At 43.0% G+C, this 72,089-nt stretch overlaps 1 protein-coding gene and 1 long non-coding RNA gene across 2 annotated transcripts; one reads left to right on the top strand and one right to left on the bottom strand.

Annotated features, from left to right (window-relative positions):
* Positions 1 to 18,102: 18,102 nt before the first annotated feature.
* On the bottom strand, positions 18,103 to 36,955 carry LOC125432686. The gene is made up of 3 exons (XR_007244518.1): positions 36,815 to 36,955; positions 19,788 to 19,890; positions 18,103 to 19,209 (listed from the first exon to the last, which is right to left on the bottom strand). It is a non-coding gene; the product is annotated as an uncharacterized LOC125432686 (long non-coding RNA).
* Positions 36,956 to 38,034: 1,079 nt separating this feature from the next.
* On the top strand, positions 38,035 to 52,198 carry LGSN (lengsin, lens protein with glutamine synthetase domain). The gene is made up of 4 exons (XM_048496498.1): positions 38,035 to 38,126; positions 42,659 to 43,592; positions 47,849 to 48,027; positions 49,913 to 52,198. The coding sequence occupies exons 1-4, from the start codon at positions 38,100 to 38,102 to the stop codon at positions 51,110 to 51,112; spliced, it is 2,340 nt and encodes a 779-aa protein (XP_048352455.1). The 5' UTR covers positions 38,035 to 38,099; the 3' UTR covers positions 51,113 to 52,198.
* Positions 52,199 to 72,089: the final 19,891 nt, after the last annotated feature.

The raw sequence follows: 72,089 nt of genomic DNA on the forward strand, positions 1-72,089 counted from the left end.
GCCTAAAATATAAATTATTGATAGGTAGAAATGAAGAGTTTCGGCAATGGTTTATTTCCTTCTCAGAATGCTTTATTTAGATCCTATAAATCAGTTATCTTTTTTGCTTATAATGCTTTATTTCCCCTGCCAGCTCTCACATTTTCTTACGCCCTCCATTTTATGCTGCTTCCTCTGTTCGCCATTTGATTACATTCCCTGGGAATGTTTTCTCCTCTGGCATCACAGTTGCCTGCCTTTTCCTTTTTTTGTGTGCGTCAATAAACTTCTTTTTACCTGCCAATTTCACGAACATGCCTTTTCCCTTTTTTTGTTCTGTTTTAGCTGAGATATCTTCGACCCTATGGAAACACAGTCTGAAGCGGTGAGCAGCCATGGCAAGGAGACTTTGTATCCTCTGTCGCCTGGAAATCATTTTTATCTGCCTGTGTATTTTTTTAAAAAAGGAGTGTCAGTTAGCCTCAAGTGCATTCTTCTAACACTTCCTTTTTTCTGGTGCTTGGTTCCTGGAAATTCAAACAAAAAAAAAAAGAAAACTTAAAAAATAATATTCCAAGAATGTTTTATTTGTTTTCGTGAAAAGGACAATGTTTGTTCAGGACTATGTGTGGAAGCATACAATTTTCTCAACCACTGCGCCTCAACTGATCAGACTATCAGACTGTCTCTATCTGAGACAGAATACCGTAACTGGGGGTGTTGGTGGTTAGAAGTGTAATAGTGAAATCTTTTGAAGCTGTGAAATTAGCAGGAGGAGGTGCACTATGCAAGCGGGAGCCAAGCAGATGCTTGACTGCCATTTGATTAGCTGCTTGGCATAACATGGAGCATTGGGAGTAAGCAGGAATCTGGCATGAGTACCTATCCCTCCCTGAAGTCATCAGTGACTAGAAGGCTATATAGGCTGATGTTAGGCATGCCTTCTGGGCTCTTTAGAGAAACAGGAACATAGCACACTCCTTTCTCTGTACTCCTTGGCAGCATGATGGATCTCATGCTTTCTTTTTGCCCCTATCTTTTCTCTTCTCCCTCAGTTTTAAGGGCTGTTTATGGACTAATCATCCTTGTGCATTGTTTGCAGTTCCTTTGACCCAGATGCTTGCAGAACACAATGGAAAGACAACCAATAAAGAAAGGCATTTGGAGAATGCTTTTTAAAGCCTTAACAACAAAGCATTATTTTGATAGGAATAACAGGACTAAGGAGGAAAGATTTCAGTAAAACACTAGGAAGGATTTTTCTTTCACGTGAAGAATAGCTGGGGAGTTATAACTGAAAAGGAAACAGTAATTTTCCATTGATGAACGTGACCATATCTTTCAGCAATAATACTAATTCTTGACATTGCAACACATTTCAAAAGGTTAAAGCCCCTCACATATATTTTCTGTAATCCTTAAAATGCCCAGGTAAGATAGGTCGATATGATCTTCCCTATATCACCAATTCTTTGAGTTGCCAACCTCCAGGCGGTGGCTGGATATCTCCTAGGATTACAACTCATCTCTAGGAGATAGAGATCAGCTCACCTGGAGAAAAGGGCCGTTTTGGAGGATGGACTCTATGGCATTATACCCCGCCGAAGTCCTGCCTCTCTCCAAACCCTGCTCTCCTCAAGCTCCGCCCTCCAAATCTTCAAGTATTTTCCATCCTACCAATGTTAGTAGATGTTGAGGTAAAAAGAGAAGGACATGCCTAGGCCGAGAAATTGTGTTCATGAAAGAGATGAGGTTTCTCAGCTGCTAGCTTGCATTCATACATCAATGCTCAATGCTTTAGCCACCTACCAGACAACAGCCCACTGAAATCAATTTTCTCCATGAAATTCTGAAAGGCCTTGAATTGTAGGGCCAAATATAACCTACACCGTTGGTTTATGTGCTCTCTCTCAGGTAATTTATTATACCAAAATTTATTATGTATTTATTATATTGGAAATAGTGGTACGACAGTTCTGCAATCAGCTTCCTGTGGATAATGAACATGTTTCATTATATGTGGAATGAAAATAGCCTGGAGATGGATGTTTCCTGCCTTCATAGTTTCTGGAGAGGTGCAGTATTAGCTCCCTTCTCTTCTTCCCATCTGAGAGTTAACCTTGAGACTCTTGTAAGTAAATTTGTTGCATTTTGTTGCCATTCTCCTGTGTCAAGGACTAACTCTAAACCTACCTGCTGCAGACAAGAGCATTAAAACAGAAGCCTTGACACACTTGACTCCACTTTTATACACATTTTTCATATGGTAGTTCTAAAACAAGTAGAAAATCTCTCAGGTTATTTGAATGTGGCTTTTTAATTTGCCATTCTTGTATTACATATTGTTTTTCACTTAATTATCTGCTTTGAAAATCTTGGGGGAACGACTCGTTTTATAAACTGGCAGCAAGTTTCCTTTACAAATGCCAAGAGACAAGTAGGTAGGCGATCGTCATTCATGAAAAATGCCATCTCTCCTTTTACTTCCAAAGGACAATAGCTGCCACAAAAGAAACATCATTTAATTGTTGGGATTCATTTCAAGCAGAAATGGAAGAAGAAAGAACGTTCAAGGCTGCTGTCTGCCATTACACTCAAAACAGAATGGTCCTTATTCTGCCATGGAAGCTCTCTGGGTGACCTTGGACCAGACACAAAAGAGCCAGCATGGTGTAGTGGTTAAGAGCAGGTGCACTCTAATCTGGAGAATCTGGTTTGATTCCCTGCTCTGCCACTTGAACTGTGGAAGCTTATCTGGGGAATTCAGATTAGCCTGTACGCTCCAACACACGCCAGCTGGGTGACCTTGGGCTAGTCACAGTTCTTCTGACCTCTCTCAGCCCCACGTACCTCACAGGGTGTTTGTTGTGAGGGGGGAAGGGAAAGGAGTTTGTAAGCCCCTTTGAGTCTCCTTACAGGACAGAAATGGGGGATATAAATCCAACTCTTCTTCTTCTTGTGAGGATAAGAGAAAGGAAGCACTGTGTATGTTGCCCTGAGGTCCTAGAAGGAATACCAGGACAAAAATGTGACAGATAACCAGATAGCAGAAAGAAAGAAAGAAAGAAAGAAAGAAAGAAAGAAAGAAAGAAAGAAAGAAAGAAAGAAAGAAAGAAAGAAAGAACGAATGAACAAACGAACTGGAGTTTATTTATTGGACTTGCTATCCCGCCCTGTCCCAGCAAAAGCCAGGCTCAGGGTGGCTTGCACACATATAATATACAATACTAGTTTCCATAAACTATAGTAATAGTGTGTATATATAAAATATTAAAGTCTATGTAATAGTGTGAGCAGCAGTGGTGTAGGAGGTTAAGAGCTCGTGTATCTAATCTGGAGGAACCGGGTTTGATTCCCAGCTCTGCCGCCTGAGCTGTGGAGGCTTATCTGGGGAATTCAGATTAGCCTGTACACTCCCACACACGCCAGCTGGGTGACCTTGGGCTAGTCACAGCTTCTCAGAGCTCTCTCAGCCCCATCCACCTCACAGGGTGTTTGTTGTGAGGGGGGAAGGGCAAGGAGATTGTAAGCCCCTTTGAGTCTCCTACAGGAGAGAAAGGGGGGATATAAATCCAAACTCCTCCTCCTCCTCCTCCTCCTCCTCCTCCTCTTCTTCTTCTTCTTCTTCTTCTTCTTCTCCTTCTCCTTCTTTTTCTTCTTCTAATAAATTGTGTCATTTTCCAGGGTCAAAAGTACATCCCATGCATCTCTACTCAGAAGCAAGTCATACTATGTTCAGTGATGGCTACTCCAAGGTAAATGTCCACAGAATTATATTTATAACTTGTCAAAGGTCGCCAACAATGATATCTTGCTCTGACCACTGAGACAAGGAAACAGAAATGAGAGAATACCAGAAGAAAATAAGATGGGAACAATTGCTGTGTAGTAGGAGAAATAAGAGGATGGGGTGCTGTGTGGTTTCCGGGCTGTATGGCCGTGTTCTAGCAGCATTCTCTCCTGACGTTTCACCTGCATCTGTGGCTGGCATCTTCAGAGGATCTTCAGAGGATCTGAAGATGCCAGCCACAGATGCAGGCGAAATGTCAGGAGAGAATGCTGCTAGAACACGGCCATACAGCCCGGAAACCACACAGCACCCCAGTGATTCCGGCCGTGAAAGCCTTCAATGATAAGAGGATGGTTACAGAGGGAAATGAAAGGAGCAGTCAAATACCTGTGCATATGTTTCATGAATGCTGTACGTCTGAAACCAGAGGAACAGAAAACCCTGAGAAAAATGAAGCTGTCTTATATTAAATCAGGCCATTGGCCCATATAGCTCAGTACTGTCAGCTCTGATTGGCAGTAGTGCTCAACAGTATCTGCAAAACAATTCAATTTTTAGGTCTGTTCTGGAGATCCTTTCAATGTTGGGGGTGAATGGCAAATGTGAGAATGCCTTCATATTCTATGCATGTTTTATGACCTCGTGCATTACCACATGTTGGCACAACTGAGTAGTGGAAAGAGCCCATGTTCAGGGATATTGTAGAAGGAAAGGTTGTTAATTGACTAGGTTTCTTTTAAAGGCTTGCCCGTTCTTTGACCTTTAGGCAAGTTGCCAGATTTTTGTTGTGTAGAAACCACAGCTGGTTGCCAACCTTTTTTTTCTGAGCAAAGCTGGATTTTTTAATAAGTAAAAGCTCCTTGACCTACTTAAGAACAGAGACTCCTTGACCTTCGTAGACTGTGCACATATTCCAAGGCACCAGGTTGTTGAGCTTTGCCCTAGCTTGTTGTTTCACACGCTGCAGCATGGGAAAATTGAAACTTCATGTGAAACTGCAATTCCTCTGTGGCTGTTGACCCAGGCCAGAGATGAGGAGGGGAAGGGCACTGAAAATCAGAAGAAAAAGAAGGTAGAAGCAAAGAGGAATAAGAATTTCTGTCAGACAAGTTTCACTGCCTCTGCCCTCCATCCTGCCCTGCCAGAGTCTGCTGGACCCTACCCAGTTACAAGAATTCCTAAGCTGAAATGTTGGCAACATCAGTAAAATGGTGTCTTCACAACCATGCCCTTTTCTCTACTGTAATGCTCACTATCATTGAAACATTTGCATTTTGCCTCATATTACTCATCAGTATAAATACAGCTTCTGTTCTGAGAACATAGAAACACTTTATCTCTAAGCCTACCTTTCTCCCTTCATGTTTATCAGGAAGCTGCAATGTGAGACACACATTCTCCAGCAATCTGAAGAAAGGAATTTGTTCATACCTTCCACCATATGAGGTGCCCCAAAATAGTTAAAGAATTTAACACAGTCAGAAATTTAAAATCTGATGCAAACATAGTCCAAGATATTGTGATGATTAAGTCAACCTAAATATGGGCCATATTAACATTTAACAGCCAAAACCTAGAATATGAAATGTATCTCGTAATAGAAGACACTAGTCCAGTAAAGAGAAAGCCAAGCCACATATGACATGCTTGGATGTGGGAATGCCAGAGGCGTATGGGCAGTGGTGGGATTCAAAAATTTTAACAACAGGTTCCGATGGTGGTGGGATTCAAACAGTCGCGTAGTGCCAAATGGAGCAGGGTGGGGCACAACATGGCGAGGGCATGGTCTGGGCGTTCTGGGTGAAGGGATTTCCAGAGCAGGGTGGGCGGTACTGCAGCAGGGGCACTGGGCAAAATCTCCCCACTCCACCCCAATGCCACCTGGGTAGACACAGTTTTGCAAAACGGAGCCAAGCACTGAGCAAAAACTCCTCTCCCCATCCCCATGCCACCAGGGTAGAAATATTTGCCCACAGAAACCAAGCACTGGGCAAATTCTGCACTTTCCATTCCCATGCCACCAGGGTAGAAAGATTTGCCCACAGAAACCAAACACTGGCCAAATTCTGCACTCTCCATTCCCATGCCACCAGGGTAGAAAGATTTGCCCACAGAAACCAAACACTGGCCAAATTCTGCACCTCTTCATTCTATGCTAATTAGGGTAGGTAGAAAGATTTGCCCACAGAAACCAAACATCGGCCAAATTCTGCATTCCCTCCATTCCCATGCCACCAGGGTAGAAAGATTTTGCCCACAGAAACCAAACACTGGCCAAATTTGCACTTCCATCCCCATGCCACCAGGGTAGAAAGATTTGCCCGCCAGAAACCAAACACTGGCCAAATTCTGCACTCCCTCCATTCCCACATGCCTTCACCAGGGTAGAAAGATTTGCCCACAGAAACCAAGCACTGGCCAAATTCTGCTTTCCATTCATGCCACCAGGGTAGAAAGATTTGCCCACAGAAATAACCAAACACTGGCCAAATTCTGCACTCTCCATTCCCCATGCCACCAGGGTAGAAAGATTTGCCCACAGAAACCGACACTGACCCAAATTCTGCCTCTCCCATCCCCATGCCGCAGGGGTAGAAAGATTTGCCCACAGAGCCAAACTGTGCGTCTGCTCCCCGTTCCCATGCCACCAGGGTAGAAGGAATTTGCCCACAGAAACCAAACACTGGCCAAATTCTGCACTCTCCATCCCCATGCCACCAGGGTAGAAAGATTTGCCCACAGAAACCAAACACTGACTAATTCTGCACTCCCCATTCCCATGCCACCAGGGTAGAAAGATTTGCCCACAGAAACCAAACACTGGCCAAATTCTGCACTCTCCATTCCCATGCCACTAGGGTAGAAAGATTTGCCCACAGAAACCAAGCACTGGCCAAATTCTGCACTTTCCATTCCCATGCCACCAGGGTAGAAAGATTTGCTCACAGAAACCAAACACTGGCCAAATTCTGCACTCTCAATTCCCATGCCACCAGGGTAGAAAGATTTGCCCACAGAAACCAAACACTGGCCAAACTCTGCCCTCCCCATCCCCATGCCACCAGGATAGAAAGATTTGCCCACAGAAACCAAACACTGGCCAAATTCTGCCCTCCCCATCCCCATGCCACAAGGGTAAAACGTTTAACAAAAAGCAGTTACTTACTTTAATAGCCAGGAGGAACAGGCTGAATTATTTTGTGGTGTTCCTGCTCTCCTACTAAGGCAGGGGTGGGGAACTCGTGGCTCGCGAGCCGCTTGCGGCTCTTCCGCCGCTGTTCTGCGGCTCCATGAGCGGAGCCGCCGGGCCCATCTTCGCCAGCCCTGCAGGAAGCAGGGCAGGCGCATCTCTCACCCGTGGCTGGCCAGGCCGTGCCGTGGGCTTTATCTCCTGCCCGCCCCGCTGCTTGCGGGGTGGGTGCTTTCCCGGCGGCTGGCCAGGCCGAGCCGCCGTCCCCATCTTTGCCCGCCCTGCAGGAAGCAGGGCGGGCGCTCTCCCGGCGATGCCGTGTCGGCCATTGAGCCGGAAGCCGAGCCGCCAGGCTTTCCATCTTTCGCCTCGCACTGCAGGAAGCAGAGGCTGGGCGCTATCCTCTCACCCGCGGCTGGCCAGGCCGTGCCGTGGGCTTTACCTCCTGCCCGCCCCACTGCTTGCAGGGCGAGCGCTCTCCCGGCGGCCGGCCAGGCCGAGCCGCCGTCCCCATCTTCGCCCGCCCTGCAGGAAGCAGGGCGGGCGCTCTCCCGGCGGCCGACCAGACCGAGCCGAGCTGCCGCGCACCTCTCACCCGCGGCCGGCCAGGCCGTGCCGTGGGCTTTACCTCCTGCCTGGGTGGGTGCTCTCCCAGCGGCCGGCCAGGCCGATCCACCGCTGCACCCATCTTTGCCCACCCTGCAGGAAGCAGGGCGGGCGCATCTCTTGGCCGCGGCCGGCCAGGCCGTGCCGTGGGCTTTACCTCCTGCCCGCCCTGGTGCTTGCAGGGTGGGTGCTGTCCCGGCGGCCGGCCAGGCCGAGCCGCCATCCCCATCTTCGCCCGCCCTGCAGGAAGCAGGGCGGGCGCATCTCTTGCCCGCGGCCGGCCAGGCCATGCCGTGGGCTTTACCTGCCCACCCCACTGCTTGCGGGGCGCTCTCCCGAGAAGGTCGGCCAGAGCCCGATCCACCGCCGCTATTTCATCTTTTGCCCACCCTGCAGGAAGCAGGGCGGCGAGCATCTTCTTTGCCCGCGGCCGCTGTAGGCCGTGCCGTGGGCTTTACCTCCTGCACCAGCCCTGGTGTTGCTTTGGGGTGGGCGCTCTCCCGGCTGCCCGGCCAAGCCCGAACGCCGGGCCCATCTTTGCCTGCCCTGCAGGAAGCAGAGCCGGGCGCATCTCTGCGCCAGCGGCCGGCTTCTGTGCCAATGCCGTGGAAAGCGAGCCGCTTGCCCGCCCCGCTGCTTGCGGGGAGGCGGGCGGTGCTAAGTCCCGGCGGCCAGCCAGGCTAAACACCGCCCGGTCCCATCTTTCGCCAGCCTCTGCGGGTGCGGCAGCAGGGCGGGCGCATCCATCGCCCAGCGGCCCGCCAGGTTCGCGCCAAGAAAGTCTTTTACCTCCTGCCCGCCCCGCCAAGCTTGCAGAGCGGGAGCTTCCGGCAGACGGCCAGACCGGAAGCCGAAAGCCGCCGGGCCCATCTTCGCCAGCCCTGCAGGCAGCAGAGCGGGCGTATTTCGCCCGCGGCCGGCTAGGTATGTGCCATCTTTACCTCCTGCCCGCCCCTACTCGCTTGCCGGGCGGAAGCTCTCCCGACGGCCAGCCAGGCCGAGCCGCCGGGCCCATCTTCGCCCGCCCTGCAGGAAGCAGGGCGGGTGCCATCTTTCGCCAAAGAGCCGGCCTAAAGGCCGCGCAGCGATCTTTACCATTCCCCTGCCCGCCCCGCTGCTTGCAGTGGGCGGGTGCTTCTCCGGGGCGACGCTGCGGGCCGACGCCGCCGAGCCCATCTTTCGCCTTTCGCTCCTGCAGGAAGCAAGATTTGCCCACAGAAACCAAACACTGGCCAAATTCTGCACTCCCCATCCCCATGCCACAAGGGTAGAACCAGGGTGGGCGCATCTCTCGCCATGGAGGGGAGGGGGATTAATCATTAACAGACTTGCTGGGTCAGTTGAAGTTGAAGTTAATCATTAACAGGCAGTTTGCAGAACTGAGGAAGATTTATCAAAGGAGTTGAAGTTAATCTTTAACAACCGGTTCCCCCAACTGAAGAAAATTTACTGGTGCGAACCGGCTGCATCCCACCTCTCCGTATGGGTTATATAGGGCCCACAGGCAAAACCCTCTCATGGAGCCCTGCTTACTCATAAGAACCGGGGCCAACCCCTCATCCCGGCCCAGTAGCCGGGGTGCAAGTGAAACTTCCCGACCCAGCTCCTAGGCCCCAGCTGCTAGGCCGAGAAGAGGTGATGGAGCCCAACTTGGGAGTAAGCAGGGTTTACTCATGAGTAAGAACTGGGGCCAGCCCTCCCAACTCATGAGTCAGTGCTTACTTGGGAGTAAGCAGGGTTTACTCATGAGTAAGAACTGGGGCCAGCCCTCCCAACTCATGAGTCAGTGCTTACTTGGGAGTAAGCAGGGTTTACTCATGAGTAAGAACTGGGGCCAGCCCTCCCAACTCATGAGTCAGTGCTTACTTTTAAAAGCGCTTACTTACGAGTAAGAGCTTGGCCAGCCCCTCTTCCCGACCCAGCTCCTGGCCCAGCATGCGGGTGTGACTTTCTCTCATGGGCTGGGAAGAGGAGCCGTGGCCAGCCAGCCCCTCTTCTTGGCCCAGCAGGCGGGCGTGACTTTCTCTCACACCGTGGCTGCTGGGCCGGGAAGAGCGGCTGGAGCCCAACTCACGAGTAAATAGGGCTTACTTGCGAGTAAGCACTTACCTTTAAAAGTGCTTACTCGTGAGTAAGAGCTCTGCCAACCCCTCTTCCCGGCCCAGCAGCCACAGTGTGAGAGAAACTCACGCAGGCGCAGTGGCTGCTGGGCCAGAAGGCACCTGGTCACGTGGGGGGGGGATTTTGCGCCCCCACATGACCAGATTAGTTGCCCCATGGGTAATCCCATGTCCCCAGGAAAATACGTCACTGGGGAGTGCTGTTGCCCTTCATGCTCTTGGACTAGCTTTTTAGAGTTTTTATGTAAGAAATAGCAATTTGAATCTATACTTTGAACTGCAGATTTCAAACTTCATTTCCTGGTGTTTGTGTATATACAGTATGAACAGTTTAACTCTTCAGAGGTTGTGCAGTTCCCTCTTCCCCATATTCTCCAGAGTTGGGGAATAACACACATTTTCCATACACAAAATGGCTAACAATTCTCATCCTAAACTGTCAAGACACCAGGCCCTTTCCTTAGTCTCTTGTCAAAAATTCAAATAGTGGTTCATGTTCAGACCTGGAAAAAATGGAAGTTTTGAGAAACAAAGGTGTAGCTGACTGTGGTTTCATAGGGACAGATAGGGGGAATGTGTGGTTTTCACAGGTGCAAGGAGACCATTAGGTCTAGCCATTACAAGGCTACTGATAGCCAAACTTCACCATTTCCTGGTATGCTTTCAACCAAGGAACACCAGTCAGGGCTGGGGGAAGGCCAAAACGATATTTATTCAAAGGGAGCTCTAGAAAGCAAAAGAGCGGAGGCTCACCCAATCTCTGGGGGCCACACCTTTAATACAAATCAGTGAGTAATATTGGTGTATGTGCAGAGCATTCCTCTAAAGCTTTCTATCCATCCCATATTAAACGTTTTCTCAGCCTACTTCCTCAGTTCCCATATTATCTGGGTTGCTGTGCCGCATTACCACATCTCCATAGTAACAGCCTTGAAACTTTTAAGAAAGAGGCATAGTATTTTATTTCTGAAATACCGGATCACAGGCCACAATATCATACTGTATCTTCCCTCTGGTATTTCAGCCCACCCTTTCTATTGCTATTGTTGCACTTGCTTGCTTTTTAAACTTCCTATAGCAAATTTATCTCTAACTAGAATCATTTAAATTGAAGGTTCTTTGGTTCTTGTCCATCCCACAGTGGGCCTACACATTCCACCTTGCCGGAGTAAAATGGTACTGATACAGCTGCAGAGTGTCAGACCTAAATGGTAACATCAAAGGCTTTCATGGCTGGGTTTTCTGGGCTTTGGGCCACAGAGAGAAACACATCTTATGCCTCTGCAGATTCCAGCCATAGATGTGGGTGAAACGTTAGGAGCTAAAACTACCAGACCATAGCCACACAGCCCGGAAAAACCACAGCAGCCAACCAATTGGTACTCTTACTAGCTTTGGGACATCTCATGATTCTGGGTTGGCCAAGTTGGCCCAATACCTGTTTGATTTGGACTTTGAAACCGTCTTGGACTCAGTCTGCTCAGGTTAAGATCTAGATTGGAATCAATGCTTGCAAAAGGACTTAGGTTTGTTATATAGCTTCATTATTTTATCTTCACGATTCAGTGCTCTATCGTACATTCTTGCACAATCTTTTAATAAATCACTGTGATTATACTTTGCAATGATTTTGAACTCAGAGGGTTCAGTCTGAATGCAGGGCTTTAGCCCATATTGACTACAGCTACTAAAGTAACTATTTTCTGGAACTTACCTTGTCAGTTTACAGACTGGCAGGATTCATTTTCATTCTTAGACCCACGAAGTCTAGAGGCTTGTCTCTTGGTCTCTGGCTGTTTGGGTGGTCAAGAGGACTGGTGGCAGTGATACGCTGAGGGGTGAGGCTTCAGCCCTTTTGTTAGTTTGTCTTCTCTGACTTGTCTCCCTTAAATAATATCCTCTTCACTGGCGGAACGGCCCCTTAAGTCAGGGGAGGGGGCAAACATGCCAGTGCGGTCTTGTACCCCCTCCATCGGCATGTTCCCCCCACCATAGAATTGGGCCAGAAAGCTCAAACCCTGAAAAGTTTGGTGGTCTCTAAGATACTGCTAGACTTAAATATAGTTTCTAAGCAACCTAGATTCAATATATAAACTTTTCTGTGCCATATCACGAAGTAAGAAACTGGAAGCATTTATATCTTGTTAGCATTTATAGGTATACATACAATTTTAGTTATTTTTTATTTATGTCATTTATAGTCTGCCTTTCTCCGTTGGGCTCAAAGCAGATTACGTAGAATGAGTCAATACAATCAGCAGGATGGAGTATTCAATTCAAACAATTCAATAAGATTAGGATGGTAGAACCAATCAGAAATCTGAAAACTAAACTAACCTGGAATTTCTGGAAGAAATGAATGTTTTCTATACATATGACTAGAGAAGCTTAGGTGAGAATTAAAGCAAGCAGGGAAAGGTTTGAGAGAGATTTTTTTTCTGTTGAATATGGAGGAAAACAAGACTTAACAGCCCAATCTAGACTGGACTGGTGGGCAGAGACAGCCCAGCTCTCATGCTGCCCCAAACCCCAAAGGCTTTCCCACAATGTGAGAAACCCAAAAAGTAAAAAAAAACCCCAACAACTCCCAAACCCTCTCCAGAATCCCCATAGGGAAAAGCAGAGATACACCCTTGAAAATGTGATCTATCTCTGAAGCCAGCTCTGCTGCCACAAGGGGGCTAGATGGGCAATGGAAGCGAAGGTCCGCTCCACCCAAGAAATGACCTCACCACACCAACAAGGCTCAGGAATGCTGACGCGGACCTGGGCGCGGCGGATGGATGTCCCAGGTCCCTGCAGTGACTGGGTTACAGTGGATTTTGCCCTGTGCAGGTGCAAGTGCCACAGGGGGGAAATGTCTGCCAGCGTAGGCTGCACCACCTCTAGAGGGGGAATTTGCCTCCCCATTGGGTTTTAAGAGATGTTGTGAAAATAATGCAGTGCGACTTAATATAGTAGCAAATTATTAGAGATGTAAGTAATACGTTCTATAAATAGATGTTAAACTCACCAACTGTTATCTGTATGTTGCAATAGCAATAAATTGCTTTTTAACTAAAAAAGAAATCTGAAAACAGAACTAAAGCAAAGCATAAATCTCAACATGACACATAAAATGATGCAAAAATTACATAGTAGAATACTAGTTTCAATAAGCTAGACACAGTAGTATAGACCACAGTCCTTCATAATATATCTAAGTAATTTTGTGAATAGTTTACTACAGTACGACATTATTGCCTGTGTAGAAAAGCTCTCTCGAATAATTCAGTCTTGCATAGTTTGTGGAAAGCCAGGGAAGTGGGAGTCTTCTTGATCTCCTCAGTCCATTCCTTGTGGGGCCACAACAGAGAAGGGACATGTGCAGGCAGTTGATGATTTTGCCCATTTGCAGGTTGGCATACCATTAGAAGACTTTTCTCAGATGGCAGTGCATAAGGGAAGAGACCTTTTTTGGCAGCTGCATTAATTTGCTTCTTGAGTAATAACATTGGGTTCAGTATGACCTCAAGGCTCTTAACTGCATGAGCAATGGTCAGCTGAACTCCATCAAAAGTGGGGAGCATGACCCTCAAGATATCTGCCTTCTCAACCAACATTACCTCTGTCTTTTCAGGTTTTCGTTTCAGTTTTTTCACTCAGACAGTTTATCATAGCAGCCAGGCAGTAATTTAGGACCCCTACTGAATCACAGGACACTCATCCACATATTGATGACAACCAACCCCAAAGCTACAAATGAAAAGCTCAGTAGAACACCATAGGTTATGCCCCCCACCTATAACAGATTTCCAATAGTAACTCTTTGAGTTTGATCCACAAGGAATTATTTAAACCAGTTAATTGTGCACACCTACTTCTGCCTCCAAATGTCCCAAGACAATATGGTCTACTGTACTGAAGGTTGCCATTATGTCTCATAAGAGCAACAAAGAGGTATGGCCTTTGTCTACACTCAAATGGAAGTCATCAACTAAAGCTAGGAAAGCTGTCTCTACCCCATAGCCCAGCTTAAAGTCAAACTGAAAAGAGTTTAGAGGAGATGAGTCATTTAAGAAGACCTGGACTTGGTGTGCTACTGCTCTTTCAATTGCCTTGTCCAGAAAAGACAGGTTAGAGCCTGGGCAATAATTGGCTACATCGTTTTTTCTGTGTATGTAACGTGCCATCAATTTCTATGGGGGTTTTGAAGGCAAACCATTAAGCAGAGATGGTTTGCCATTGACTTCCTCTGCAGAGTCTTCCTTCCCAACCCAGCTTAGCTTTCAAGGTCTGACAAGATTATCTTATATCAATCCACATCTCTCATTTTTCTGTAGAGAGGTGGGGTTTTTTAAAAGTAACAGATGGATGATTGCCTCTTTGAATGGCTGAGGGAAGGTGCCTTGAGTCAGTGACTGATAAAAGTTTCCAGCCGCCGGTGTGGGAGGGGGCCACATTGGCACCAGCCTCCTCTGTTCACAGCCTGGGGGTCCACCTGGATTCATCTCTTTCAATGGAGACCCAGGTGGCCCATGTAACCCGGGTTGCGTTCTTCCATCTTCGCCAAGCCCGGCGGCTGGCCCCCTTCCTCTCTCAAATGGACCTGGCCACTGTGATCCATGCAACGGTCACCTCCAGGCTAGATTATTGCAACTCGCTCTATGCAGGCCTTCCCTTGCGTCTGATTCGGAAATTAAAACTGGTCCAGAATGCGGCGGCTCGTTTGCTCACAGGGGGTGCTGCCAGAGACCATATTTCACCTGTGTTGCGCCATCTGCTCTGGTTACCGGTTGAATTCAGAATCGTTTTCAAGGTGTTGGTTTTAACCTTCAAGGCCTTGCGTGGCCTGGGACCTCCGTACCTGCGGGTCCGCCTTGCCCCACATGTCCCAAATCGGCCTCTGCGCTTAGCAGAGGCAAATTTGCTGGTGATCCCTGGCCCCTCAATGATGCGGCTGGCCTCCACCCGGGCCAGAGCCTTTACATTTCCGCTGGCCCCTGCCTGGTGGAATGCTCTTACCTCCAGTTAGCTACGCGGGCAATCTCCTTGAGTCTTAATGAATTTCTCGCCAGGGGCCTGAAGGCTACGAGGGCTGTTCCACCGGGCCTTTGGGGAGTCCGGCTGCTGATGCCCCCCTCCTCTTTATAACATCTGTGGACCCTGCCGTCCCCCCCTCCCTCTCCCCTTCTCTCTTAGGGAATTATTAGTAGGACGCCATCGGTACATTTGATATTAGGATGCTGCATTTTAATGGGGTTGTTTTAACATATAGAGCCATATTTAATGATTATTTAAACCTTGACATTATGGATTTTATCATGCTCTATCTATTTGTCTTGTTCACCGCCCTGAGCCCTCCGGGGGAGGGTGGTTTATAAATATTAACAACAACAACAACAACAACAACAACAACAACAATAATAATAATAAAAAGATACTGAGGGTTTGTTGATGTGGTCATTTCATGATTTTAGCAGCCAGGATGGACAAAGATTCAGAGTACAAGTGGGGCCTTCACCAGTTCTAGGATCTAGTCGACATCCATCAGAGAAACTGGTTCAAAATGATCCATAAATAACCCAGGTGGTATATTAGGCCTTTCTTCTGGTCTGTCTGTGTTACAACAGATATTCAGATAGACATATTCTTGATATTTTATTAACCAAAAACCTTAGCCAAGGCTTCACAGCTAATTGTCTCTACCTGTGACAATGAAGGCTCAGATTTTGGTATCAGCAGTTGCTGAGTTATCTTGAATGATTGAGATATCGCATTTGGAATTCACTAGCCCATTCTCTCTTCACCACAGTTCTGAGCAGTGTCTCCATTAATTGTTGCTTCTTTGTGGCTCCTCCGAGTCTGCATTTGATAACAGCATGTGAAAATTTCAGCTTCAGCAGATGACTGACTTGGTTTAATGTATCCATGATGTCTTTCTGACCCTGTCAAAGAGTGCTGTTCCTGATTAGTCTCAGTTATCTGAAGGTGTGATGGACAATCTCCCTTCCTCTATATTATTCAGCCCCTGCAATCTGTTGCCATTCAGAATACACTGGACTAAGAGCCTGACTCAGCTTCATATGCTTATAGGATAATCATGTTTTCCAATATAATTGCCCAAGGCTTGCCAAATGGTTCTCTGTGTAACTCTGAAGAGCTGTCATTGCTGTTTTGAATGCAGAGGCATTCATATCCACAAAGCAGCTTTTGCTGCACTTTCCTAAATCTCCTAAGGTCACTATCTCCCCCCTCCAGCGGTGGGCTTTTAAAATAATATCCACCAATTTCTAAACTGATATATTATTATTATATAACAATCTACTGCAACAATGTACAAGTTACCAGATTTCATTTTTAAAGAAAAGTCTCTGGCTTTTTCTCAGTGGAATTATAAGAAGAAAGGGGCACACTGCATCTTTTCCTTTATAACTTTGTGATGAAAAGAGCCAGATACTTACTATAAAAAAAGTTGGTAAGTACTTTGTTGAAGAGCTATTACAATTTTATAATACTACAGTAACTTAGCAAATTGGAATGCCAGCCATGGACACTGAGGCGAGGGAAATGGTACTGATGTGGGTAGGCCCTGCGGAAATGCATAGCTTCCTATCCATATGTGAAACATAGCCAAAGATGTTTTGGCTTCAATATTTCTGAAGAGATCATACTAAAAACCATGTTTGGGAAAGGCTGTAGCTTTGGCTCATTCCACACATGCAGAATAATGCACTTTCAAACTGCTTTCAGTGCTCTTTGAAGCTGTGCGGAATGGCAAAATCCACTTGCAAACAGTGGTTTGAAAATGCATTATTTTGCGTGGGCGGAAGGGGCCAAAATTAGTGGAAAAAGCAGAAACAGACGATGTCCTGTGGAAGCTCCCCCAAATCATTGCTATAAGGAAGCCAAGACAATGTCCAAGTGGTAACTGCCTAAGTCACAAGAGACTTTTATAAACTTAAGCCAAGGTGAATTTCTGTTTAATTGTACAGATGCTATACCCACTGGGATAACTGTATGGTTTATTCCAATTTTAATTAAGGACTCATTAACAAAAACCCCTATTGTAACAAATCCCCCTAAGAACAAGCCATAGTTCTGAGGTGAGGTGATCACTGACAAAGTCCAAGAGGAGCTCTAGTAATCAAATGTTCTCCTTTCAGAAAAGACTGAACACATTGTCGGTGAAGCAGAATGAAGAGCAGCGAGTCACAATCTGCTTGAAAAGCTTCCAGTCTCTTGCCAGTAGTAGGTCATCAGCTCAGTTATCATGATGAGCTGCTTCAGGCCAATCAGTTACTTCATTTATGTGGGTCTGACATTCATCTCAGGTCAGCTCTTCTTTGTGGACAAGCAGTGCTTTAGACTGGAGAAGAACACGCAGGACTCTAAAATGCTAACAGAAAGTATGGGAAACCAGCTTACCACATTCAGTACAGATCATGCTGTATGAAGTTAACCATTGTTGAGATGTAAGGGTACAGTTTTCATGTTTTAATACTGTATCTCCACCCAGCTTAAACTTGGGGATCCTTTCTCAATTTGCTTTGAAAAAGAGGATTAGCTTCCAACATTAAACACACCACAAGATAAACCTTGCCAAGGGGAACAACATTATGTATTTTTTAAATTAAACCGGGTGACCTTCTAGTGACTTTATTCCAAGCTACAATTTAATGATGTCTGTGTGGCTGTCTTTAGTTGGCAACATAATGTGGCTACAGGCTGCAAACATTTGCTTCTAATGCTGGCTTTAATTAACAAGTAGAATTTCGGACAGAAAAAAAGTCTTGAATTCTGGTTCATATTAATAAAATGTGATGCATCTCATTTTGCAAATAATATGATGTAACTGTAGAAAGAACAAAAAGAACCATGTGTGTCAAGATTCTTCTATATAATGCCAAGTTATGCAAGAACTCAATGGAAATATACTTACTGGAGTAATAGAGCCTTGGTAAAATTATTAGGTGAAGCCATTAATTGGCAGATATACAAGAAGTTATTCACTTTAGCAAATAACTACTTTTGCTCTGGTTTTACTCCACTGATACGAGAATGTGCTAGTAATCCTACTTAAACAAAACTGTATGTGCTAGTAATGTGCTAGTAATCCCACTTAAACCAAGCTTAAACCAAGCTCATAATGTTATTGAAGCTTTATGGTGGAATTGTAACCAGAGTTATGTCCACCATTGACTTCGGTTGACTTCCAAGAATGTAACTCTGTTTAGCTTACCTGTCTAACTTAATGATTAGATTAATTTCAGTTGAGCCTGAAGATATGGATACTTGCTAAGACAAGTACAACTTTCCACATAATTGCTTGACGCATACTCTTTTTAAAAATATTTTTATTAATTTTACAATAACTACAACAAAAACTACCACAAAACTAATAAACAAAAACTAACATCAAAGTGATAGTCGCCCTACATGCTGCATACTAAATACAAAAACTGCACATAACTATTGTGACTTCCACCCATCCCACGCTGCAGAAGTATCCATATTATAGTAACATTCCATTAATATCAGAGACCCATGCTCATCCTGGTTTATAACTTCCAGCTGAAGAGGATTTTCTAGTTGTGTCCTGGGTATAATGAATTATTTTTGAAGGAAGGGGTGTTGATGATCCCCTTCAAGGAAATTATAACCCTGCAGAACAAACCACTCTAAATTGGAATAATTTGAACAGTGATCTCTGGTTAAAAGTGTCCCCTTGTCAGGGGGATGCTATCTAGGTGATTGAGATACATTCCCAGACCATGCAACTGCTTAAAATAACAAATTACTGTTGCTAGAAAGATATATGCAACCAGCCTGCTATATGTATCCACTGCCATCTATGCATTCTTTGCTTGATCTTTGCTTTATGGCTTCGCATGCTTGGTAGACAACTAGGCTTCCCCTGGTACTTCTGTCCCATGGAAATTGTATTACATCCATTATCACATAGGGCAGGAAGCCAGGTGGCTTTCTCTTGCTATCTGCTGCAGACCTTGGGGTGCTTTAGCTCCAAAGACTGCTTATCACAAACTCTTGGGAATGGGAGGGGGCATTCTCTGCAGGGGATAAAGGGGACTGTTAATGCCAGCTTCATAAGAACTAGCTTTGCTAAATGTGGTGCTTTGATGCCTATTCAATCAACGCTACTGATCAATATTCAGAGTCCGTTTACTGGCTTAAGGTTGTGAGACCTCACACCCCTTTCAAGGTCTGGAACTTGAACATGTGGTGGCTGTGCAATTCCAAGCTTTCTTAAGCAAAATTCTCTAGACCCATTTCCACGCAGATTGTAGCCTTTATTTGGAACAACAGCTGTCATATTCACCCTGTCTTCAGTGAGAGAAAGAGAAACCCTACTGATGCTTATCTTCCTTTGCAGCTTTCCCTGTATCAGTCTGAAAGCACCAACTGACATAGGTATTAGGGGCAGTATGTTCCTTTGCTTCCAGTTCTTTCCAGGACCAGTATCAGAAGGTAATGCTGGGGTATTCTCTGATATATTCGGGTAGTATTTATTGTTATTTTGAATCCTATGCAAAAAAGAAAAGAAAGAGAAAGAATGAAAAACATAGGAAAGATCTGATGCTCTCAGTGTATTTCTAACTTTCTGGCAATTGAATTGCCCAACAACACAAGCCTTTATTGGCATATAAAACAGGACAAAATTTTAAAACAAAACAAGGTTAAGAAATACAGTTAAAATTGCTAAAATTACTAATTTCCAGTATAAAATTTGCAACAGTTTCACAAAAGAGCACATCAGAGCTGTTCAGGAGATTGGGTATCTTATAACACTCATGCCACTGAGAACATTGCTGCAATTGAATTGCACCAAATGTTCTACATTGGTAACCCTATCATTAATATGCCTGGTTGTTTTCTAGTGATGTGGCAGTCAGTTTGAAGACTGTTCTATAATGAGCACAATGGCTAAAAGAATGAACTGTGATCCAAGAGGTCCTTGATTTAATCTCACCTGCCATGAACTCATGAGTGGCCTTAGACAACAAGCCTGCTCTTTCTGCCTTCAATTGCAGTATGAGGTTAATAATACTGATTATTGTAAGGACAACACAAACATCATTTATTTACATTATTTATAGCCCACCTTTTTCTCCATGACTCAACGTGGATTACACAGAATAAATCAATACATTCAACAGGGTGAGACATCTAGTGGTATGATGCAATGGAATCTGATTCGTGGAAATCTGGAAACCAACCAGAGATGATACATTAATCAAAAGCCAAAATTACAGGAACCTATTTACAGCAACAGATAGTATAAACTATACTCAGGAGTATTCGTCCCTAAACCTTTTTCTCAAACTTCTCTCTGAACCATACTGTTATAATTCAGCCATATCTCCTGTGCAAAAAAGTCCTTTTGAATAATTCAGTTTTGCATAACTTGAGGAAATCCAAGAGGGTTGGAACCTTCCTGACCTTATCAGACAGACCATTCCATAAGGTGGGGGATACAATAAACAGTGCACATGCATAGGCAGTTGTTAATATAGCCCATTTGCAGAGCAGCATCCACAAAAAGACCCTGCTCAGATGAGCAAATCAGTTTTAGCGGAGCATAGAGGAGAGGCAGTTCTGCAAATATGGGGCCATGAGGGGCTTTGTATGTGATAGCCACTATCTTAAACTTGGCACAGTAACTGATGGACAACCAACAGAGTGACTGCAGAATGGGAGTAATATGCATGCTGTAACCAGATCTCAATAAAAACCAAACTGTAGCAACTGGGGTCTTTTAAGGGATTTTTGTTGGAAGTGAAAGACTTTATGCTGTTTCCTGCCTCAGTGACATAGGAGGACCCATCAATGAGTCAGATAGCTAGAGAGGATCAATGCACTGGTCACTTCCCTCTGTCACACTGACACGTCCTTCCTGCTTCTTCTCCTCTCTCCTTACACGCACCTTCCATCATGCACCATGTATGCAGAGGGATTCAGACTGCATCTCCCACCATCCAGCTAGATAGATTAGAATAGAGAACCTGTCTCTTCACTTTTCTATCCAGAATGGAGTTCACTAATAAAGACTCCTCTTATTAGTTAGAAACTATGAATTGCCTCTGAGTTTTCTTTGTTGCCAACGCACACACGCATGCCTGGGAAGCTCTTACGTGCTTTGCCTTCGTGCACTCTGCTTGTAATGCAAAGGCATCTCTTATCAGAGAGAATTACCAACAATTTTGAGGGGAGATCTATGTAGAGTGCATTACAGAAGGCTCAGGGTTACAGTGGTGTGGATCTGGGAAGCCAGATTGTCAGCATCAAGGCCATTATCTGGACTAGTCTGAGTTGGAAGAAGCTGGGGATTATTATTTTTTTTGCAGCTATATTGATTTGTTTCTCCAGCAGTAGTGTTGCATCCAGTATAACTCCAAGGCTCTTAACTGAGTCAGCAAAGTCAGCTGAGCCCCACAGAAAATGGGGGGCATAATGTCCTTCAAGACCTCCATCTACCTGTCAAAATACTTTACAATATGGAAGCACTGTGATGATTATTAATTGCTAAGTATGCCAACCTGTATTCAGATAAAAAAATATTTTTATGGTCTTGAAGTATAACTAATGCTGAACTTCAACCATCATTCCAATATGTAGACTGCAATATGGCCCACTGATTATGAACCTGATGGGCAGAAAGTTAAAAACAATCATATCTCCTTCTCTTTAGGTCTGTCTTAGCCCCTTCTCCTTTTCCTTCTCTACTTCTATCACTTTCTTTCCCCTCTTTTGCTTCCCCCCATCTTTAACTTTGACTCCTCCTTCCTCTTTCAGTCACTTCAGCATTCCTACTGCATTTCTGGTTCTAGCCACACCTACTTACCACCCCATATAGTTTTTCTATCTGCCCCATTATAGTTTACCTCTCCAACACACCTTTTCTGATTCTTTCCCCCTTCCCCCCAACAGCAGTCTTTCTTTTCCCCATTGCCATGCTGTTATCATGCCCCCACAGCATTTCTATTTCCCGTAGCTTTAAGTTCCCTTCCATTTGTCATCTAGTCACTCTTATTGCAGACTTCACACTCTTTCCCACCACCATCTCTCCCTATCCTATGCCTTCCTTTAACTCCATGCCTTTTTTCTATCCTACCCATCTCAATTGTATCTACACCTTCCCCTTGACTCACTCACTCCCTTTCCATACCCCTTGTCTCCAAGATCCCTGCTACCACACCCAAACACCTCAATGCCTAAACTTCCCCTTTTACCATCTGCCTCCTGCTCCCACACATCCTTAATATTGCTACAGACCATTCCCCTCCTCGCTCACCTCTCCAGTCTCCAGCAAGATTCCATAGCACTGAGGTTTCAACATAAGAGGGGATTAGACCCCCAAAATCATACCCCAAACTTTTATCATAGTGTCCTTGCCTTAACAAACTTAATGATCTGCAGTGTATGAGGTACATAGTAATCCCATTTGGGTATTTTCTTTACCACCAAAGGTGTCAGGGAAGACACTGGATTTATCTGTATATCTGAGGGTTCATCCTAATATTTAGAATCCTGCTTCTCTTTTGTGCCTGACCCCATTACAGGATTTCTCTTTCAACTTCATTATTTCATATGGTAAGATTATGGTTCTAGTTTTTCAAGGACACTATTGTCAGTGGTAAAATAAACACTACATTTGTCTTGGTTTGACTGCAGTGAAATTCCTAGAGCTTCCACTACAAACACTTGTCCTAGGGAAGGCAAGGCTATCAATTTCTGATATTACACATTCTTATGAATATGTTTCTGAGGAAAGATGTGGCATCCCAACACCCTTCTCCCTCTGTTGGTGCAGGTTTTCCTGTCTTTATTGAGACTGAGCAGCCTTTCAGGTAGTAAGTGAGGAGTTTTAACTTAAGTTCTAATACTGTTGCACACTGTGGCAGGTATTTCAGTGGCTTTTCTGCCCAACCCAAGGAATTCCTGAAAGGCGAAGAGAGCTTTTTCAATTAAAAACAGCCCTCCCCCTTTAAGGCATCAGTGAATTGAGACAGGTTCAACATATGTAAGTAAAATTTATTGAACAAGATGGAATTAGAAGACATTTCAGTGGATGGGAAACAGGCAGGTCTAAACTATATACAATTTTTAGCTTCTGTCACAGGCACAGGATTTAATCAAGCTTTCCAGGTTTCTCAGTTTCTTAGATGTTATATGAAGTTACAGGTTGACTTGAGTTACTCTTGCATGTCACTGACTTGGGAATTCAAAAACACTTCGGGTTCTAACAAGATGATAGCCTTTCTCACAGTACACACACAGCCTTTCCACTGTTATGACACCCACTCTTCAGACATCTCCCTCATGAAGTAACTTACCCAGATCACTACCACACCTGACAGGGACTCCTTCTCTTGAGTATAATTTTCTTTCTAACTGGCATCAGAATTTTTTTTACCTTTCAGAAGATATATTCCCTTCACCCTTTATTTATGGTCACTGTGAAAAGTCTCTCTCTATTCTACTTCAGCTTTGACCACTAAATATACTTCCAGTTCTCCTGTCTGAGTGTTTTCTGCTCTCAACATACATTGGCCACAATACATGTCTGGTCAATTTCACTCTCTGACTAAAAGCCACTCAGAGTAGTTTTTCCATATCTGGGGTTAAGAGACTTTATGTTAATGTGCAGGAAGCCAAAAGTTTCAACCTTTTCCCTCTCAGAGTGATACCTCCTCCCTCTCTGAGTTATCTGATTGGCTCCAACAATCAAAGTGCAGGTCAGCTTTCTCAATCACAGAGCTGTCCAGTTCCCAGCAAGTTTCTTCCCTTGCACTCTGTTTGTGGCTGCACTTGGGTTTTGGCTGTACTTCCAAACCTAATTTAGCGCTGCAGTTTATCACAAATGTATCCTCATAAATACAACTTGTCTAACAGTAATGGGATTTTTATTTGGAACAATATTATATGTTATCTAAAACATTTTCTTTAGTAAGCAGACTCAATTTCAATTTCTTCAGGCACATCCAGTACTTGAAAGATTTGTTAAATTTGGTCTTTAGCGAACAAAATACCTGTAGGCGAAAGTACTTGTTTTGGCATTGTGTTAAATATGTTTTGGTGTGAGAGATTACTAAAGCCAGATTACTTTTATGTGATGTTCCTGTTTCGTGTATACCTGTAGAAAGAAGGGTAAATCATGTGTGAGTTGTTTAAAAAGTAAGTCACATGAATGACTTGATCATGATTCTGAGGAATTCATGCTTTGACTGGTGATAAAAGGGGTTCTGTCTTTTGACTGCCCAGGTGGAAACACTATCATAAACTGCAAACTATAAATGACAAATGTAACTTAATGACCACAACAAAACCTGCCATAGACCTGGAAACATACAAAACTGCCTGACATAAGATCCAATTCAAACATCAAGCAAAAATATTGAAGTAGTTCAATGAGGAGCTTAACAGGTTCAAATGAGCAGTTCAATCTTTGTAAGTTCAAATTTTGTTGAAGTGTACAATGCCCCTACCCCTGGTGTGCTTTGACTCCCTGAATCATTTACTCCTGTTGGTTCTAAAATATTGTGAATTCTCATAGAATCCAAGTGTTTTGATCTGAATAAAAGTTAGACATATATTAGATGTAGTAGGTACTTGGGGTAATATCTAAATGGAGCTTTAAATGAATGAATGAATGAATGAATGAATGAATGAATGAATGAATGAATGAATGAATGAATGAAGTGTTTTTATAAGTCTACTCTACAGCATGTTTCCCAATTAGCAGAGCAAATGGGTTTCCTCAGTTTTGACAGTTTCATCTAATTAGACTTCTGACTCTGCTTTGGTGACCAATGGGGCCATTTCCAAGTCCCTTCCTAAAAAGATTAAAAAGAAGGTATGGAATACCTCTCAGTCTTAGCTGTTGTCTCCTAGATGACAACATGTCTAGTTCCCGGTTCATCAACTGGCCGTCTCCTCTCAATGCTGATCACTGTTGTTTCCTCGATGCCGAGACTCTCCTATTTAGGGTCAACAGTCTCCTTGACATCAATCATTAATGTCCTTGTGTAGATGGAGCCCTTTTCACATTTGAGGTCAGTGCCTGGGGACCTCTCAATGTCGAGCTCCCACTTCCCTCAACGGTGAATGTTGTTGCCTCTAGTGATTGACTCTACGGTCAAGAAAAGACCTGAGCATCTCCACTGTTTAATGTATTTATTTATTTATTATTGAGTTTTATATTCCGCCCTACTCCCAGAGGGCTCTGGGCGGTGCACAACATAACTTCACCACAAAATACAACAAAAACTGAAGGAGCAAATGACAAATACAGGATATAATAAACAACACAAGCTCCATTAACTACAAAAACTAAAAAAACCCATTAAAATACAGCGGTCAATACAATAAAGCAGTGTCCAGCGATAAAACCCTTATTAAAACCCTCCCAAGGAGGGGGGAATGGTGGGTCCTATTGAGGTTAAAGGGACCCCAGATGTAAAAAGAATAAAAGGGGGGCATATCAGCAGCTGGTCACTCCAAAGGCCCAAAGGTGGAACAACTCAGTCTTACAGGCCCTGTGGAATTCACCAAGATCCCACTGGGCCCGGACAGCTGGAGGAAGAGTGTTCCACCAGGCAGGGGCCAGGGCTGTAAAAGCCCTGGCCCGAATGGAGGCCAGCCGCATCATTGAGGGGCCGGGAACCACCAGAAAATTGGCTTCTGCCGAGCACAGAGGTTGAGTAGGGACATATGGGGTAATGCTGTCCCGAAGGTGATGCCATCATGGGCCTGGGTTTAACCAGCAAGGAATCCTCAGAGGAAGAGTAATGGCAAGATGACCCGGCTTCACTAGAGTCCCAACAGGTTGAAGTCTAAGAGCAATCAGAAGCCTTGCTGACCCACCACAACATGGACTTCTGGGTTTTGTGGTATGGGACTGAGGGATGGGTGACTGTTGCCACATCTGCCACCTCTGCCTGAGAAGGACATATGTGCCGGACTGCCAGTGCATGGCCATGCCATCCCCTAAAACCCATTTGCCCCCTGCATTGGATGGAGCTGTAAACTTTGAAATAATTTGTGAGGATTTTTTGTAACATTTTGCATACATTGCACATTAATTTACAGCCTGATTTTAAAATTGAGGTCTAGTAAATAGACAAAGGCCATTTTTGGTATAATTCTTCAAAATAAGAAAAAAGAATTTGTCAGGTTTTTTGGGAAGTAAGGTGAGTCTTGTATATTAGAAACCATTATGTCATCTTCTTTCTTCCTTATGTATTTCAGTAATGCTGCTCAAATGTCAAGGACTTTTAAAATCATAATGTGATTTTCAAAAATGTAGTTTGATTCTATTGGACATGTTCAGGCTAAGCTTAAGCACTTTTAAGTCCCATTAGTCTTAATGTAAAATATTTGGACCATGTACATAGCTCTTTTATTAAAATCCATGGTATTTTACTTAATTTTTGTTATTTTTATTAATAATTTTTATTTTATTGCAACTTTTTAAAAGATAACATAAAACTAACATCTAAAACTACACAAAGTCACAATACAAAAAGCAAAGAAGAGGAAAAATAATAACAAAAATTAAGTAAAATCTTAAAATTTATATTTAAAATATTCTTAAAATATCATTTAATTGCTAGACTAGAATCATTGTGTACAGATTTGCTCAGAATCCTACTGGTCTAATAATGGGGCTTGCTCCTGGGAAAGTGTTCTTAAACTTGCACAGTTAGAGGTGCTAATCTGCTAAAATGAAGGACTTAAGTTGCACCTTTAAAATGAAGAACAGTTTTTTTCCTTGCAATACCAATACACAAATTGTATTAGAAAATGTTACATTAGAAGCTGAACAATATTCACTGTAATATATATTGCCTGTTATTATTGCAGAGATGTTTGTAATGGGATAGATGCATTTTAAATGTTTTCCAGATCACTAAACAGTCACACAAGACTTAGCAAACTCTAAGTAACCATGGTTCCACTGTGTAACTTAGCAACATCATGTAGACAACTGTGAATGCATCTGTACTACTTTGTAGACTTTGTGCCAGCGAGATGGCTGGTTTAATTGCACAGCAAATGTTGGACAGTGTACTCATATAGGCAAGACCTAAAACTCAGATTTCAAAGTCCTGGGACATTGCCTTATTGAAAATGTGCACTGATAAGAGAAATCCTTGGTGAATTTCCTACTTAAATATAGGAGAAAATAGAGGTCTGATTAGAAGAGATTATCTTCTCAAGTATAACTAGTGCTCCTATGAGGATATAACTTCCATGTTAAAAAATTAATATACCTGTGAGTGTATTGTGTTATACACATAATTTGTTTCCTATGCATGAAGCCTGCTGGGTGACCTTGGACTAGTCATAGTTTTCTCAGAACTCTTTCAGTCCCACCTACCTCACAGGGTATCTGTTGGGGGGAGAGGAAGGGAAGGAGTTTGTAAGCTGGTCTGAGATTCCTTATAATTGAGAAAAGCAGGGTATAAATCTAAACTCTTCACACTATTCCTCAGGTTTTCTGCTCCTTCTTATTAGGCCCTTTAGTGTTCTTTTAAAAATATTTGTTTAGTGCTCTGGGTTCCCCCTCTAACTTGGGAAATTCCTGAAGGCCATTTCCGCACGGGCATTTAATGGCGGCCTGGAGACGGCAAAAACGCCGTCTCCAGGCGGCCATTCGCACAGGGGGCCCTCGTGCCGCCCAACCGCCGCAAAGCCGGCGTTTCCCCAGAGCGCTTGGAAGCGCTTTTGTTGGGGAAACGCCGCCTCGAAGCCGCTGCCGAGCGAACGGCAGCAGCTTCGAGACGCCTCCCCCACCCGGCACTTACCTTTTCCCCGGGCCTCTGGCGCATCGCCGAGGCCTGGGGACACGCCCCCCTGCCCTGCGCCGCTGGAGCAGGCGCGCAGGGCCAGGGTGGCGTGTCCCCAGACCTCGGCGACGCGCCGGAGGCCCGGGGACATGCCGGGTCGGCCGGGCACCGGCACTCCGCGGCGCCGGCTGCCCGGCTCTTTCCAGGACCGTCCATGCGGACGGTCCCAGTGTCGTCGGGTCGGTGTCGGAAACGCCGACCTGGCTGCTTCCGCCTTCGTGCGGAAACGGCCGAAGATTTGATGCCAGTGCCTGGGAAGAGATTTCATAGGCTCTGTGGTATATAATTTAGTCAACCATCTGAAGCTACCATTTTCTCTAGCCAACTGATCTTCCTAGTCTGGAGATACAGGCATACAATGACATTGATATATGGAATTTTTCAGGTCACATTGACTGTAATCTTGAAATAAAAAAAGACTTAAAAATAACCAGAGTTGACTTAAATGATACAATAGCCACATGAAGACTCAAGTTCCTATTACTTGCTGCTGTTCTGAGTGACAGTGAAAGAAAAATAAAAACACAATGGCTATTGAATGTATGGTCTTTCAGGGAAAATCCAGAAGTGCCATCATACCTCTCTAAGAATTGCTGGAATCACTGTGGTAAAACCTCCAATCATCTATAACCATCCACAACTAAAACTTAAATGTAGGGTTTAATTCAACAAGGAGGGATGGTGAATCATAATCACCTTAAGAGTTTCTCACCCTGAACAATTCCCATAAATGTAGGTTATAGATTTCAGCTAGCCCATCTGGCTAAGCTGTCTCCACGGCTAATTTCCCCAACTAGAGGTGGAGAGTGCCTACGTAAGGTAACATCATGACCAGGTTCCTGTCCAGCTTCTGTTGCTCATGGTGCTACTTTAGTTCTCCATGAGTTGCTGGTCTCTTGAGACACATTCTCAGGCTACTCTGTTCCCTGCATGAGACACTTCTTAGATGGCTTCTGCAGCAATTCTCCTCTTCCCACAAGTGCCCTGAGGAAACTTTTCCCTCTAAAATTTCTGATGGTCACTTTCAGGGCTTACTGAGCAGCTACTGCCTTATTTTAATAATGCAGCAGTCTCCACCTTCTATAATAAATCCCCAGAGAAAGGAATGATCTGCTTGGTTTGGACAGAGCACTATGGTGTTTAAAAAATAAATCACAAAACCTTTTTCTTTGTTGTTGGAAACACAGAATGAAGGCACCAGAGGCTTGAGTTCTTGAAAAGATGAACAAATAAAAAGAAGTATTTATTTATAAGAACAATAAAGGTTTGGCAAGGTAAAAATATAACAGGGAAACTGAAGCAGGTAATTTATGGAGTTAATACAAGTTATGTTGATGCTGTAGCTCCCAGCTGTGTTCGTTACAAATTCGTTCACTTGAGTTTAGCCTTTCTCTGTGGATAAAATTCTACATTTCCTCTCATGGATGTTTCAATATATGTAAAGAAAACTGTTTTAACCATAACTATATAGTTTGACTTCTTTTCCTTAAGAACTTTCAGTTGACTTTCCATATAAAATTGATTCAACAGTCTTTTCTGTCACACACTCCCAGACGCTCCTTTTTCAGGGGATATGTCCAGCTCACAGGTTGACTTCCAGAGAAGGATTTTTCTCCTAATTCTGAATTCTTTGCAGAAAATAAAAACCATCCCCTTTTCGCCACAAAAATCTCACCACTCAAATAAGCAGCCTCACTAATACTCCTGAGTTGGTATTTCCCTGAGAGAAACTTCGGTGATCAACCCCTGTGTCAGCTTAGTGTGAGTATATTGTTTGTACCAGGGATTAAGTACATATATCCCTCATCTGACCATTCAGTCCCTCACTCAGAGCCTTCTGGTTACTTCTGGTCACCAGAGAACAGAGAGCTTTCCACACACATCCATTCACCTGCTCTGGATCCACAAAAGCTCCCCTCACTCAGCTCTCGCTTCAGCTGACTGTCTCCTCAGTTCAAGCCAGCCAATCACAAGGAGTTCTCTATTAACCCCTTGTGCTCTGCATACCACCTAACTATATGCAGCAGAGTGGTGGAATTTGTCACAGTTTCCATCTTGAGTTTTCTGAGAAATCATTTTCCTCCTCAGCCTATTCCTATGGTTACCTTCTGCTTTCTTAGAAGGGAAATATCAAAAGATACCTTATGCTGCAAGGTTATGTTCTTGCTCTCTGAATTCTGTAGAAACTATAGAGCATGTTATTAAAGTGTCCCCTTTATGAGGAGGAAAGGAAAAAAAATGCCTGTCACATCTACTACACAAGGTGACATATTGTTCTGATAAAATTTGTTGTGAAAAACTATTACAAGATAAGAAGGAGAATATTACTAAATGGGCAGCAAAATTCTGTCTATTCATAGTGGCCCTTTCCCCACTTTCCTTAAGCCCCGCACTACTCTCCTCAAGTAGCGTGGGGTCCAGCTGCCTTCCCCACTTCAGGGGCGGGGAGAATGCAGCCGCCCCGACGCTGCCTCTCTCCCGCCCACTCGACGCGCGGAATTCCTGGCGCCTTTTGAAATGGCGCCTTTTGACGACCCTGGGGAAGCCAGGGCGCGCGCCAGGAATTGCGCGCCCCGGGAATTGCCCGCAGCAACCCTCGGCCAAAGGTGAGTGGGGAAAGGGCCTATGAAAAAGAAAAAAATGATCTGAATATGGCATCCCCCTTAGATACTTTTGTTTTGTCTAGTATTTTTATGCTGTTTGGTGTGTTTACAATGTATAATGATATATAAATGGATAGTGCTGGAATACAGGAGAGAGATCTGCATTCTTGTTTTGTTGTAGATATTTTTACTAAATTGGAGATTTGTAATACATTTGGTCATTGACTGTAAATAAAGTCTTCTTCTATTCCTATGGCTCCCTTCCGGGGACAAATTATCTCCACCCTCAGTACCAAGATCAACTATGGTTCCAAGATACTGGAGAGCCTTGTTTGTCATTTGCTGCATCAAAGTGTGTCCAGGGAAGGTACCCTGCTAAACCAGATTACTGTTACTTGGTTAGCATCTAAAAGAAAATACCAATGCAATCAGTAGTACTTGCCAAAGGTAGCTGTTATCTTAAATGTGATAATCTTCAGTGCAGCATTTAAATGCTGATAATCTTCAGTGCAGAGGGTAGAGTTGCAACTATATTCATGCTAAACATTCTTCTTCCTTGGGGAGACTCCATCTGTTCTGCTCAGCAAAATTTGAAGCATTCCTCAAGCTGACGAAACTGTAACGTATGTGGCTCTAATGAGTTATAATTTTCAAACAATTCTGATATATGATAGATTAATTGGAGCCTCTTCAAGTGTGATCACTTTTTGATGACTTTTGCTTTAGTTCAGGTCTGCACAGTGTTGGCCACCCTCAAGTTTAGCACAGATCAGTGGCCACAGACTATGTATGATTAAGCTGTAGCTTCCTATTTTTTAAACTGCAGGTAAGCAGTCTAAGATCAAGGGTAACAAGGCATTGGTTACTGCCATTAATAGCTCTGTTTGTTTAGTACATTGCAATCTATGTAAGTGTTGCCAAAGCCAGCTTGGGAGCTTTCTGGAGATTTAGAAGTGGTGTCTGGAGAGGGTGGAGTTTAGGCAGAAAGGGAGCAGAGAAATCCACCTTCTGAAGCTGTCAGTTGTTCCAGAACTGGAGATCACATATATTTCTAAAAGAACTGCAGGCTTTACTTTGAGGTTAGTTCAATAAGATACTGCAACTTTTTATCATGGTCCCCCCCCCCCCACACACACACACCCAGTGCAGTGTACCTATATTGAGGGGCTCGAAGTTAATCCCACAAACCCATGATCTGCTCTGCGGCTCTTTTGTTCTTCATTGTGATTGACTGTTGTGTTGTGTTGGGGCAGGAACAATACCGCTCCCCTCTGCTTGTGTTTTTTTTTTAATTGTGCAGCTTCGAAGAAGCACAGGTAGTCTTTTTTACCTCTGCTTAACCCTAACCCTAACCTACGCACGTATGCAGACTTGCTCTCCCTCTCTTTGCAGGAGTGTGTCTTTGTAGTCATGACCAGCACACACACACACAAAAAGGCTTTGTGTGCTCTGTGCCCAGCCCACTGTGCTCTGATTGGCTGGAATGTTTCACGTCACTCCCTAGAGCGGGAAAAATAAACCGATTGTTTTCCCTGTGTCTCCCCACCAATCTGGCCTTGGCCCATGTACTGTTTTTCAAAAAGTTGTACCTTCCTGCTGGTTTCTGAAAAACACAGAATGAAGTGGGAGAGCGTGTGCCAGGGCTGGGATGGAAATGAGTTGGGCACTGAAGCTGTGGGGACTCCTTGCCCAAACCTGGATTTTTATTGTATCATGGGATTTTTTTGACCATGGGGAATCGCCCAACTGTTGAATGTCTCTGTATCTTGCTCCTTTCTCAGGAAGCACAACAGCTTGTTAAACAGTAAGTGGCAAATGTTTAGTATACATTATTCCAAGCTGAGGACAAACTGTTCCTCCAAATAATGTTTTATAGCCTTAAATAGGAAGAAAGTCCCTCTCGTCTACATGTGTGTTCACAAAGGAGGAAGGAGAGAGATTGCCACTTGGTGACTGATTTCGTTTGTTTAGAGGAGCTTTCCAAATGCTTTCTAGAAGAGCAAATGTAGGTCTGCATTCAGAAACAATGGGACATTAATGTGCCACTTAGTTTAATTAAAATTGCTTAAATAACAGAAGAGTCTTGTGGCATCTCCAGGACTAACATCTATATGGGATAGATTAAGAAGTTGTAATGCCTGAAGCTGAGAAGCCCAGGGGGCACTAAGATGCTTGGTATCAGGGCTCAGATCCAGCAGCAGTGTAGATGTCAGTTCACCAGCTGCTTCCTCCTGCACTGCTACTAACCAATGGTAGTAGCCAGGCAAACAACTGCCGGGCAGATACTAATCGCTGTTGCTGCTGAAGAGTCTAAACCAGGTGGCCTCTGGAGTTCTCACAGTTCCTGGGGCTTGACTCTGAGGCTCATTCCGCACATGCAGAATAATGCACTTTCAAACTGCTTTCAGTGCTCTTTGAAGCTGTGTGGAATGACAAAATCCACTTGCAAACAGTTGTGAAAGTGGTTTGAAAATGCATTATTTTGTGTGTGCGGAAGGGGCCTGAATGTCTCTGGCTGCCAACAATGTTCCAGGGCAGTTGACCCCCAGGAATTTTCCCCTGTATGTGAACTTGCCCATCTGCCTTTGATAGTAAAATCTTTTTCAAATTAGGGTCCACTTTGTCACAAGCTTGAAGTGTTACATTAAGTTGGCAGAAAGCATTACACCCAGGGTTCCAAACAGCAAAAGGGTATAGGTGTGTGTGGGGCTAAATGAGCTTTATCTCTAAAGAGGTCTGTTTTTCCCTTGTGCTATTTTCCTCGACCAGGGTGTCTGTACCCCTACCTCTACCGGACAGAATGACCTCACATTGCTTCTAAATGTAGTTATTTCAGTTGGACTCAGTGCTGGCAACTCTGAGATACTGAAGGGGAGAAGATTTGGCAAAGCAATGTCATATGATACCACAGTGTCATTTTTGGCTGAACAACTGAAAGTGATGTCACTATCTTATAATGTTATACATCATTTCTGGGTATGCAGCCAGAAGTGATGTCACAATATTATGCAGGACCATTTAGACTCCTTCACCTTTCCCTTGTTGCTCTGTCAGAATATAGAGCTCCAAGGTTGTAGTTTGTCTTCCATAGAGTTCAACTTGGCCAGAAACAGAAAAGGATAGCAACCATTATTGGCCTTTCTTGGATACGAGAATGAGGAACTACTTACAATTACAGTGCCTCTCCTTACTCTATCAGGATGACATGAAGCAGGCTCCAGTGGGAGAAGTAGACTGGGCTACTTGCATACTTCCAGTGCCCTCTGCCCCTCCTTCCCACCTTCAGGACCAAGTGCTTCCTCTTCTAGCTTTGTATAAATTACTAAGCTGGCCTCACCCCCAGGATTACATTCTGGGCAAAATAAACAGAGGGGGAGTCACTAATGTTGCCATTAGTGAAGACAGGAACTGGCATTCATTTCTCTTATTACTGTTATAGGATCAAGATCCTTTTCATTTCCTGGCTTCCAAATTGCTATTTATTCTATTTCAATAAACCCAGCATGCTACCTCTGCTACTGTGTGGGATCAAGCCTGTAAGATACTATTCAAAGAGTTGAAAATGATTACTGCTAACATTTTATTAGTTAATTACCCAGTTGCCTGATGATTCAAGGAGCGGTAGTGGGAAGAGGCCTTAGATAACCAGGCATGGTCTTCTGTAAGGCTCATTTGTTCCAGTCCCTCATTTTCTGCCCACTTCTGTAACTCAGAAGGCTTCTACTTTTAGCAAACTGTGGTAATTTCCTGCTCCCCAATATCCCCAAATCCTGAGACTCATAGGCTGGGGCCACCGGTGATGTCATGAGGCAGGGTCTGTCACTCTCACAATGAATTCCAGAACTAATGGTAGCACTTCCACACAACATTGTGAATTGTACTGGTATCTATGAATGTGTATATTCACAATCATGTCGCTTTGAAGAAATGGACTATACACCCATTAAAAAATTGTTTTTTCCTAGATGCACACAGGGTCAATCAGACTCCCCCCCCCCCCAAAGTTTGGCTGAAATGAAACAGCTTTACAGTGTGCAGAGGCAGAGCTACCAGGGGACAGGGGGTGCGTGTTGCACCGGGCGGGCACCTGGGGGGGAAATTGCCCCCATGGAACTCCCCTCCTGCCCTGCCCCCCCCCCCACGGTGCCCCCCACACACTTATTTTTGTCAAACAGGGCAGGCTGGAGAAGCGGCCTGTTCCCTTCAGGCTGAAAATGGCCTGGTGGGAACTACACTTCCCAGAAGACCTTGCGAGCCCCAGGGTCTCATGGGAAATGTAGTTCCCACAAGGCTGTTTTCAGCCTGAAGGGACACAGGCTGCCTCTCCAGCCTGCACTAAGGTAAGGGGGGTTTGGGGGGCAGAAAACACAAGAGTGCACCTCTGACGCACTCTGGCCCAGTATAAGCATTTGGATCTTCACTTTAATCCAGATACCAGAAGGACAGTGTCAATCTTGTGTTAATGTAATCTTCTGTTGGGGACTTTATCCAATGGATAGCAACATTCTGTCCTTTTTTGCTTTGATTTTTAAAAACTTTTGTATAAGGATACATGATCTACCACTTGGCACCTCCTCTGGAAAGAAATCCTTTTGTATGAAGAGCCAATAAATTTGTTTTTTTAAAACAACAGGCTAACTGATCCAGTCCTCCAAACAAAGACGCTGATAAGCACAGCAGTTTTTAAAGGTCACCAAAAAACCTGATACTTATGTGAATCATACCTGATTCCTTAGTTTTGCATGTCTTTTATCCCATTTGCAAAAGGAAGGGACCTTTCGAAACTCAGCAAAATAAGCCTGTTTCCAGGCAAGCAACAGCTTCCAGTAATCTGTGCAGCTGGTGCCACCTACTGTGCTAAGAAGTGTATGACTTTTGAAATGACATGTTTTTAATACAGGAGTCTTCATTCAGTGTCAGTACTAACAATACTAAAATAACCTTTAGTATTTGGATAGTACTTCAGTATTTGGTTTAGTGTATCCTCGGTGAATGTAGAAAATGACATCATGAAACACAGGTATGAATGGGGATCTCTTTTATTTCCTTTTGCTGTTTTGGTTTCAGAGTTCATTTTACTTTTTGATTAAATGCAGAGTGGGGCCTGAGGTCACCATGGTGCCTGCTAACACCTTTCCTAGTGCCTACCAAGAGTTTTTAGAAAATGGATGGGGCAAGTAGGACTTTTAACCAGAAAGGCTCCTGATTGGCCATTGGAGATTTGATTGTCTGTATAGATTTTTTTTAAAAATGTTGGTTTGACAGCCACTGCCACCACAGCACAAAGATCTTCACTATGTGACTGAAGCAGCCATTTTGCTACTGGCTCAGCATCCTGTGACTGCCATTTTGTGCTGCACCCACCACATGGTCTCAGAATTCCAAATGTGCCCACAGTCTCAATAAGGTTGGGGATCCCTGTCTAAGTACTTGTGTGCCTTTGAATCAGGTTGATTATTAAACCAACAGGCTGCAAATACAGTTGGAAATACATGCAATATTTTATGCCTGTGTAAAAAGTAAATTTCTTCTTGGGAGGGTTGCATATGGGTTCGTGGGATACTGTTTTAGAATGTAAATTTTAAACTTTTATATGTTTATGTTTATATATGCTTTTATATTGTTCACCGCCCTGGGCCCTTTGGGGATAGGGCGGTAAACTAAATCAAATAATAAATAAATAAATAAATAAATAAATAAATAAAGAAAGAAAGAAAGTATTCATGTTTTAATATGTATGCTTGAGCAGGCTCCACCTGGGGCATGATCTATATATGGCAGAAACAAAACAGATATTTCACTTTCATGTTTCTTGAGACTGTACATGTGTGGGGAGCCTGTTTTACAAGTCTGTACTGGTTTCAGAGAAATGTTGCAGAGACCCTAAATCTGAGGGCCTATCTTGTTTTTTGAACCACTCCAGTGATGGAATTGGCTTCAGATTAGACCAGCGATTCCCAACCAGGGTTCCGTGGCACCCAGGGGTGCTGTGAGCATGTCCCAGGGGTACCGCGGCAATGCTACCAGCCCCCCTCCCTTTTGCGGTGTCTCCTGCTGGTGCCAGCAAGGACATGGAGCTGGCCCAGGGGGCAGGACCTGCCACAAGGTCAGCAGCCACTTCCCGCCCCACAGCGCTTCCCTTCACCCTGGGAGAAGGAGGGTGGCAAGCAGGGGCACTGGGAAGGGAAGGTGGGGGCGGATGGCAGGGGTACTGTGAGATATGAAGAGTGAGGTCAAGGGTACCGTGACGTCGAAAATGTTGGGAAACACTGGATTAGACCATAATGGTGAGCAGGGTTCTCAGCTTTACCAGACTTCCTGTATTTTAACAACAGCATCCACACAGCAGGATTCAAAGCAACAACTAAGCTGTTTTTCTTCCCATGGAGCCCCCTCCCCACAACTCCTACTATTCTTCTGAAGCTATGTTTCATTAAAACAAAACAAAACCAAAGCAATCCAACTTTGCTATGCACATTTGTTACATACCATTTGCCTAATTGCCAGGCAAACAAATTAGGATTGGTGTTCTCAGTCAGCCCCTAAAAAAAATGAACTTCCAAGTTTCAAAGGTTGTTTGTCACACAACCTCTCATCACAATATCAACAAATACAGTACTGCAGTGAAAATACACACAAGAAAAGCAGCAAAAAGGAAGCAGAAGGTAAACACTCACTTAATCTGGTAGCTATTTTCAGAGGAGTAGAAAATGCATACTACTTCATGGACCCAACCAGCTTTTCCAAAGGGGGAGGATATATTGTGGATCAAAAGATGAACATGGACAAAAGTCACATGGGGGGGGGGGCAGATCTAATGATGTGATGATTGGCAAAAAAGCTGATAGATCCAACCCTATATGTACTACCCAGAGCCCCTTGGAGGAAGGGCAGAATATACATTTGATAAGGAGTGCTGAACTGGAAGTAAACACAAGAGAACACTGCAGAATTTCATGGCTAGTTTGACAACCAGTTTGCTTTTCTCATTTTCTGGTTGAGGAGAGAAAAGGGGTGATCTGACTTTATAGTGCTCGACACAAGTAGACTGTTTGCATGACCAGCAGCTATTTGTAGAAGCAAGTGGCTGATTGATTGGAGAAGCCGAATGAGTGTCTTGCAGATAAACATGGAAGCGCTATCATGATGAAAGTGCAAGTAATCTAAAAATAACATTCTATAAATAAAGTCTGGCGTTCAGGTGTCTCTTATACCAGAGGTGCTCTCGGATTTCATCTGATTGCTTGTAATTGCAATGACTGAGTTGTGAATCGAACAAACCTTTGCCAGAAAGGTTTGTGCTGACCTGTTCAGCTTTAGCCACTGTCCTGCTGAGTCAGTTAACAAAATGCGCATCACCCAAATGCTCATTTAGCAATATGCTTTCACTACCCAAACCTATAATGCAGGAAAAGGCACAGACAATACAAATCTGTTTGTTCAACAAGATTCTGAAACCTTTTCGTAATGTGGAGAACAAAACAATGGCCACCCAAACCGAGTGGTATTAACTAGCACTGCAAGCACCTGGGCAGATGAACCCGGTGCCCCACTCTCCTTGCTGAAGCTGGGTTCAACTATTTGGTTGTTGGAATGCTTGGCAGCAATCTCTTCCTTAAGCAATAAAATAGTATATTTCATTTTAAAACTCCAAAAATGCATTTCACGTTTTTTAAAAAAAAGTCTTTTATGCATAGTTGAATGAACCATGTAATGCTTTTGTTTCTAGGCAGCTGCTGAGCATATATTCATTTGTCAGTTGATTGTTCCAGCAAACCAAACTGGTTGTGATCCTTTTGGTTCACTTTTTCTAGTTCATCACCATCCTGACCCTTCTCGAAGAGAGACGTTCACTGAAATTCTAGGCTAATGTGTTTATTGTAGGAGAACCTATAAATAGTAGGTGCATTTTTCTTGCCTTTGGCTGTTTTGGAAAAGAGCTGGGGCCGAAATGTGTGGGAGATGGACACAGATCATCTCAGTCAGCAGGTAAAAGAATAGATTGCAACTGGTGTCCATGAGAAATCTACTGATACCATGCCTGTGCAGGCAGCTTAGAATAAGAGCGAGTACCAGCCAAAACAAAGTTGCTTTATGTCTTGGATTTGAAAGTGCTAGATAGGCAGGTTTGGGGTGTTTGATGTGCTAAGAGCTTAGCAAGCAGCGGCATTTTTCCTTTGAAGCTGAAAGCTTTGCTAAATCCCCCTGAGTCAGATGGTTGGCTGTGTTAAACTGGTAAATTAACTGTTCGGGTACAGAACAACACTGTGGTGGTTAGGAAAGAGAAATATGTCATTGCTGTAAAAATAACTGACAAATTAGACAGACAATCCAGCCTCCTCTTGATTTCAGTGGGAGAGAGCTGTGTGTGCTCTTAACGCTGAAAACAGTAACTCTTAAGAAAGACGGTTTGTGCCTATAAGCATGACATAGAGATATTACCAATTACAAACTCTACTTGGTGTTACAAATGACTTTGTATTTGAGTTGTCTTAACTACATCGTAAGTTACTAATATTTGTATGATGAATAATAAAGAACTAAATTGAACATGTTTCTGTGGTATAGCCTTTTTGATGTTATGTTATTGGAATCCCCAAAGTTAATTTTTTCATTAATTCAATAGAAAAACTGTCAGCTCAAATCCTCCAAGGCAGCTTACATGATCATTGTTAAAAGCACCAGTCAAAACCAAAAACATCCAACATGTAAAGCAATTACAAACATTGAACTTAAGACAGCCAACAATCTGCTAAAAAATATAAAACAGTAAAATGACAAATACTGAACTCAGTCAACAACAACAAAAATTAGGAGCCAGGCAAATGGGCCATTTTTAGTGCTATGAGAGAGGAGGAGGAGGAGGAGGAGGAGGAGGAGAGAGTTCCAAGGAGGAAATGCTACCACAGAAAGCACCCTGTTTCTGGTTCCCACTTACCTGACTTCAGAAGTTGTGGTTCTGCTGTAGATTTAAGTTGATGTACTCAGTCTTTAAGTACTGTAAGTTCCCTACTCTCAGATTATTTAATTTGAAAGGCAATGATTAGCACTTCAGATTGTGCACAGAAACAAACAGGCCATGCGGTGTAGTTTTTAAAAAGACTAGCAAGATGCATTCCCAGTTGTCTGTGCCAATCTGGAATTTGGCTGCTGCATTTCATGTTAAGTGAAGCTTTCACACAGTGTTCAGTATCTAAGATTGACTTTTTCTGCACAGGCCAAATGAAATGTTTTCAGGACAGAAAAAAGCGGATTTCTTTTCTCGGAAATGTTTTGAAAGTGGTCTATTTCAGCCCCAAACAGTTTTTTTTTAAAAAAACACACGCTAAAATAGCTATCTTTGTTTCTGGAATATTTTCAAAATGTTTACTGCTTGCTGTGCAGAGAGCACAAAATATTTATTTTCCCCGCTCTCACTTTTGTTTTCTCCACCACTCATGCCTGCCATTTTCTGCCACTTCAGGATTCTCCATGCTGTCTGCCATTTGCTGAATGTTTCCAACAGACATTTCCTCAGCTGGCATCGTGACCACTTGCTATTTCAATGATTTAAATACATGAATAAACTTAGTATTGTCTGCTGATTCAGGGACTGTGTAATTTTTCCTTTTTTTCTGTGAGCTATTTTAGAAGCTACAGAGACACAACATGAGAATCATCAATATGAGCAGATTTCGAGTCTCTGTATCTCCATAGCTTTGAAGACAGCTCACAAAAAAAGGAAAGAACATTGCCAGAACATTGTTGCCTGTGCTATGAAGACACCCCCCCCCTTGTTCTTTTAAAAATGTTTGCAAGCTGTTTTAAATGTTCTGTGTGGAAAAAGCCATTGATGGATTTCAGGTATACCATAGAATACTGTGGCTGTGATATTTGTATTCAGAATAATCTTGGTGAATAGGAATTCTTTCCATGCAAGTCAGCATGCACAGAGGAGAGCGATATTATGGGGTTTCTACTTTGACATCAAAGGAGTATGGATGGCGAGTGCTGCTAATTCTCTTCTGTGACTCCCAAACTGTGTAAGTACAACAAGTCTCACAATCAACAGAACCATCATGGCAGGCCCAGTGAGACTGTACTTAAAGGTCTTCTATATGACTCTGGTTCCCTTGCTTCCATGAGCCCACTAGAACTTACCAGCTATCAATACTGCTGAATTATTGTACCCCACCCTGTTTGTATTCTATATCCAAATCCAACTTCAACTAAAGAACAGCACTTTCCATCCCTAACATTTAGCCTAACTCAAAAGCCAGTTGTGCCAAAAGAATTTAATTCATTACAGAAACAGACTATTGTTTTTAAGCCTATATTGAAGGTGGAATTATCCACCTATAGTTCTATGTGCTGTAAATTCTCATTTCTTTTGTTGTATCACCCTTGGAGCATTGTGAAAACCTGCAAAATGCATTTGACTAGAGAAGATAGTGAGAAAAGGTATGGACATTGAGAATAACAATGGCTGCAGTACACCACATTCAGTCAGTCAGTCAGTCAGTCTTTATTTTGATACAACATCAGCTCCATATCACATTCAAGCCTGTGATAAAGAAACCTCTATAAACTGTCTCTAGTTCTAATTTAGCATTAATGGTTAAATCCAGAAAACTCCATTTTGAAATGACTGTTATGTCTTGATTTAGGACTTGAAGGACATTTTATGCTGCTGTGGCATTGAGAAAATCTTTGGCTCCTTCCGTACATGCAGAATAATGCCCTTTCAATGCACTTTGCAGCTGTGTGAAATAGCAAAATCCACTTGCAAACAATTGTGAACATGGATTGAAAGTGCATTATTCTGCATGTGCAGAAAGGCCCTTTGTGCCTTTTAAAGCATAGACTTTTTCAACCAAGAAAAAATGCTGACACACTTTATTGTAAAATGTAACGTTCAAGGCATGTCTTGCTTGTGAGAATCCAGAAACATACTTGATAATTCTTGCTATAGACAGAATGCTGGACTAACTGGATGTGATCCAGCAAATGTATTTGCTGCCTGCTTTGCTTCATCATTCTAACTGTGTTTAATTGAACACATCCCATAATTATGACTGCCTGTTCATATCTGGAACTTTGGTGCATAACTAAATTAGGTGTTGTGCACACAATTGTCCACACTCTCTCATACAAAATGTATGTTTCAGCCCCTTTGCCTGAATTGAACTGTACATCTATTGTTGATATGGTGACATCTAGGGCCCTTCCGCACATGCAGAATAACGCACTTTCAATCCACTTTCACAACTGTTTGCAAGTGGATTTTGCTATTCCGCACAATAAAATCCAGCTTCAAAGTGCACTGAAAGTGGATTGAAAGTGCATTATTCTGCATGTGCGGAAGGGGCTCTAGATTGTTCTTGTCCTCATGTCACTTTCAGGGTTCTTATTTGTGTCAGGGTTCATCACAGCACAGTCCCATTATGTTTTCAAGGACAGGTCTTGATGCAATATTCATTCACAATGTAACATTAATTGCTACTTCTTTGCTTTGAAGAATATGGTCCTTGTGAGTCACCCTGGCTGCCATTTTGGCAAAAGTGTTGGGTAAAAACTTCTCAAATGAAATAACCTTTTAAAAAATGAAATCAGAATAAATGAAAATGCTTCTGAGCAGGTACAGAGTGCATTTCCCCAGTACTCATAAACTGGAAACCCCCCTCCAACGTTAAGAATTTAATGGATGAATTCCAAGATCAGATGGTTTTTATTTTCAGACAGGTTTGAAGCCTGCCTGCCTGCCTCCCTCTCTCACACACACAAATTTGCATTGATCCAAATCGGTGTCCTGATCTAAAGGAGCAGGCACTAATGAGGTACACTGGAAGTGTTTCATAAAGATAAAAAGCTCACCTATCAGAGCTGCTATGTGAGGAAGGGGAAATGACTGTTTTGTCCAGCTGTTGGGTGGTGGGGAAAAATAGTGTATGCAATATCTATTTTGAATGAGAACAAATAAATATTATCTTAGTCCTGGGAAATTTAGGTTGCTGCTCATACAAAAGAGAAGGATACAATTCAGTGGTGAAATAACCTTCTGTGAAACTGACAGAAAGTTTTTTTCTTTCCCAGGAGCACTTATATGTTGAGCCACTTTAAAGAATGAAGGCCACTTGTTAGTCTGTTGAGTTGCCCTATCAATCCACTGAATGACTACATGTCCATCACTTCCCAGATTAAAAGGCTTGAGGAAGGAACAGAGATAAGGGGTTGCGATGTTATACCTTCATGGATTATATTAAACATTAAATGTAATGGAGGACTTTGAGTATTTTTTGTCTATGCCGTATCCTTTCTTTTCCTTTGTAAATTTGTATTATCAAATGTATTGATATAAATTAGATGCTTTGCTTTTGTACTACTGAGTCACTTCATTGGGCAAGCACAGAAATAATATATATATATATATTTAATATATTTATAAATATATATTTTATATATATATATATTTAAAGGTGGCAGCATTATGTGAATGTTTCATTTGACTAGTGCATGTTGTTGATATTTGCTGATGATTGCAGAAAACAGCTGGAAATGAAAATGAAGAAGTTGATGGCAACTGCCCGTGTGGATTAAGGAACAAAAGAGGAGTCAAGGGCAGCATAAAACAAACTCCATCAGCAGAATATGACAAAATGGACTCTTCTAATTCTGCCGATGCTTCTGATCTTCTGAGTCAAGAGAGAAAGCTTGTTTTCCATTGCATTGAAAAACCATCTGGCTCCCCACCAGGGCAGAAAGCAAGTGATACCCCTTCAACAGTCAAACAAGAAGGCCCAGCACAGAATGAAAAAGAAATGCCCAAATATGGAGAACTGTGTGAAAATTACCCAGAGAATCATGAGAGAATGGAAACTTCAAGCAAAGAGAATCAGACCTTGAGGACAGACTTAAACAGCAAGGAAGAGAAACTTGCGTGGGTTGATATATCAAGGAGTGGGGAGAATTCAGAGACAATGGCAAATGACCAGAAGGCACCTGATACAGCAGAGGGTGACTCGACATTCCACACAACCCAGAAGAAGAACAAACATGACAATTTAACAACTCTAGAAAGAGACAGTAAAGATTATCATGCCCCAGCTTCTGGAATTTCCAAAGAAACTTTGCAAGAGTTGAAAAACCTGTTGAGAGAGAGCCCGCTGCTTAGTACCAGGGCCAGGAACAGTGATACATTTTCCCATACACTTCTGCTGAGCACTAGCGATAAGCAAAGTAGACATGTTGAGACTATTCACCCTCATTTAAGAGGAGGTGATCAGAAAGTTCCTACCATACACAAGCATGTAGCAGGGCAACTAGGGAATCCACCACTGGTTCACAGCTCAGCAGGGCTGAATAAGCAGCAGTCCAAAAGTGATGATATGGAGCATCCTGTAGAAAAACAACAGACACCTTCCCAAAATGTGGGCAGTACGTCAGGAATTAAATTGGACCCTACTCCTGGTCGGCATGGTAAGGATGTTAAACTTAGACCTCAGTGTATGCTTGAAGTATGAAACCAGCTGGAAAGCAACATTTTTGTTTGTTTGTTACTATTACCGTATATACTCGAGTATAAGCCGGGGGGGGGGGGGGGCTTTTTCAGCATTAAAAATGTGCTGAAAAAGTACTGATTATTACTCTTGAGTTGCCTTTCTTCATGAGATGGATGGATGAATGCTAAAATGAAAGCCAGCATGGTATAGCAGTCAGGCTATAATGTGAGAACCAGTTTGAACCTCTACTCTACCATAGGAGCTCACTGGGTGACCTTGGGCCAGCCATTCTGTCTCTTAGCCTAACTTACCTAACAGAGTTGTTGTTGGGTAGATTAAATGGAAGAGACAAAACAGTGTAAGCAGTGGTGGGATTCAAATAATTTAACAACTGGTTGTTTACAAGCACTATTTTAACAACTGGTTCTGCCAAAGTGGTGCGAACCTGCTGAACCCCACCACTGAGTGTAAGCCACTTTTAGTTCCCACTGGGAAGAAAGTAAGGTCTAAATATTTATACTAAAAAAACAAATAAAAAAGTACACAGCAATAATCTAGACAATCAGTGAATAATACAGTCATATTCAACATACAGCAGAGGTAAAAACAGAAAGTGCATTGGATTTCTGGATGGGCTTTTGCATACCAAGCACAAAAATCTGATTCTTGCAAGCTAAAGTGGTCATTATGTACAGTCTACACGAGGGAACTGTGAGCTTAATGTGAGTAGCTCAGATTGCATGGGGAAAGCAGAATCAGAAAATATGGGATGATATGATGTTTTCCTTAATGGAACAATGAAACTACAATCTAGAATACTTCTGTGAACATGAAAGTCACATTACTTCCTTTTTTTCATCCTTTCATTGTGCTGTATGATAAGCACTGAGAATGGAGAGAAAGAACTGAGGTATGTATAGGTTTTTCATTCTGTTCTGTGATGACAGGAAGCAAGACATGTAGTCCATTCCCTGAAAACATGAATGCAAAACAGCTTTTGGGCTCAACATAAGAACATAAGAACATAAGAACAAGCCAGCTGGATCAGACCAAAGTCCATCTAGTCAAGCTCTCTGCTACTCGCAGTGGCCCACCAGGTGCCTTTGGGAGCTCACATGTAGGATGTGAACGCAATGGCCTTCTGCGGCTGTTGCTCCCAATCACCTGGTCTGTTAAGGCATTTGCAATCTCAGATCAAGGAGGATCAAGATTGGTAGCCATAAATCGACTTCTCCTCCATAAATCTGTCCAAGCCCCTTTTAAAGCTATCCAGGTAAGTGGCCATCACCATCTCCTGTGGCAGCATATTCCAAACACCAATCACACGTTGCGTGAAGACGTGTTTCCTTTTATTAGTCCTAATTCTTCCCCCCAGCATTTTCAATGAATGCCCCCTGGTTCTAGTATTGTGAGAAAGAGAGAAAAATTTCTCTCTGTCAACATTTTCTACCCCATGCATAATTTTGTAGACTTCAATCATATCCCCCCTCAGCCGCCTCCTCTCCAAACTAAAGAGTCCCAAACACTGCAGCCTCTCCTCATAGGGAAGGTGCTCCAGTCCATCAATCATCCTTGTTGCCCTTCTCTGCACTTTTTCTATCTCCTCAATATCCTTTTTGAGATGCGGCAACCAGAACTGGACACAGTACTCCAAGTGCGGTCGCACCACTGCTTTATATAAGGGCATGACAATCTTTGCAGTTTTATTCTCAATTCCTTTCCTAATTATCCCCAGCATAGAGTTTGCCTTTTTTACAGCTGCCATGCATTGAGTTGACATTCCCATGGAACTATCAACTAAGAACAAACAAAAACCAGGTAGTCAAGCCACAAAACCAGGTAGCCAAGCCACAGTTGAGTTCTGGTCAGATTGAATTTACAGTCATACCACTGCTGGTGAATGTGCTTTTAATAGTCTCAAAACACACCATTGCCTTTACAGAGCTTCAGATGTAATGCAACTTTGTCCGTTTTTGAATAATTTACAAATTATTTCAACAGCCTCCTACCCTGATGGGTTGAAATATGCTAAAGGTTGCTCTGAGAAAAGTTTGTTTTTGCTGAATCAGACAATGTTCCATGTCTGCAAACTGTGCACAAAATAATTTACTTATACTCACAGTCTTCAACTGATGGTGGACATTTTCTTGCACTTTATTAGAAGCAACAGCTTCTGAGATTTCTGATAAGTAACATGTGAAAGTTTTACAGCCACATGGCATAATAATGAGTGAAAACATGCACTGAAATATTAAACGGAACAGGAGCAGCTTGATAGTGTCATTGTTGCCCTCAAAATTCATTGTCAAAATCCATTGTTTAGTTTGTGAACTGGAAAAATGGATCAATAAGTCTTGAATGCAGTTCAAACTAAAAATTACTAAACTAAAAATTACTAAAAAGTTACTAAAATATGTTGTGTTGGATATCCTTCAGCTAGCATCTAATTTACCAGGGCCCAGGATAGTCTAATTTTGTTAGCTCTCTGAAGTTAAGCAGGATCAAGCCTGGTTAGAATTGTGATGGGAGACCTCCAAGAACTACCAGGCTTTCTATGCAGACAAAGGCCATGGCAAATCAATCAACTTCTTAGTCTCTTCCCTTGAAAACCTTCCAGGGCTGATTTTTCAGGGTAAAATTTCCCTGTTGTTAGCAAAGCAAATACTCTGGTGCAGCCGGGAGTTCTTCATGGCTCCTGGTGCTGCAACGTGTTTGCCACATTGTTGTCCCAGCACTGCCCCGCAGCATTGGCTTTGCTCCGTGAATTTTAAAAAGTGCCAAATTTGAGGTTCTTTTGAAATGCCCCTTTGTTGCTCCGGTGGCTTCCGCTACCGTGAGAAACTCCATGGCAGCAGAACCAGGGCCATTTTTCCCGCCTCGCTGCTCTGGCCTGCCCCACCAATGAACAGGCACTGAAAATTGGCGCCTTCCCCCCTCCCCCGCTTGTAGTGAAAAAAAACCACGATGGGAGAACCTTGGTTTTTAGACAGAAAACCGGCATGTGCAGGTGCCGCGAACAGGAGGGCAGTGATTCTCTCAGACGTGCAAGGATTTTAGACAGAGGTGGAGGGCACAGGATCACTAGGCTAAACAAACTTTATTCATCTGCTTTTGACAGTGAAATAGCAAAACAGATGAGCTGCAAACAGAGGAGACCTTCATGGGAAATCTCCACGGCGAATCTCCTGTAACTCACAATATTGCTGGCGCAAGCAGCGGGAACAAAAGTAATAGGTTTGGGCAGGAGAAATAAAACATTTCCTGGCCGCTTATGTTTGCTCAGCAGACAGAAATTGTCCTCCACCTAGGTTGGGGGGAAAAGATAATTTAGCAATTTTTGAAAAACCTGAGAGAAGTATGATGAGCTGAATTCATTTTGGGGCAGAGATCTGTGTGAAGTTCTTCCCCAAAACACTATCTATAATGTTCCAAAGACGTTATATTTGTGCCATGCGGAATCCACCTATGTGAAAGGAAAGAAAAGATAGGCATTCTAGCTATCTGTCTGAATCTAGGCTTGAGAGAAGTTCAGAGAATGCATGTTGCTCTCTTAGAGACTGGATAGAAAAAGCAAATACAAACAGAAGGAAGTCAATTCTGGAGTTGAGCAATCTGAGATCAAAGAAATAGCAGCAAACGTACAAGGATTTACAAGGATCTGACTCATCACCCTATAGAATCCCGCAAGCCCAGATAAATAGTCCGGCCTTCATCAAAGCCACCAGCATGGCCAATTGGCCATGCTGACAGAGGCTGATGGGAATTGTAGTTCCTGAACATCTGGAGAGCCGCAGGTTCCCTACCCCTGCTCTAGTGTCATCTCTACTGTACTGGTATACTCAGTGTAAAAAATTTATATATATATAAAAGCAAAGTAGACATGTTTATATATATACCACCCTCCCCGAAGGCTCAGGGCGGTGTCCATCAACGATAAAACAATTTAAAACATCATAATACATAATTTACATAAAATAATACATAAAATACTAAAACTAAAGATGGTTTCAACCCCTCCCTCCCCCTGTCTTTCACATCCAATGCTTAGAAGAGTATAATTCCTGCATAGAATTGAACAGTCAGTCTACAATCTGTCACAGACTTAAGTGTACTGACAACCATGGAGAACAATGTGGTTCAGCACACCTAGCTCTGTACTGAATTTGTACAAGGTGATGGCCAGTGTGTAACCCTGACTTATTGTGACCAAAGATGTTCTCTTTTTTTATAAAGAGCAAAGAAGAAATGCAGATATAAAGGGCCCTAGAATGCACATCCCTCATCACTTAGCCTCTGAGATTGAAGACATTATTGAACAGATGGCCAAAGACAACATACATTTTGTCCGATTTGAAGCGACGGATCTTCATGGGGTTTCAAGATCAAAGAGCATCTCTTCTCGCTTTTTTCGGGTATGTTTCATGTTCATATTGTGAGTCCTCTGTATTGCCTCATTGTTCAGAGGCAATTTGCTGCCACATAAGCTTTCATCATGTACAAAGCTGTTTAAGTTTACAACAACTATTTCCCTTCGCGTTCGTCAGTACTCCTCAATAATGCTGGCTTCTTTCAGCATCCCAAAGCAGCCATTCCTCTGCCCTGAAGAATGCAAATCTAATTAAGGCACGCAGTCTGGGTTCTTTAGACATTCAGTAATAACCCTCCTCAGGTTTATCTTTACACATTTACTACGCTGGCAAAGGTTCTGCTTTAACAAGTGTCAGCAAATTGCAAGAGCAAGCAACAAAAGACGCTGGAAGCATGCACATAGTTTTAGCTAAGAATTCATTTTCTCAAAGATTAAGCCGATTCTGTTGGGATGCATGGTGGCTTGAGAGTATGATTGCTTGTGATCAAACAAATATGAATTACACTAATTGCTAGCAATGTCAGAGAATCTGAGTCATATAAGCTCTTGGGAATGGCAGGCTTTTTTGACTTGTTATTTCTGTAATCCTCAGCTTGGACGGGTTATGTTGTACTTTAATTTCAATTTTGCTGAGAATCATGAATTTTTTACCTGGAAATCTAGCAGCATTTTGCTTTCATTTGCTTCCATTCCTTTAATGCAAAACAGAAAAAAAGAAAAAAAAGAAGCTGTTAACTGTGTATTTCTTTTTCATAAACTTGCCTATGCAAGGAAAAATCCTTCTTTCTAGATAAAACGCCTTTTTCCTGGTGCTCCATGGTGAAGGACATGCAGCTGCCTGTATGTAACTGTCACCCTTAGAATGTTCGTGCAGCTTAGAATGTTCGCTCAGATGGCCAGATATGAGCAGTGAAAACAGTACATAGGCAATAACTCGAGTGGAAGTGAAATACATACATATACATACACACGCGGGAGAGGGAAGGGAGGGAGGGGGAGGCGTGGCATGCAAGGAATAGAAGTGAGGCAGGGGAAAGAGTGAGGGGTGGCATGCAAGGGAGGGGAGGGAGGGGGCCCAGCATCTGGATATGACCCACCCACCCTAGCGGAGGGAGAGGGAAGGGTCAGCATATGTTCCTTTCCCATTTCACCACAATAACCCACAGCAACGCGTGGCTGGGTACCGCTAGTTATACAATAAAAAAACTCTAGCCATTTGTGAAAGCTCAGTACAGTACAAAATAGAGTGCATGGAAAATAAATAAGAACTGACAAACAGGAATAGTGGGGATGGGGGAGACTTCAAAACCCAAAACAGGTCTTCCTCTATTCTTTTGCTGGCAGACCCCTTACGCCACTCTAGGATATACTTCAGCTTGCCTTCTGGCATGCCCAGCCCTTAAATACCTGCAAAAATCAGAGGTGAAACAGTCTCAGAGAGATGTTATTCAGCCGTTGGTAGCCAGGAAGCCAGGAGAATCTTCCCCAGTTCTCACCCTTACACTGTGACTAGATGCTATGGCATGGGTGTATGCTTTGGGCACACGTAGTTTAAAACAACTCTTTGAATTGGGTTACAGAGCCTTGAAAGACTGAAGTGCTCAAAAAACTAAATTGAATTTCAAAAAAACCACGCAACCAGTGTTCAGAGAAGCTTTCTGACTCCATTCCAAATGGCCACCTCTAGTATATGGCTGTTAAAAGAAAAGATGCTACAAGGCTTACTTGATACATGCAAAGGCTTAGTCATGCCTAACAGAAATGTGGCCTGTGTGTTTCCTTATTAGGATCAATTGTTGCTGTCTCAGCTTTGTAATCTTAGAATTTGAACCCTTACACATACCGGAATATGGTAAATTATAATAATGACTGACAAATTAAAATCACAAAAGAACAACATAAAATTATATATTCTTCTTGATGTTTAGGAGAAAGCAATCCATGGTGTAACCATGCCCAGAGGTTATCTTGAACTGACTCTGCATCCAAAGGATATGGAAATAAATCAAATAAGTGCCAGCAATTTCAACTGTGATATAGTCCTGAGTCCTGATTTAACAACTTTCCGAGTTTTACCATGGACTGAACAAACTGCAAGAGTGATATGCGATTCCTTCACTGTAACAGGCAACCCGCTAATGACTTCACCCAGGCACCTTGCCAGACAACAGTTAAACCAGCTTCAGGATAGTGGTTTTGCTCTGTTTTCTGCCTTTACCTATGAGTTCTGTATTTACGGGATTGCTGAAATTGTGAATTCAAAGACAATCTCTTTTCCTGCTGCAACCTTATTGAATAATCAGGACCAGTCTTTCATTCAGGAACTCATTGATGGGATGTATCATGCCGGGGCAAACATTGAGAGTTTCTCATCTTCCTCAGGTCCTGGACAAATGGAGATTTCTTTGCACCCTGAGTTTGGCATACGTGCTGCTGATAGTGCCTTCATCTTCAGAACAGGCATTAAAGAAGTGGCCAAAAAGTACAACTATATTGCCAGCTTTTTCACTGAGAATGGATTTTGCAACTCAGGTGTTTTGTCGCACAGTCTTTGGGATAGCAATGGGCAAAACAACCTGTTTTCTTTTGGTCCGGGAGGTCCCGAGTTCACTGACAAAGGGAAGAATTGGCTTGCAGGACTCCTGCAGCACTCTGCAGCTCTCAGCTGTTTGATGGCTCCAACCATTGGCTGCCGTAAACGGTACAGCATTTACAGTAAGGAGTCAAAGGATACTGTGACAGCCAGTTATGGTTGTAATGACAATAGTTGTGTGTTTAATGTCAAAAGTCATGGTGAAAAAAGAACTCAGATAGAAAACAAGTTAGGCTCTGCTATAGCAAATCCTTACTTGGTGCTGGCTGCCACAATTGCTGCTGGTCTAGATGGAGTAAGGAGAGGGCTGAACTTCCATGAAGGATCAGAGGAGATCTCTGATCTTGCTCAAATCAAACCTGCTACAATCCCACTGAATCTGGAAGATGCTCTTGTAGCATTTCAGGAAGATGAATGTATCAGGGAAGCACTAGGTGACACCTTTGTTCGATATTTTGTTGCCATGAAACGGTATGAATTGGAAACAGAAGAAATGGATATTGAAAGGAATAGAATTTTAGAATATTTTATCTAGTAGGAATATTTTCAACTTGGTAAAAACCTGTGTTTCTTTAGCATTGCAGTGATTGTGAGAGCTTTCATTTTCTGTTATTGTATTTCATAATCAAACAACGTATGATGGTGAATAGATCTCCTACATATATTGAAAGTACTTTGGGAGGTTTTCATTCATAATGGGACATAGGCTTGAGGTGGTGGTAGTGGAAGAGGCATTTTTATTGTAACATTTTCCTAATACAAATTACCTCCCTCAATCTGGGGGATGATAATTTGTCATAGTTGGCAAATGAACAGGGATCCACATAATGCCTACTCATTTCTTCCAAGGGCAATTAGTAGCTGGGTCTGGGTGAGAAAGAGATACATCTGGAAAATGGAACAGGAGGGGAGAGCATTACCTCTAAGCCAAAATGATGTTGCTGTTTTTGCTACTCAATACAAGGGAGATCCATTCATGGATCTCCTAACATCACATCTAGTTTGGCCTGCGTTCATCATCAGTGGAATCCCCACCGTCAATTAATGCATGATACTCATGTGAAATATCCAGATTTCAGCAAGAACTCCCCACCGCTCAACCACCAAACATGGATTCATTCCGGTTCTGGTGCTCCAGCTCCCCCTTATAACGTGTTTTCTAAGAACCTGCATGGAAGTGTACCTTTAAAAAAAACACATGCTGAACCCAGATCAGTGGGGAGGTTCGGGGGTTGAATCTAGATTAATTTCCCCACCATAGGGAGTGATGTGGAGCCTTCCAACCAATCAGAGTGCGGTAGGCTGTGCGCAAAGCGCACACAGCCCTTTATTTGTTTCACGCCGACGGAGGCCACATTGAAATGTGGCTGCATGGAATGTGATTTCTGTGCCAACTGTAAACTAAAATTAGACTTTTCTGCCAGTGCAGCTGCGTGGGTAAAGAGTGCCAAAGCCGCGCATAAATATAGCTTAGTGCGAAAAACAGCTACCGTCCTATCTACAATGCGCATGGTGACACAGCTGCGCAAAAAAAGTTTAAAAAACATTTCCTGCCCCAACGCAGCGCAACAGCCAATCAGGACGAGGAAGAAAGGGCCGTTGAGCAGATCGCTCGTTCAATCACGCGATCGTGGGGAGTGCTGCACTGTTTGAAAGTGTGATAGACATCAATGTCCTGATCACACACATGCTGCAGTGGGGAGGGTGAAACCGCGATGAAAAGGTGTCGTTTCTTTTGAAACCTGGTTGTATCTCGATTTAATTTCTCAGTGGGGAAATAGCCATTCTGTTCCCCAAAGGCCCACACCCCGGCAACTGATTGTATTCCAGCACTGCTCTGTGGCAACCCCAACTTCTGTGTTTTGTCTCCACGGAGCTGAGGGTCAACCAGCCGCCAGTGCCTTTGCCCTCTCCACCAGCAGGGGTGCCCCTTGTGCCAACAGAGTGTCGAACACGTTGGTGCCATCCTCTGCTGATGCCACAGTCCATCCCCCACCCCTCGCAGCTGAATTTGGCTGTAAACCAAACATGATGGCCACTATTTTTGTGATATCAGTCAAGAAGCAAAAATAAGTTGTATAGAGCCGCTGCTAGGCAATAATACATGGTGGGCTACATTTGACTGGATGGGTCACAAATTGTCCTGACTTGATTTAAATCAATAGGACTTTGTTTAAGGAACTGTGTTCAAAATTATGAAGCCTTACTAAGCAGTACTGAGGATTTTCTAAAGGTAATATTGAGCATTCTATATAAGTATAATGTAGAAGATACAGAACTTTCTCTTAATGCAGGAATTAATCTTTCATTTATAAGTTTTAAAAGTTATGCTGTTCATAGGCAATTATCATAATCAAAAATAAAATTATATATTTATGGAAGAAACACTGATTTGATCGCTGACCCATAGTGAAGTAATAAAGACATGCAGTTGTTTTCCTTGCTTTATATACTATATAGCAGTGGTGGCGAACCTGTGGCACTCCAGATGTTATGGACTACAATTCCCATCAGCCCCTGCCATGCTGGTTGGGAATTGTAGTCCATAACATCTGGAGTGCCAAAGGTTCGCCACCACAGCTATATAGCATCTCTCAGTTTGCTCGTGTCGCTTTACAAAAAGTTGATGTGTGATGCTACTGAGTTTTAAACTGAAAGATATAAACATTTAATTATGTTCAACTGCTTTACATTTAAAATTTGAAGCTGGTCTGCTACATTTCTTAAGTGGTCATTGGAGATATTCTAGAGGATGAGATACACTACTTTTTGTTACTGAAGTTCCAGACAACTCATTGGAAGGCACATCTGAACTGTGCAGCCCCCCACCCCTTTTTTTCCATAACAGTTGGCCAACCTAACCTGATTTAGATACTTTATATGTGATCTCGGCTCTTTGTTAGTGTGTCTCATTAGTTGCAGCAAAGCACTTCTCTCATTTCACTTGCCAGTGGCACATCTTTCCCTTGAACTTGGGGTAAAATAAAGTTATTTAATGATAGTACTCTAACAGAGAAATCTGTAGAGGAATCCACTCAGCAAAGCCGATTGTGTCATTAGACTGTTGGAAATGCTGATGAATGTCATGATATTACACCCCTGTAGCTTACATCTGCAGTATTTTGGCCACAATTTAAGAGAGCCATGCTGATTTCTTTAGTTACATAATGTGGCATAAATTAGGTAGCACAAAATGAGGAAATTTCTAAGACAGTGGCTCCTGTGAACTCAAAATTATATTGCTTTCTAGCTACAAGAGAAGAGAAATAAGAGGAGCAGACTGAAGCAGAAATTCTTATTTAGAAAGCCACAGGGGCCATTTTAATGTGTCTTTCTTCAATATAGTCTCAACCAATCATACTGTGAAAGGGAGTCAATGCAAGAATGTAAGAATTTACATTTACATCAAAAGGATTCAAGAGATTCATGTTTTCAGAAATCCATATTACTTTTATTGAAGATAACTGGAGTTCTTGAAATACTCCTTTCAACAATATCTGGATAGATAAGGAGGTTATAGATACAAGTTATTAAAAAACAAGAAGCTACAAAGTAAAGTGATGTCTTTTGAATTGTTAGCATTTTGATTATTCTTTTGGATCAATACATTTCATGAACATTTCTACAGACTACAAAAACAAGTTTTAGACTCACATTATAGTGATGTTAGAGTGAATATCCACCATTTGGTGAATATTGACAATTTTAATATCTGAACATTTAAATATACAGTAAAGAATGCTGACAGTCATCTAAGTGCCAATTCTGTACTGGAAATTCTTGTAAATTTGGGGGCAGTCCCAGGAGGAGGAGGAGGAGGAGGAGGAAGAGAGTTTGGATTTATATCCCCCCTTCCTATCCTATTAGAAGACTCAAAGGGGCTTACAATCTCCTTTCCCTTCTCCCCCCCATCACAAATACCCTGTGAGGTGGGTGGGGCTGAGAGAGTTCCAAAGAACTGTGACTAGCCCAAGGTCATCCAGCTGACATGTGTTGGAGTGCACAAGCTAATCTGGTTCACCAGTTAAGCCTCCACAGCTCAAGTGGCAGAGGGAGAAACAAACCCGAATTTCCAGATTAGAGAGCACCAGATCTTAACCACTACACCACGCTGGCTGGAGGGCAGGGGCAGAGCGAGGGAGAACTGCGCCTGGGGCACACATGCCTCCTGTACTCCTGCTGCGGTTCTGCCCACCCCCGCCCCGGAATGCCCCAGAATGCCCCCACCACACCCACACTGAGGTGTACACCCGGGGCATCTCACCCCCGCCTTGTTGGCGCTACACCACTGCTGGAGGGCAATGCCTTGTGAGAGGAGGAAATCCAGTGAAGATGTAATGCCATGGAGTCTACCCTCTGGAGCCTCTTTTTCTGCCAGCGGAACTGATCTGTGCAGTCTGAAGATCAGTTGTAATTCCAAGGTAAAGTCAGGCTCTACCTGTCAGGATGACTACATATTATGAAATAAAGATGTTATGTGACAGATGAACTTAAATACAATGGACTGATCCTTAGATTTTTTTTCTTTAAACAGGGAAATGTTGGAATTATTGTGATGCTAATTGGTATATACTCGTGTAAGGTTATATGTTTCTGTGCTATGCATGAAAAATGTGCTTTGGCGTGGGTCAAAGTGTATTGTTCTAGAGAGTAAAATGTTGACTGATTTGGCTATAAGACACAGAAAACTTAAGTCTCTAGGTAGTACTGCATTGCATAAAAAGAAAGCCCTGAATGCAATAAAGGGGCATTAATGATTTGTAAATTTTGTGCAATATATGAAACAAGTGTGACAACTATATGTTGACTAAGCATAAAATAAATTCCTTAATAATGGGATCCTTTCAGTGTGTCTGACATACGTGTATTGTGGACATTTCATTAATCTGAAATACAACAAAAATACCTAGTAAGTAAACATTTGATTTGTTCAAAAGAATTATGTCAAGAAAGAAATATAATTAATGATGCATGTGAAATTATGGTTTACTCGAGAAATTAGTCATTTCCTCTTTTAAGGCAGACTTCCTGAAATCAAGCTATTCAGATGAGTCTCGCTTAGAATGACCAGATGTGGCCTGACAAATAGCAGGAAAATGAGGGGTGAGGATGAGGACACTGTTCCAAATAGTGGCCAATTGTGCACAAGGTCTTTGCTCCATAGGGGAGGCCAGTGTTCACCGCAACAAGATTGCTTGTATGGATATATTTTCTGGAGCCCCACTTTCATGTTCTGCTCTCTTTGTGGCAAATAAAACCACTTATAGCATGTTTTAATCTTACTTCATTTCCAGAGCAGGACAGATTTGTCATTTTGTCACTTTGCCCCAGACCTCTTCCCTCCACCCATGGCCAGCATTTCCACCCTCTCCCAGTGCTTTGCCTGCTTTCCCTCTCACCTCCCCTTCATGCTGTCAGCCCCTTCCTGCTTCCCTAAGTGCACTGATCAAGAGATTGATATTGTGATCTCTCATATGTATGTATATGTATAGTTGTGGGGGGGGGGGGGAAGAACCCCCACTCATCTCTAACATCTGTAGTCAGTCTCTCCTCCACCAGCACAGCCTCAGCCCAGTTTCAGTTGCCAGGCACCCTGGAGCCTTCATCCTAGCCCCCCTCTCCATACAGCCAGCTCCTTCCTGCTGCTCTAAAATGCACATACTGAGAGATTATTCAATGTAAAGTAACAATAGAGAGAGTTTTTGCAAGGAACAATTCAAGCAGGCATCTTTTTGGCTCCATCCTAACTTTCCCGCTCTGCTTCTGTATTCATTAGTGGCTGGGAAGTCTTTTAAAACTTTATTTTAGGCAAAACTCTGTTTTCAAACAAGCGTCTCTCTTCTCTTGTGAAGGGCAGCAGAGAGAAAGAGAGAAGAGAGAGAAAGTGCACATGGGTGTGTGGAGGGGAAGGGAAGGGGGGAGAGAATATCAGCTCTATGCCTTCAAAACTGTTGATGGGAAGAGTTAAAAGCAGAGGTCCAGCAACATTCAGTAGACAAACTGCACTGCAGACTGTGGGCTGCCTTCTCATATGTAAACAGAAATGCGAGGAGAGCCCACTATGAGCCCACTGTGCAGAGAACAGGCTTGAGGTAAGTGTTCCATGTATCAGTACAGCATTACTTTCTGGAAAAACCTGGGTGTGGCATTATGCCTGTCTATGAATCACTGGAAACTTAACCATACAGTTTCCGATGATTTCTAGAAAGGAATATCATTGCTACTGGATTGATGTCACTTAGCAATTTTTAAAGATTATTTTTCTCCTGGTGGCTGCATCTATGGTAGTGGGAAATGAGATCCGAGCTGAGGGATTCCCTGCCCTTGGGGTTTGGCAGCCCAAGTTCCATTGGTAACAAACTGATTAAGGAATCAAAATTAGTTATTTCATTTATTACATCTATTGAGAATTGTAGGTTTCAGTGTACTGTTTTTATCTGACAAATGGCTGAACCAAGCCATTGGAATAAGTTTGGAAATCTTGAAGCGTACACATGGCAATCAGTTGTCACTTTGCCAGATATACCATTCAAAATCCCATAGTTTCATTGATACCAATTTGCTTGAAACTCATCTTATGAAATTTAAGTATATATTGTTACTTCATAATAATGAAAATGCTGTCTAGTCTGATCCAGTAGCACCACTGTTGTAGTCTTGGAAAACATACAGTTATGTGCAGCAATGGTACTGTGGATGTGGATTTCTATCCAACATTGGGATTATCAGACCTTTGTTTAGGCATTTGTGGAGACTGCTTTGTTTGGGGGGTGGGGGTAACAAAATGCTACATTCTATTTGCAGCAGTGGCGTAGGAGGTTAAGAGCTCATGTATCTAATCTGAAGGAAACAGGTTTGATTCCCAGCTCTGCCGCTTGAGTTGTGAAGGCTTATCTGAGGAATTCAGATTAGCCTGTGTACTTCCACACACACCAGCTGGGTGACCTTGGGCTAGTCACAGTTCTTCTGACCTCTCTCAGCCCCACCTACCTCACAGGGTGTTTGTTGTGAGGGGGGAAGGGCAAGGAGATTGTAAGCCCCTTTGAGTCTCTTGCAGGAGAGAAAGGGGGGGATATAAATCCAAACTCCTCCTCCTCCTCCTCCTTTTCTTCTTCCTCTTCTACCTAGATAACCCAAGTTAGCCTTATCTTGTCAGATCTTGGAAGCTAAGTAGAGTCAGCCCTGATTAGTATTTGGATGAGAGACCAACAGTGAATACCAGGGGCTCTCTGCAAAAACAGATAGTGGCAAACCATCTCTGAATATCTCTTGCCTTAAAAATCCCACAGTCAGCTTGATAGCACAAAAAATTATTTGCTTTATTTATAGCCTTTTTTGCTGACACTCAAGGTGAATCACACAATATATTGACAAAACGCAAGGGATACATGAGTTTTTCAAGAATTCAGCTTTACTGATCTGATTCACCCTCCAAAAATTTTCCTTGTTGTTACGCTAGCTCAACAGTTAAAACGTTTTAAAATGGTGATGAGGAATAACTCAGCTTGGCAGTGAGAGGTAGGCTAGCGGAGGGATCTTTAGAACAACTTTAACAGAAAATGGCTTGAAATGTTCTACAGAGAATGCCAGAAGACCAAAATGAATTTAAATATTTTGATAGGTTTTTGGTAAAAACATGCACACAGTGAGTTGTGGAGAAGTTTACACACAGTTACTGAGAGATATAAGCAGGGAGGAAAATAGATTTGGAGGAAAGATTAGGAGGGGAGTAGTGGGGACTTATATGTTGCCTAGGTTCAGATGAGAAGTTCTTGAAGAAGGCGAGGATTCATATGACCAGCACGTGAATCCAAGTGAAGGATGATATTGCGACTCAAAACCAACTCTACACAAGAGAGGTTCAGGCTAGTAATGAGCTGGAATGAGCCAGCGAGCTCGCTAGAAGCTAGCTAGCTAGCCAACTAGTGCTAGAGCTAGATCTCTAGAGAGAGAGAGTGTGAGCGCCAGCTTGGAACTTGGGGTGTGCTGAACTTTTATACCCCATAGCAAAGTCTGGGGTGGAAGCAGGGAGCTCTCTTCCTGGATTTCTATGCTGGGATGGCTGGGTTGAGCTAATTAGCAGCTTGCCTATTGATTTCTAAATGTCGGGACAGTAGGACCAATTGTCTTGTGATTGAATCAGAGAGTAGCCTCAAATGGCTTGGGCAGAGTTTCTTTTAGGAGTCTCTGTCCAGATATGTCATGTACATTTGGCTGAGGCTTAAGTGGATCAAGGAAGGAACGATTGTAAAAGAATTGGTTACTAAAGGCAGTGAGATGTAATCCTTATGGCAAGAAGTTTCCTAGATCCTTTGTATTGTAGCAACCTTGGCAGGGTGTGGTATTCAAAGATATGTCCACAAGGCTTCCAGTCTCTGCTGATTGGATTAACACTTTTAATTATTTAATGTTGCAAACAGGTCTTTCTGCACACTTGGTCAGTATCTGGTTTGGACACTCTGCTACACATACATGGTTGCTGACATTTGCCAATATATATACTGTATGAACAAGAAAAATCATATTAAATCCATTATTCCATACAGAGGCAGAAAGGGTAGGGCAACACTGTATCTAAAGACAGGTTTAATTGGTACTTGTTGGAGGCTGCTTTGAGCCTGCTTCAATGGGGAGACCAGGATATAAATCCAAAAATAAAATCAAAATTGAAACTACAGTCTGTGCCTTGGAGTTATGATGTCATGGGCTTAAAACTGAAAATAAATTTGCAGACATCTAGCATGTAATGACATGTGTGTCTTCCTTATAAGACTACGTTGATGAGCGAAGCAGTAAGGTTAGAAAAGTATTACTTCTGCTCCAACATAAAAATATTTGGGTTGCCTTCCCCAAGAGAAAGGGCAAGTGCTAATTTCCCCCCAAATATGTTTCCTACACTCCTGGCAGTGTGCTAAATGTGAGGCCTTCACTTGTAGCTATATTAACTAAATGCGGGCCTAACTAAATATTATGTTCTTTCCTGAGCAATGTTCCCAGGACAGACCAAACAATGTGTTCCAGAATTCCATGATTCCCAGGCACAAGTAGACCTGATTCAGATTATTACCACCGCACTTAGAGACAGGGTGGAGCTAGAGGAGTGCTGCAGGAGGCAGGGGGAGTGTGGGAGCCCCAGGTACCACTTCTTAGGGGTAGATTGGAGGGCCATGCTTCGCCTCAAAACTGTGCCCCAGTCTCAAACTCCCTGTGCAGTTTGTGGCAGAGACCCAGTTGAATGCCAGCAAGTGGGGCTCAGCCTGCTGCCCAGTCTCCATGTGGAGATTGGGAGCAGGGCAGACCTGTTTGATCCTGGCCTCAGTGAGGCTTCGGTTCAGTTTTTATTTGTACCAGCTAACTTAGACCACATGTAGTCCCTGTCTATGGAGTCAAATGCTGTGGCCAAACCTAAAAATGCTACATAAAGCACTTTTGTTGGACCTTTTACATCCAAAAGGCCCAATTAGTGGACAGTTAACCAGTGATGTACTCTGCTAAGCACTTTTCCAAATCCACCCTGCTGGAGATGTATGACCTGATTCTTATTCATCCAGTCTACTAACTTGTTCAGTAGATATTTGTTATGCAATTTTCCTGAGATATCTAGAAGTCTATTTGGTCTATAATTATGTGGAGATGGAGCTTGGGGGAGGAGCCGATAGTATAAAGCTGGAGCTGGTCGCCCCTCAGCGCTCAGTTTAAAGCTGAACCCAAGCCTTGCTGAGCCCCACTGTGCCCGTGCCCCAAACTCCACAGGGAGTTTGGTGTGGCGTGTAGTGCAGCTATAAGGGTGGTGGTGGGGGGATGTAGCACCTAGGGCCGTGGTGGCGAACCTTTGGCACTCTAGATGTTATGGATTACAATTCCCATCAGCCCCTTCCAGCATGGCCAATTGGCCATGCTGGCAGGGGCTGATGGGAATTGTAGTCCATAACATCTGGAGTGCCAAAGGTTCGCCACCACTGACCTAGGGTGAGCCTTGGGTGCCATTTTGTGAACCTACATCCCTGTTCAGACCTTCTCCGTATCATGTTGTCTCCCCAACCTAAAATGACTTCTGGGAGCTGCTATTTGCTTCACTGATGAAATGTAATATATATTCAATCAGTACATGTGGAGCCTCCAGTAGCTTTAAGTGGCCATTTCAGGCTGGCTAAATGCTGCAAGGGAAGGTCTAATCCCCCTCCTGCACACAGCCCCAATCTAAATCAGGCCCATGAATGTCTGGGATGCATAGAAATATGGAACACATTCCCCGAGATGACCTAGGTACAATACAACTCAGGCTAAAATGTAATGTGTAGTAAAGTCTTCAATATATCTAATTCTGTGTTAGATTGTGTCTTAAGATTTGGAATATTTTCTGAAGGCATATTAAATTTGGGACAGCAACATATAGATTCACACTCATTACTGCATCACCTCACCTCTGAATCTGATTGATGAACATGGAGAAATATAAATTATTCAGTGATTAGAATAGGGGATGTGAAGGTGAGTAAGGTGGGTAAATGATGTAGATGGCAGCACGGCAGAGGTGAAGCAGTGACAACAAAGTAAAATCAACTGGCCAAAGCCCTGAGTTAAGAAGAGAGACATCAAGTAACAAAATGCAGGGATACACCAGAGGGCTATTGAATGGCTGTGTTGTGACTAAAGCAAAGCTGCTGTTGTGCGGTGAAAAATAATGATGGGTGTTTTATCCATTTATGATGTCTGGATGTATTTTGAAATAAGAGTAAGACAGGGAACCTTTTTTCCTCAAAAAACACACAGATTTCTGCATCACTGTCACTAAAGTTCATCATTCCATGTGTCTAATGACAGTTTTAGATTCATGAGTTATGAAAACGAGGTTTGATTGATAAAGAACGGCTTCTCTTTCTTTCAGTCACAAATACCTTGAATGGTTCTTCCCCAGACACAAGGCAGAGGGCAGCAGCATACCACAAAACTGATGCAGTTCTCCATTTCCTCAGAAACCACTGTAGGTTTTGCTTCTAGAAAATCACTACATTTAAAAAATGACCTTTTAAGGCAAAAGAAAACATGAACGTCCATGGCTACCATGCATTTTTTAAAAATGGCATTTGATTAATTTGATGTTGCAATTGCCTAACCTTTTCAAACTACATACGACATGAAACAGCATGCAAGGGCTCTGGACCAGTGTTAGTTACTGGCACAAAAAAATGTGAGGTATAAATGAGAGCTGGCCCTTCAGTATCCCAAATATGTCAGACACACTAGTGATGCCCTTCTCCTCAAATGGTGTGAAGCTGAGGTACTTCAACTTATGTGACATGTATGATCTCTACTGGATCTACACTCTTTTCTACCAAAATATGACAGTAGAATTATATATTAATCTGTCATTTCCTGGACCTTCTTTGTTCTAGAATGTTCTGCTTATGTCCTAATGCCTACCTAGTTCTGTTCCCAAAGCAGTAGGACCCAAGCGGAGCATTCTAGAACAAAGACGATCCAGGAAATGGTGGATTAATAGACAATTCTACTGTCATCTTTCAGTGGAAAAGAGTATAGATGGCATGGGAAGAAGCAAGGAAGATCCCCCTGGCCTCCTGGCAGCAAGATAGTAGCAGCTAAGCTCCCTAGTTACTACACTCGCCTACCAGGTTCCAGCTGGGTGACCTTGTACTAGTCACAGTTTTTCAGAGCTCTCTCAGTCCCACCGACCTCACAGGGTGTTTGATGTGGGGCGGGGGGAAGGGAAAGGAGATTGTAAGCCCCTTTGAGTCTCCTTACAGAAGAGAAAGGGGGGATATACATCCAAACTCCTCCTCCTCCTCTTCTTCTGCTGTTTGCAGGTATTTAGCCTGGGCAGGATGAAAGGTGCTGGCTAAATAGTAAAAGCCAAAGATGTCTTGGGCCCTCGGTTCTCACATTGTGGCTCTTAGTCTCAGGGTTGTGGTAGGCAGTACGGTTAAACAGGACCAGCTATATGTCTTATTCTGCAACCTTCCCTGAGACCTCAAGGCATAGGGTGGGATAGAAATGTATATACATAAATAAACAGGCTTTTGTCTGCTTCATTTATGTTATTTGTTTCAAGGGCATTGTAATTTGTATTTTTTTTTGGTCTCAGCCAGTTTAAGTTTTTTTTCGGGGGGGGGGGGGAGTAGTTTTCAAATTATATACCTACATACCTACACACCCAAAGAAAGAACAGGCAGGATGAGAGCCATGGATATTTTTCACTCTTGGCAGTCTCTGTGAGAACCCCAGCTGCAGTATGCAAAACTATTGGTGGACTCACAGTCTGGAAGCAGGTTATACATTTGGCTGCGGCCATTCCTACAACCATAGGGGCTTGATATCATAGCAGCCATATGTACAAGCCCTACATGCAGATGCTGGAAGTTCACAAATGAGAGTTTCCACATGACTTCTCACTAGGCTGCAATTTTTCCAGCACCTGTGTGTGCTCCCACAGGCAAGTGTGAGGATTGCTGAAAGCCAGAAGCAGTTGGTAGAATAGAAGGACAGCATATTTTCATGCATGGAAAGATTTGGTTTCATGCCTAGGAAATTCTGCTTTGACAAGTAATTATTGAAGTCTTGGAGTCTATTTGCAGAAGCGTTTGTGGTGATGGTGCACACAGAAATGAACTATTCTTGGTCCAATTTTCTTATTTTTATAATTGTGTCTTTTATTGTTTTTTTATAGCTGTGTGTGAGAGCCTAGTTACGTTATCAGCTTAATGCACCACCAACCATAGAGATGGATAGATTTTGAAGAAATGGAGGAGGATTATATAAATAGATAGTAATAACTTCATGGCTTCTGTGCTGGGCATTATTAAATTTTAATGATTTAGGTTGTAATCCTACTTGTAGTTAGCAGTTTGAATCTGATTGAAGTCAATGGGATTTCAGCAGCCTGACTGTATGCAGGGTTGCAGCAGTGGAATGACTGGTAAAAAGTAAATGTCATTACTCAAATGGCACGTCCTGGTACTTTTGTTTCTGTGAAAACAGTAATTAAATGTGTCTTTTCAAGTTTCCACATGCCCTCATTATTTGAAGACCTTCTTTTTTGCAGAGAGCTGATTTCCTTTCTCTGTAGGCAATGTACAAAATCTACCAGCAGATTTATATACCCTGTTTTCTAGCCTGCTGTGACATTTTACAGAAAATTCCCTAACAAAATACAGCAGCTTTTTAAAAAGCCAAAATTTAGTTGGGGTGATCAAAGTCTCGACTATATTACTTTTGGTTTTAAGTCCTGGTCTGGAAAGGGTTTTGAAACTGTACTGATGAACCGATCCCTTCCTAGTGTTTCAGTGTTAAATATGAAAATCCTTCTTATCCTATCACCCTTGGATTCATTTTCAGTGTGCTTCTAGGACGTTCTTCCTGAGGCAGGAAACTGAAAGTTGGGGCCAGCCTCCCAAACCTAGTAGTGTGGGTGTTGCTAGGGATTTTACTGTGGCACAAACATAGCAGGGAGCACTCAGGAATTTTCAAATAAGTAATATTGCCAGTGCACACATCTCTTTATAACAATCTTATTTTAGGAAATTATGAAATTCAGCAACAGCAATGTACAACTCTCATTTTTTATGGAAATTCATGTTTCAATGTAATGCCATTTTCAGCAATTACAAAGCAATTAAAATTTTGGTGGCATAACTATTGCAAAGGAAACTAAAACAATGGGAATATACACATAGATATTATGTGGATTCCCCTCTGGATTAGGTGTTAATCTTCAGTCTAGAATACTTTTGTCTGAGCTCACATGTAGGGTTTGCTGAATTTGGTCAAACGGCCAGAAAGCCGCCTGGGGTGTCAGAATTCAAGAAGAGCTGGGACACTCTGGGACATTTTTTAAAGTCACGACACAGTTATCCCCTCACATCACAGAGCCTTGGACACTTGGGGCGTTTCCGCACAGCGCATTGCCAGCAGAGCTCGACTTGGGTCCAGCTTGGGTTGTCCGAACTGGCACAGATGTCAATGCAAGTCCGACTCTCCTTTGACTCGCCTAAGCCGGGTCTTCTCAATCCCTGCTCTGACCTAGTACTTTTTGGGTGAACTCACGTCCAGCTCAACTTGCGCGGACTGTGCTGAGTTCGACTCGCCCCTCCAGCCAATCATGTCATTTCTGTCTCTGCCCAATCAGGGCTTGAATCAATCACAGCGCGCTTTTGGCCAGCCAATCATAATCGACCATTGAGTGCAGGCGGACAGCTGGAAACTCGCGGCGCCCAAAAAGCATTTGCTGGACTGAAACAAAGCAGGGGACTGTAACTTGTGACAACTTGTTCTGTGGTTTGTTGGTTCAAACAGAAATCTCTGGAGGAGGGAATGCCTATATTAAATGATGAATTGGTGTTTTAATTCCAGATTAGGCACCGCTGCCAGTCTTCCACACTCACTTTCTCACTGACACTTTCTCACCGACAAATGAGTCCTGTCTCTTTAGTTTATTGCTGGAATGCTGAGTACAGATTACAGCAATTTGAGTTGATAGCAAATCAAAACATGCTTTTGTGTCACATTAATTCCCATTCTTAAAGGATTAAAGTGTGTGCACATGGTACAGAGACTGTGGGGAGGGGGGAGCTGCTGTTTGGCTGTTGTTTCCCATTCAGACAGAATCCTTCTCGAAAGGGGGGGGGGAGGACACCAAGGAAAGTGGTTGCAGAACCACCCAGAATGGCTGGAGGATGATTACTCCAGAAGGGATAGTTGACTTTGAACAGGCAGCAGTACTGGGAAGTAATAAGAAATACTGAATTGTGACAGCTCCTGTATTTGCAAGAGGATCAGAGGATCCATGTGCAGGGCAGCTTGGTGGGGGGGGGGAGTCGGTGAAAGGTAACCAATCGGGGAAGAGGGGTGGATGACGCACAGCAGAGTAGGAAGACACTTCCTTGATAGAGCTATTAAATGACAGGAGGGAGATGCATCAAATGAGATGTGAGAGGAAGGAAGGAAGGAAGGAAGGAAGGAAGGAAGGAAGGAAGGAAGGAAGGAAGGAAGGAAGGAAGGAAGGAAGGAAGGAAGGAAGGAAGGAAGGAAGGAAAAGGCATGAAAGGGTATCACAAGGTGGCAAAGAGCTCCTCCAATTCAGGATCCACGATGGTTCACCAGCCTGTTTGTATGGTAGAACATAAAGTAGCAACTTCGTGACGGTGTCGTAAAGTTCCTCCGACCTTGGGACATGCACGGAACAAAAGGATTTTTACGTTTCCTGTCATGGGAAAGGGAACCAATCGGGGCAGAGGGGTGGATGACGCACAGAGTCGATCCCACCCACTGAGCTCAGGTAAGGAGAGCCAAGCATGGCAATGTGCGGATTAACCAACTTTTCGTGGCAGCCTGAGCTCAGCCACTGTGCGGACAGACAGTGAGTCGAATTCATGAAGAAAAATTCAGGCGGACGCAAGTCGAGCTCAACAGAATGTGCTGTGGGGAATCACCCTTGGAGTCTGAAGTAGAGGGACAGTTGTCTTCCGTCATGTTTCAGGGGGATTTTTTTTCTCCTTTTGCCTTTCACTGACAGATCCCTGGAAAGGAGCTACAGTCTTTGAAAGGTATTGGTTCTTATAATGCACCTCTTAAATAGTTATAGAGTGCAAGGTCATTCCATTTTGCATCCACAAAGACAATTAAGTTGGCCACGTACGTAAAAAGTGCATGCAGTTCCACTATTACAATATGATGCATATGGGTAAGTATTCAATGGCCCATTGTGCACAACACAAATTAAACATCTTCAAGGCGTTAAAAAAAAGCATTTTGGGGTGGAATTCTGCAGTCCCCCCCCTCAAATTTGGGGGATGTTTTATTTTTCCTCCAAGTGTTTTATTTTGAAAAGGCTAAACTAGTATCTTTTTTCCTGAAGTCACTTTGAAAACGTTTCCTGCTTGTTGTGCAGAGAGTAGAAAATGTTTTATTCCTCCCTATCCCTTAGGAGCTCTTACCTGTCATTTTCTGCTGCTTCAGGATTCTCCATGCCACCTGCCATTTGCAGAAGGTTCTCACGGAGATTTCCTCTGCTTGCAGCTCATCCACCCACAATTTCTAACTCAAAAGTACATGAGTTGACTTTCACTGCCAATTCAATGCACATGCCATTTTTCCTTTTGTTTTGAGGGAGGTGTCTAAAGTGGCAGAAAATGGTGGGTGCAAGCTATGGCGGAAATAAAAGTAAGAGATCTAATGGGGGGGGAGGCAGGTAAAATAATAGTTTTGGGTGAAACACTTTGTTTTCTTGAGCAGTTGTGGGAGAAAAAGTCAAACTAGTTGTTTTTAAAACATCTACAAGAAGTTTTATTTGTGTTGTGAGGAATGAGCCAATGTCTGTATGCATGTACATATATAATGTGAGTATGCATGGATAATCTGGTTTGTGTGTTTTTGTCTGCTATCACCACTGGACTGTTAAAGTCAAAGGCTTTGCTTGAGAACATCAGTGTAAATTATAGAACTAGTCTGCGACAGAACTATGCAATGAAATCTTGTTATGGTCTTACTAGTAAATCAGAGTGTATCATGGTAAAATCACAGAGCCCCAGTTTCATGCCATTGAAAGTGAGAGAAAGATACACTATAAGCTCCTGTATATTTTACAGTAAATCAATAGAATGTGTACCAGAGAATTACACAGCCAGCTCCTTGGTAGTATATACTAAATCAATGGAAATGTCACAATAAGGCTCATTGTGTGATAAGTCACTAAGCAATTCAAGAAGCTTCTTCGTTTATTTGGGCTAATATTGTTTTTACTGCTACAGTGGTATGAGGAGCATCTGTCAGCTGCATATAAAAGGAGGAAAAATGTGCCAAGTAGGACACAGCCTCTTCTTGGGGCTGCCAACAGCCAGTGATTTTTGCAGCCTCCTGCAGAACAGAAGTCAAGCCAAGAAAAGTTTGGTGCCATGATAGTTGCAGATTAAAGTAAAATGCACACACGGGCACTCCAGCACTATCCATCTGGCTAAATAGGTTGAGACATGAAACAAAATATTACAAATGAAAGACCATGAAAGTCCTCAGCTATTTGCGGGAGTGTGTGTTTGCACAGCATTCTGGGAAGTACTGTTCTGCTACCAGGAACGGTGGTGGTGCTCTGGCTCAGTGAAGGTTCCAGGTTCACTTCAGATATGGCGTCTTGTTTGGTTTGAAGTCTTGTTAGCTCCCAGCTGCACTCACAGAAGGGGGCATAGAGGTTGTACTCTGGCCTCCTCAGCCTTTTTGTGGACTTTTAATTCAACAAGTTGGCTAGTTTGAGTTTATTTTGACCCACTAGCTCTGGTAACATTCAGGATCAGCATGTATACATGCTGTTTTGGCAGAAGAGACAGCCCTCTTCACCCCCCCCTTTTCATTTAAGTTTCTTACTTTCATTTTTTCCTGCTTAAGCTTTTCTTTTGGATCTGCACTAAGTTCTTTTTTTAGTACTGAAGGATTTTTCTTTAAAAAACAATTTTACAAAGAAAGAAAATAGAAAAGCCTTTTTTTGGTTGTTTGAATGGCACTAATTGGATTATAAGAGTCCCAGACTTAAAAGCATTCAAAATGGATGGGCTACAACAAACTAATTGATTTATTTACTCTCTTGATAAGAGGTACCAAATTCTTTTCAGCTGAAAGGTAGGTGATTGGAGAGTTCTTGGTGTGATTTGTGGACATGACAGACCTGAGAGACCCTTTTGCTAAAATCTTCTGTTTGGGATTTGTTTTGTCTCTTGCCTTGGCATTACTTTCATTCTGCCTAGACCGGACAGTTATGAGGCTTTTAAGTGGATTACAGAAATCTTTTAATTTGGAAAATAAAAAATCTGTGGACTTAAATTGACAAGAACCTAACCTAAATTGACAAGAACCTTGACAAGATTGACAAGAACCTAACTGGAGCAATAAAAGAGAAGACACGTGCAACCTCTTGGGGCAGCTAGTAGATGTGATGACATGAACTTGGAGTGATTTACAAACATTTGAAATATCCTTCCATAAAAGCAAAAGATTGTTGAGGTATGCTGCGTTAAGCTTGGGCTGAGTTTTGTTTAAAGATTTTCAGCTGGGAATAGTTTAATACCATTGCAGTAAGATTGTTACTGGAGTGTGACAACAGAAATGGTATTATTTCATACCTTACTTTCTTAAATAAACAAGCTCTTCCTGGAAGGTTACATGATTAAGAAACTTTCTGATGTGTTGCTGCCACCTCATGTATTTGAGAAAGAATTCCAATTTTGATCTTTCTATTCTTAAAGATGTCCATAGGTTTACCAGAGATGATCAAAATAACTTTTATTAATCTCTCAACGATAAATCAATCAGAGATTAATATGAAAGAGGATCTTAAAAGTTTAAAAGGGAAGACTGAACAATCAGAATTTGATGCATGAAAAGACTTAAAAAGACAATTACAGAATTTCAAACAGGAGCTTGCTCTGATTATGAATATGGTCAAAGATTCAGACACAGTCGATGGAATGGATCTCGAAGAGCAATTTGTGGAGAGTCTATATGAATGTGCTCCAGCTGGAGAAGATTTTTTATGTTGAGCAGAGCTACAGAGAACCATTAGTGAAGAGGAAGATTGATATACTAATCTTTTGGGACCTGCTGGGCATACTTCTGACAAAAAGTGAACCTTTCTGGGACATGAAGGAGTTAGAAAAGATTCTTAAGTGTAAGCATGTGTACTGAAAACCAAGTTCAAGTTAATTCATGTTGAAGTATTCCCTATTACTATGTATGGATGTGAAAGCTGGACATTGAAGAAAGCTGACAAGAAGACAGTAGATTCCTTTGAAATGCAGTCTTGGAAGATAGTGATCATTTCCCCACTTTTAAAATGACATCGATACTCATCAGTTTCGTTTGCTCCAGGACCTTTTTAGCGCAGGGTCATGTTCCCCACTGCAGCTTCCGTCCCTTCGTCCAATGAGCGTGGCAGCCATGCAGCAGCCAGGCAGGACTCCCCACAATTCGCTCAGGGGGTGTCCTGATTGGCTGCTGCGTTGTGCTGCGGCGGGATTTTTAAAAATTTTTCAACTGGACGAATCAATGTCCCGACGAACCCATGACTATTTGTGGACACATCTATGCTTATGTGCTCTTAAAACAGCGTGCAGACCCTTGTGTTAAAAATAAAAAAATTAAACCAGCTGCGCGCGCATCGCGCACGCCCCGCCATGCCCTGATTGGACAGGAGGGTCCATGTCACCAAGCGGCGGGAAACTGGAAACCTGGGCTTCCCCACTGCCCCGCGCTCTGTGCAGGGTCATCCAAAAGAAATGATGCATGCTGAGGGGGCGTGAGAGCAACAGAGTTGGGGCGGCTGCACTGTTGCCACCCCTGTAGTGAGGAGTGCTGCTGGATCCCGCATTACTTGGCGAGAGTAGCACGCAACAAACGGTGAGTGGGGAAACAGCCAGTGTTACAGATACTTTGGACCAGCGAAAAATAAGTGGGTTCTAAATCAAATCAAACCTGAGCAGTGCCTTGAAGCTAGAATGACTAAACTGAGGCTATCATACTTTGGTCATATTATAAGATAATAGTCACTGGAAAAGACAATAATGCCAAGAAAAATTGAAGGCAGCAAGAAAAGAAGAAGACCCAATATGAGATGGATTGACTTTGTAAAAGAAATTTGCAAGACATGAGCAAGGCTGTTAACGACAGGAAGTTTTGGAGGATATTGATTCACAGGCCTGTTGCGCATGGGCCAATAAACATGGGTCAAGGATGGTTATAAAATTATTTTTTTTGCGGGGGGGGGGGACTTCACACAGATCTCACCCCCAAGTGAGACTGCCCTGTGTTATTTTCCCCAAACCAGGTTTTTCGAGAATTGCACTAATTGCAAGTCTTTTTTAAAATCCCGGGCTAGCTTGAGAGCTAACAAGCCGGGCAGGAGGAGCTTTATTCAAATGCACTTTCCTTTTTTAAAAATTTCCCAATTTACATCTACGTAGCCACACAGGCGCAAACGGTCATATGCAGCATGGTATCGTGAGATGTTAGCATGGGTGTGGGGATTCATTTGTACATGACTACATAGCTAGGCATTGGTTGGAGGTAAATAAAAAAATAGATGCACCTCCAAGTGAAGGCGCAACAGCAACCCGCATTGTTTCCGTGGGCTCCAATCGCTGCTACACATTTGCTGTGCGGAAAGGGCCATAGTGTTGCCATGAGTCAGAAGCAACTTAACAGCACTTAACACACACAGGACTAGGATTGCAGAACTGGAAAACAATGCAGATAAAAAACTTTCTAAGGCATGACATATTGTAATTTAGGAAGCAGGGTGTTTGTGTGTGTGTGTGTGTGTGTAAAAAACAAGACAATGCAGTGAAAGGAACATGAAACATATAATTAGTATTGCAATAGACTACAATCCTATCTCTCATAAAACAAACCTCCTGAGCTGCTATACTCTACTACTGCTCTAATGCCTTGATAAAAACATCCTCCTCAACATTTCTCCTTTGAACATAATGATAAATGTATGGGGGCCTTCCTGACATTGTCAGGTAAGCTATGATGGTTCCTCAAACTTTTAAGGTGATCAAGTGCTGGCAACGGGGATGGAAGAATCCACATACAATTACAATCATGATAACCTCGATCAAAATTCAGTTGTAGTCAAAAAGACCTTAATAAAGAGTTTAAATGTAACATAACAATTGTGTCGCTGAGCTTCAATTATCAAACATAAGATAATATGCAGAAAAACAATCTGCAAGTAACACACTGTGCTGAAAGTAAAATGCAACTTGTGAGAGCATCACACAGGGGTAGGAGAAAACAATAACCTTAACAGTAAATGCATACAATTCCTTCGCTGGGGAACAAGTTCCCTGCAGTGCACTCATTACAATTAGAATGAAACTTCTTGCAATTTTAAAGTACAAATCACAGTGCACTTACAATTAGGATGATACCCCCTTGCAATTTGAAAGTACAAACCACAGTGTAATCCTTTTCAGACTTTAACACTGCACGGTAATATGTTTTTATGAAAATAATGTATAAGCCAGTGTTTCCCAACATTTTCAACATCACGGTACCCTTGACCTCACTCTTCATATCTCACGGTACCCCTGCCATCCGCCCCCACCTTCCCCTCCCAGTGCCCCTGCTTACCATCGCCCTTCTCCTCCCAGGGTGAAGGGAAGCGCTGTGGGGCGGGAAGTGGCTGCTGACCTTGTGGCAGGTCCTGCCCCCTGGGCCAGCTCCATGTCCTTGCTGGCACTGGCGGGAGACACAGCAAAAGTGAGGGGGGCTGGTAGCATTGCTGCAGTACCCCTGGGAGATGCTCACGGCACCCCAGGGTACCATGGAACCCTGGTTGGGAATCACTGGTATAAGCATTCACTCCTACAGATGTGCACATAGGTTTTGCAACAACAGCTTCATCAGGGAGGATAAATAAATGCAGGTCTGGCTTACTTCTGTGGAAAAACCCTTCTGACAGCCCAGCCTATTTTGCTAAAATAAAAAAAAATGGTAATTAACCGTTAAAC

This window comes from Sphaerodactylus townsendi, linkage group LG01, assembly GCF_021028975.2.
Source record: "Sphaerodactylus townsendi isolate TG3544 linkage group LG01, MPM_Stown_v2.3, whole genome shotgun sequence".
In the NCBI taxonomy this organism is placed as follows: Eukaryota; Metazoa; Chordata; class Lepidosauria; order Squamata; family Sphaerodactylidae; genus Sphaerodactylus; species Sphaerodactylus townsendi.

Excerpts from the sequence above, each read along its gene's own strand:
- LGSN (XM_048496498.1), top strand. The coding sequence starts at position 38,100 with ATGGACACAGATCATCTCAGTCAGCAG. Across the intron at positions 38,127-42,658 it reads CAGATCATCTCAGTCAGCAG|AAAACAGCTGGAAATGAAAA; the intron begins GTAAAAGAATAG and ends TGATGATTGCAG. Across the intron at positions 48,028-49,912 it reads TCTCTTCTCGCTTTTTTCGG|GAGAAAGCAATCCATGGTGT; the intron begins GTATGTTTCATG and ends CTTGATGTTTAG.